Source organism: Gymnoscopelus microlampas (assembly GCF_963454915.1).
Source record: "Gymnoscopelus microlampas genome assembly, chromosome: 2".
NCBI classification, from domain to species: domain Eukaryota; kingdom Metazoa; phylum Chordata; class Actinopteri; order Myctophiformes; family Myctophidae; genus Gymnoscopelus; species Gymnoscopelus microlampas.
In genome coordinates this window covers 34,578,621-34,649,984 of record NC_139939.1, presented here as the reverse complement: position 1 = coordinate 34,649,984, position 71,364 = coordinate 34,578,621, and the positions used below count along the sequence as shown (strand labels likewise).

Sequence of the window (71,364 nt, the reverse complement as noted above, 5' to 3'; positions counted from 1 at the left end):
GTGATGTGGCCTGACGTGATTTACTCGCAAATAACCTTAAACGGTACAACGCCAAATTCATATTACGTTAAACGACACACGACGTAAAGGACGACATGCATCACATACCTCCACATATGTTCATATGTGACGTGGACGTACCGTGATGATGTTTTACCCGCATATGTTGTGAAATGACACAACACAACACATACATCACATCAATGCACATCACATACGGCCCCCCTGTACGGTCATATGTGATGTGGGCTGACGTGATGAAGACTTACCTGCATATGACGGAAGCGACGTGAAATCAAATGTAATTTTTACCCGCATGTGTTGTGAAATGACAACACATACATCACATCAATCCACATCACATACTACACTACACTACACCATGGACTTATGTGATGTGGGCTGACGTGATGACTTACCTGCACGGATGTTACGTGAAATCCTGAGACGCGACGCAAATCAAATCAAAACGCTGGCCGTGACCCAATTATAAAAAACCACTGGTCCAGTCCCTTCTTACTTATTCTTCACGAATGACGGGCATTGAACGCAAACGACGCAAACCGCTGGCCCGCCACCCGTTAAATGACGCAACGCAAGCAACACTAAAAAAGGTTTACTTGATACTATGACAGGGCAAAAAAAAGCTATATTTTTAACTTTATCAAAAATAGATAAAGCGCAAATAGGTTTAACTATGTGAGTTTGCTATGTGACCAAGAGCCACATATACTATACCCTGTCACTATATTATACAACCTAGTATACATATACTGTACCCTGTCACTATATTATACAGCTTAGCGTGAGCCTACATATACTGTACCCTGTCATTACATAAACAGCCTAGTATACGTATGCTGTCAGTACTACAAATGGAACCAAATGGACCACGGGTCCATTTGGTTCCATTTGTAAAAAAACACACAAAGACACACTAGGGGGAAAAAAAAGTAATAACTTTATTAAAGCAAATAATAGAGAAGAGAAAAGAGGGAAAGTTAAAGTATGGAGGTCAGGTAGAAACCTTTTATGTCCAAAACTGTTACTTTTTAACCCATTGAGACCTGAAGCCGATTCTACATGTCTCCTAAATCTCAACAGTTTTCTGAAAAACGTATGTTTATATCAGTGGTGCTCAATCTTTTTCATGTCAAGGACCCCCAAAATTATATGTATTTGGCCGCGGACCCCCATCAAAATATTTCGTTCCAGGAACCCCCCAGAAGCAAAGATTTGAGTTAAAAATGTTAGCTTTAAAAAAAAATATATATATATATATATATTCAAAGATTTGCACACATTTTAACTATTTTTGAATAGCCCAAAGTGCAAAATAATGCTTTTTAGCTCAAATCTAAAAATGACACAGTTCCAGGTATTAATGGGTTAAAATGGACACAACAAATAAACTGTGTTCCAATGGATCCTTTGTAATTATCATGATCTTTGCTTTGTGAGCTTGTAGATCGGCAGTTTGTACTGCTTTAGTGTGTGACACTGTAGTATGACCAAGTAAAGAAATGTATTTACAAAAAATAATGTTTAAATATGGAGATACAAGGTTTCTGCCCGACAACCAATGATAGACCGTGTCACTACTAGCACTTACCTTCAACAGCAGCCACGACTCAAACAGCAACAAATGGAAAAAAAACACTAAGAAAGGAAGCAAATGACACGTCGGACATCATTTGCTTTCTCTATTAGTTTGCACAGACCTACAGCACAGATGGATGTAAACACGGTGTTAATGGGGCTACATGCTACCATAATGATACCAGACATAAATCACATACCTCCACATCACATACATTTGTACACACAAACCACTAGTGAAGAACTAGTGCAATAGACAGGCAAGAAGAAACAAATGTGTTTGTGAAAAGAAGTAAAGACAAAAATAAAAAATCGATCAAATAACTCAGACACAAAAGTGAATAAAAACAAATCATTTTTCTATTGCTTTATTAAAGCAAAGAATACAGGAAAAGAGGAGAAGTTACGACCACATATGGTCGTATGTGATGTGGACCGATGTGACCAAAGCTTTAGCCGAACAATTACGTGAAACAGTAAATAAATCACATAAATGTGATTTGGACAGACATTTGTGGCAACGCAAATGACGTGAAACTATACGATAGACGACGCGAATGACGACATACATGGTATGGTAGCATGTAGCATGTAGCCCCCTTAACAAGCAGCAGCAGAAATCAAAAGGTTCCTACCATCTACAGACGTCTTCTTCTTGTCAACTTCATGTTCTGTAAAGACACAAGAAAAAGAAAACAAAAGGTTGAGTTGTGCCGGCCGTACAGGGTGACATTTTGGAAGCCATAGTGACATGTCATAACCTAGTCACTGACAGGCTGTGTCACCATTATGACATTTTACTTCATTAATTGTCACAAATAATTGCAATTAATGATTTAATTGTGTTTGTTTGGCATTGAACATGAAAAATATATTTTTGGCTGGCTTTTAAACTTCGTAAACAGGGCAGATATGACAAATAACTTAAATGAATGCCATATTACCCGACTTGACTTTCTAATGTAAAAGAAAAAGCGATCTACAAGCTCACAACGTGTCGCGATCACGGCACGGTGTGAGCTTGTAGATCGGCCATTTCCTCCATTTTATTAACTGGAAACTATGACGATTTTATGCAAAATAATTGCAATTACCTCAAATAATTTGCGATTATGTAACCGGAAGAGTGGGCACCTGGGAAAAGTGGGCACTTTGATGTGTAATTGGCCATTTATTTTCCTCACATTCGGGTCACGTGACGTCTGTTTACGTCCTGGTTTCCATTAGGAGGGGATCAGTCCATTTTCTCCATTGACTTACATGCATTCTGCTCATCAGACACAAGCCAACTAACGTCTTATTTCGAAAGGTAAAGTTATTCTAATACTGTGTGCTGTATTATCTTGTTTTCTTGATGATGTTATTGTTCTTTTACATCTTACCATTTGGAAATTGACTTTAATAGATAGATTGCGAATGCTAGCAATGTTACCTGCCTGTGTAGAACACATCACCATACAGTGGTGTAAAGTAACCAAGTACATTTACTCAAAGTTTTACTTTACTGGAGTATTTACAATTTCCAGTACTTTTACTTCTACTCCACTGCATCTCAGAGGCAAATATTGTACTTTTCACTCCACTATTGCATTGTGAGCTTGTAGATCTGCTATTTTCATAAGATTTTTTTTATACATTTGAAAACTGGGACATTCTACATAATAAGTACATTCTACTTTGGTACCTTAAGTAGCCTACATTAACATTTTGATACCAATACCTTTTACTCAAGTACATTCTGAATTTCTGACCATACATACATTCATACACACATATGCTACAAGTGAAAGTCAGAAATTCAGAATTTACTCGAGTAAAAGGTATTGGTATCAAAATGTTAATGTAGGCTACTTAAGGTACCAAAGTAGAAAGTACGCATTATGTACATGTAGAATGTCCCAGTTTTCAAATGTATAAAAAAATCTTAAGAAAATAGCAGATCTACAAGCTCACAATGCAATAGTTGAGTGAAAAGTACAATATTTGCCTCTGAGATGCAGTGGAGTAGAAGTAAAAGTACTGGAAATTGTAAATACTCCAGTAAAGTAAAAATACCTAAGAAATCGTACATAAGTACAGTACTTGAGTAAATGTACTTGGTTACTTTACACCACTGTATGGTGAGTATATATATATTGGTATAAAAAGGAAATGCTAAAATAAGCCTATGTGTTCTACACAGGCAGGTAACATTGCTAGCATTCTCAATCTATCTATTAAAGTCAATTTCCAAATGGTAAGATGTAAAAGAACAACAACATCATCAAGAAAACAAGATAATAATACAGCACACAGTATTAGAATAACTTTACCTTTCGAAATAAGACGTTAGTTGGCTTGTGTCTGATGAGCAGAATGCATGTAAGTCAATGGAGAAAATAGACTGATCCCCTCCTAATGGAAACCAGGGCGTAAATAGACGTCACGTGACCCGATGTGGGTTAGGCTTATAGAGACATAATATATCTACAATTGCCACAAAACCTGTCGCCTACAGCCACTGTGGGCATAAAACAATACGTTGAAGGGTACGTTTAGGTCTGATAATGATGTACAGTACACATGTTCACATCATGTATACTTTACATCACTTAAGACCATTTAGCAAATTCTTAATTTGTTTAACATTTGAGAAACAAAAATAGCCAATTTAACAAAGACGTGCCCACTATTCCTGTATCAAACACCATTTTCAAATAAATACACAATGCTTAGCATTTAATCCAGTTTTAGAAACAACTAAACAGTGGCTCTCAAATGTTTTCATATCAAGGACCCCAAATGAAAATGCATTTGACCAAGGATTGGGCCTCTTCCATACTTTCCTTCACAGGTGTTACAAATGATACTAATTAAGAGTGTACAGATGGAACCAAATGGACCCGTAATTTGTTTCCATTTGTACACTCTGAGTTAAAGGGATATTTCATTTTCAAAAAAACTTTGGGTCATTTTATCGTCTACTCAGGCTTGTGTGAGCCCCCAAACCGTTTTTAAGTTGCTTGATTCAGTATTTAGACATTTGATATTCATTTTATCAGACACGCCCCCTTCCTATACAAACCCATATTAACTTCAAACTCCATTTTTAGCATGTTAGATAGGAAGGGGGCGTGTCTGATAAAATGAATATCAAATGTCTAAATACTGAATCAAGCAACTTAAAAACGGTCTGGGGGCTCACAAAAGCCTGAGTAGACAATAAAATGACCAGAAGTTTTTTTGAAAGTGAAACATCCCTTTAAACACCCGTGGGCCGTTTGGAACAGAGCCTTCATTAGCATCATTGGTAACACCTGTGAAGGGAAGCGAGCCCAATTTATTTCCAATATGGCAAACTCCGAGTTTGTGCCCCCCCCCTCCTACAATGGTGGTGTTAGTGAAATTGGTGACCTTCAGAAAACATGCGACCATCTCGTTGGACTTCACATAAAGATCAATGTCCAAATCTAAATAACCACGGTTTTGTTTATTAACCGAGCAACTGTTCATAAACGGCAGTGATTTACTGTGTGTGTTTGACATTATGTGAAGTCCACAAGATGGACACATCTTTTGTCAGGTCACCAATTTCTCCATAACACTGGAGGCAGAATTTCGAGGACCAGTGATTCTCAAAGTGTGGTCTGATAACCCCCACAGCTTATCAGTCATCAGTTACCATGAGTATAAACCCTAGGGTTTATACTAGACCCGTTACAATTATTACGTAAATGCCTAATTGCAATTATTTTTCGATATCAGAATTAAAAATGTATTTTGCATAATCGTCATGATCATTACCATGTTAAAAATGTTCATATATTTTCAAACATTTTCCAAAAATAGTGGATCTACGAGCTCAAAATGTGTCCCATCGCCACACGTTTTGAGCTTGTAGATCGGCCATTTCCACTCGGCTAATTCCACTATTCATTTATTTTTTGAAAGTATAAAAGTAATTAAATTATGTATATTATTTGTCTGGTGCAAATGTTGTTTACGAAGCCCTAGAAGCCAAAAATAGATCAAATTTGTAGTTATAATGTACCAATGTTCAACGTCAAACAATTAAATCGCAATCATTTGTGTGACAATTAATCATCAACTTTTCTAATGGTGACACAGCCCTAGTTTATACTGGTGTGATCCAGGTACGTACCGTGTGGGGCCTTCCACCGCTCGGTTGAAGATAGCTGGTATTAATAGAGCCGCGTAGGTTGTATGGCACCACGTCCCGAGCACCGTACGCCTTGTATCTCAATGGAGAGCGTTCGTTGGCACCGTTATACGTTTCAGCTCTCAGGGCTCGTTGCTGCGTAGACTCCGTCGAGGTTCCATCTTCCTGAACCCTTTGTCCGAGTTACAGACACTCTATTACCAGCTATCTCCTGATGACTCCATCCGTCCAGGACCTTCACTGTAGAACTCATACAGCGAGTCAAACCCTGAGTCATAGCTAGGAGTCATGACTCAGGGTTTTAAACTCGCTGTATGAAGTAGATTTAGTCCACTCTGCAGGAGGTCACATGATTAACCTGTAAGACACACATATATATACCAACATTACACTCTTTTCCCCCAGATTTTATATATTGTAGAATTCATAATATCAATAAGATTGTTTAAAAAAAGAAATCTACAAAAACGACATTTCTTTTTTTTCCAGTTTTGTTGGGGTTATATGTTAGTTTGTGTTGCTATTAATTTGTTTTTAAACTCACTATTTTTCATGTATGTGATGATAGAGATAGAGACTTATGGAGTAGTTCACCCCGAAAAAAAATCTTATTTTCCATCAATTACACACCCCATGAAGCCTTGAATTCATGGATTTGTTTTGTTTTTTGTCACATTCCTAGGCCAATAATTTGATGACCGGGTGTATTTCCGGTAGGAGACACAAAGAGTCTACTTTGTGTCTTTTTGGGTGAACTACTCTTTTAATACTGCAACACAACTGACAATAATAATAAAATAATCTACATTGTATATGTAAGTATGATACACACAATAGCAACAAACATGTTACGTTCGCTGCCGTCAGGGTAGTCGCCATATTCTAACCTTGTGTTTTTTCATAAATTAACTCCCTACTTGATCATACTACAGCGTCACATAAAAGCAGGGACGTGCACAGATAGACTTTAGGTGGTGCTAGAGCAACTGCTCTTTGCCCTCTTGACCAGAAGTGCCCTTTTGAAGAAAAAAAAAGATTTTTTTTTTTTCCAGTTTACAGCAGGGGTCTTCAACAAGGGGTCCGGGGCCCCTAGGGGGTCCTCAGAGTTACTACAGGGGGTCCGCCAATTCTTTATGTGATATGATTTTTCTTTTTACCATAACCACTCGAAACCTAGCATCCCTTTTCCGAGGAGAACTTTAGCCAAAAATTGCAGATCTACAAGCCCACAACGCCGTTTTGAGCTTGTAGATTGGCTATTTTTGGCAAAGAGGTATAGGTGTAGAGGGAAAAAAGAGCAGACCAAGTCAACAAAAAAAAAGTATAATTTACTTGAGCACCTGCCCCTCAAAATGTCTGTGCACGCCACTGCATAAAAGCATCAAAAGTAGCAGTTGATCACTTCAAACACTTTGATCTTAAAAAAAAACAAAAAAAAAAAACATTTATTTTATATATTTTATGAAAAGTATGAAATGTGAAAAGTGCTATACAAATAAAGTTTCATTAATAAAGTTTCATTATTATTATCCTCCATCTTGAGATTCTTGAACACTCCACAAAAATAGTGTTTGGCATATTAGCTCCATGTTAATCTCAAACATAAATGTATAAATTCTAAATATAAAGGGTGCCAAGTTCTTTGTAGTATTTCTTAACGCCCTTACTGCTCCATAAATATACACACTAGCAACACATTAAGTATTTAAGCCCAAAGCCACGGTTGTTACCCGACCATACGGGTCGTTTGTGTTCCATAATATTACGTAAAAGTTTAATAAATAAGTGTTTTAATTCCGTCTGTGTCCGAACGCCGTTCTACTTCTTCGTTTACCGTATTACACCCCATTGTCAACCAGGAAATACAATGATGTTCATTAATGGACGGAATTAAAACATGTATTTATTAAATAACACGCATTATTAACTAAACACCAACAACCCGTATGGACGGATAACATCAGTGGGTTTTAAGATAATCACTTCATAGTAAGAATGTATACATTAATGGAGACGCACGAACATAAATGTAAAACAACTCAATATCTGCTGTTGCAGCAGCAGGCGAGCGCAGGTATTGCAACATGTAAACGAAGTAGTAGAACGGCGTTCAGCCACAGACGGAATTAAAACGCTTATTTATTAAACTTTTACGTAATATAACGGAACACAAACAACCCGTATGGTCGCGTAACAACCGTGGCTTCGGGCTTAAATACTTAATGTGTTGTTAGTGTGTACATTTATGGAGCAGAGAGGCCGTTAAGAAAAACTACAATGAACTCAGCATCAATCAAACAAGTCTCTGACCGTCTTGGTGCCAGACTAAAGTTATAGATTATAAATGCACAGCGTCTATGGCAGGGTTAGATCTACAAACCCCTCACATATCAGTGAGAGTGTGGTTAGGTTTAGTCAGTGACCATTTGGAACAATGTTTGTTTGATGCGTTTCATCCTCGGTTGTAAAACAAGAATATTCCAAATGTTTGGTCCATTTGGTGTCATAATTCACAAACAGCCATAAAACCCCAAATGCTTAACTAATAATAGTGCTAATTATCGGCGGATAAAAACGTGTGTTAATGATCAAACATTAGTAAAATACCTGATGCAGCGTGAGTCGTGACCACGTTACACAAACTGATCCAACCGGCCGTTGTGCGAATGCGTCGTATTTAAACCCGTATTCACGTCCGGTCTGGAGCCCCGCCTACTGGATCCGGTATGTGTTGAAACCAATGTACATACATGAACGCATCGTTTCCGTTTCCGTTTTCTGACCGGATCTTCATCCGGCAGACAATTGATCACAATCAGTTTTCAATCATCATCAACACTGATCACAGCTGATCGCAACAAGGTTGCGTGTGTGTGTGTGTGTGTGTGTGTGTGTGTGTGTGTGTGTGTGTGTGTGTGTGTGTGTGTGTGTGTGTGTGTGTGTGTGTGCGTGCGTGCGTGCGCGTGCGTGCGTGTATAAGGTATTAAGGCAATAAAAAAAAGTGCCTTTTTATAAATGAATATTGTATTGTGTATAGCCCAGTGTTTCCCAAACGTTTTAGCTCGAGACCCTAAATGATACATCTCTCCCCAGGACCCAAGCTAGAGAAAATAGCAGATCTACAAGCTCTTGTAGATGGGCTATTTTCACTGCTTCTTAAACATTTGTTTTCTAATTTATGTAATATCTTTAACTCGTTTCTTTAATTATTCATTCATGAAATTATTGAAAAATCATTGAATTTCGTCGCCTTGCTAAACTAATGGCCTACGTCAGTTTTTAAAGTTTTTCAGGAAAAAAAAAAAAAGATCCAAAACAAAACTATGATATTTCTTAATCATTTCACCCAAAATGTTTATAACAAATTATGACTATTTAAATAGAAACAACACTGTCTGTCAGTTATGTAACATAAGAGATTTAAATAGGTTTAAATAGGATTAAATCTGACTTTAAAAATAAGCAAAAAACAGCAGGCATACATTTTCTCACTGTGTGCTTTGAACACCACCACCAGAGGGCGACACCACTCCATTAGAATCGGGCCTGCTTCATGTAGGACCCTACAGCCCTGGATCTCAAACTTTTTCTTGTCAAGGACCCCCACATTGATACATATATGGCTGAGGACCCCCGTCTGAAAATGTTTTGTGCCAGAAGAGAAGATCTATTTCTATCTAGTTTGTTTTTAAAAAGTAAAGTGATTCAAAACTTTCCAATATATTGTCGACATATTAAAAAATAATCTAAAAAAGCATGTGCACATGTACTTTATTTATTTATTGTTAAAGCTCACTACAAGCTCACAACATGTGAGCTTGTAGATAAAAGGCTCTTTTAACTATTTTAGATTTTGGAAATAAAAAAAACAAGATTTCCTGTAGGTAAAAAGGGTTTATTTACCTGTGACCCATACAATAAGAGTGGCAAAGGAGCTCTGTAGACTCAAATAAAATGTATAAAATAAAAGTATCATGAGTACGTTCACTATAGATCAAAACCTGCAGTGTGACATGTCTCCATAGACTGTTAGAATAGAAGAACAAAGCAGTGATCAGAGACAACAAGTCTATTTATACTGTGTCTTAGATCATCACAAACCCTCCACCACACATCACATCACATCACATCACATCACATCACATCACATCACATCACATCACATCACATCACATCACATCACATCCACTGGCTCTCTGTTGTTCACTGCACTGTCCATCTATCACTATGAAGATAGAAAGTACACTACAGTGTCCATCACTATCAATATATAAAGTACACTACAGTGTCCATCACTATAAAGATATAAAGTACACTACAGTGTCCATCACTATAAAGATATAAAGTACACAGTGTCCATCACTATCAATATATAAAGAACACTACAGTACAATACAGTGTCCAGTGTAACTATAAAGACATAAAGTACACTACAACCCTACAAAAAAAAAAAAAAATACGAAGTAAATTACAGTGACACAATGAAGACAAAGTATACACTACAGTGTCCAGTGACACTATAAATACATAAAGTACACTACAATGACACAATAAAGACATAAAGAACACTACAACCCTACAAAAAGTACCCAAATTGACCAATTGATATGTTGTGTTTGGATCCAGTGTGATTGGACATGAATATTGTAAGAAATCAGCTCGCATGGTCCTGGGCTCCGGTGATGGCGACAGTCTATTCACTGTCTCTGAGACGTTTGTCCCTAGCCGCCTCTTTAAGAACGTCCTCTAGTTTGTCTCTCATCTTGGACACATGGCTACAGTCACGTCTTCAAAGTATCTCAGAGGACGGACATTGCTGCTGACCGGGTGTGTAGATTCACTGATCATTGAGAGGGAGGAGGTGTATCTGTGTAGAAAATGGATGTGATCCAATGAGAGTGAGAGCTGCTCCAGCTCAGCATGTCTCCTCCTCAGGTCAGTGACCTCCTGCTCCACACGCCTCCTCAGTTCTTCAGCACGACTCACTTCACGTTCCTGCTGCTCTCTGATCAGCTCCCTCACCTCAGACCATCTTCTCTCAGTGGAAGAGATGAACTCAGTAAAGATGGTGTCACTGTCCTCCACTGTTCTGTCAGCACAGTGGTTGATGGACTCCACCTCCTGGTGAAGCACCTTCACGTCTTTCTCTCTCCTGGATTCTCTGCTGGATGTTCTGCTGACTCGTATAAAGTTCTCTCTGTCTCTCAGTCCGTTCTGCTGCAGCTGAGATTATAGTTTTGTATTTTTTTAAATTTATTTTGTATTAAGGATCCCCATTAGCTGGTGCCATAGCAACCAGCTAGTCTTTCTGGGGTCCACACAAAAAACATACAAAAACAATTATTACAGTTGTAAATATAAACGTATTAAATGTCAGTACTCAACACACGATACATTATGTAGCTAACAAATAAGATCGCTAAAATTGCATCTGAGCAAAACAGAAAACAAAAAACAAAACAAAAATATAGCTGCAAGCAGCAATGAGCGGTTTCGAGAGTAGGAGAGAGAGAGAGAGAGAGAGAGAGAGAGAGAGAGAGAGAGAGAGAGAGAGAGAGAGGTAGAAAGAAAGAGAGAGAGAGAGAGAGAGAGAGAGAGAGAGAGGGGCAGACAAACAGACAGACAGTGACAGAGTGAGAGAGAGGCAGACAGACAGACAGACAGAAAGTGACAGAGTGAGAGAGAGGCAGTCAGACAGACAGACAGACAGACAGACAGACAGACAGACAGACAGACAGAGTGAGAGAGAGGCAGACAGACAGACAGTGACAGAGTGAGAGAGAGACAGACAGACAGACAGACAGACACAGAGAGAGAGAGGCAAACAGACAGACAGACAGTGACAGAGTGAGAGAGAGGCAGACAGACAGACAGACAGACAGGCTACCAGGAGTATGTTTGTAACAAAGTAAGAATTCCAAATAATGATCACCTCAATGCATTGTTGGGGACAGGGATCAAACCAGCGACCTATGGAATCACAGGCTGCCTCTCTTCTTATTGAGCTAGAAATATGGCCTCCCTGATGGTGTCTGTTGATATCTATAGGTTTTTCAGTCCGTTATGAACCAAGCCTCTGTTTTGCTAACTACTCTAGATTACTGGTTGACAAATATCTAGCAATAAAGTTTTGTTTTGTGTTCTTGGAATGGAAACTAGTGAAAATAGTTGATCTACAAGCTGACAATGTGTTGCTATCTGAAAAGTTGTGAGATTGTAGATTGGCTATTTTCACAAGAAAGTATGTTGTACATAAAAAAAACAACTAGTCTCAAAAAAGCATTTCATGTTATTGTTTAAAAGTTGCACATGTCTGAATTAACAGGGTCATGTTTTGTACAATGCAATTTAAATGTAAACTGTAATCAGTGGGATTTGAACCAGGGACCTTCGGCACATGAGGCTCACACTCTACTGGTGGAGCTAGTGAATCCACAGCATCAGACAGTGAGAAAGGAGAATCCAACAAAACAAAACAAAAGGGCGAATGAAGTACGTCATACATTGAAAATAACTACTTTCAAGTATGCATTTCTCGTCATCTTTAACAATTGCACATGTATTCATTGATACAGTCATGTTGTGTGCAATGCAATTATAATGAAGTCTACATGAGGTGGGATTTGAACCGGCAACCCTGTGGTTTCAAGGCAGATGATTAAGCGATCAAGCTATTGGGCCAACAGACCTGAACTAGTGAAAAGGGAGTTCACAAACACACTTAAGGGCAGAGCTTACTGGTTAACAATTGTACATGCATTCATTGATACAGTCATGTTGTGTGAAATGCAATTATAATTAAGTCTACATGCAGTGTCGGCCCTATGGGGGGGCATTGGGGGGCAATGCCCCCCCAGATTAGACTTTGTGCCCCCCCAGTTCAGATTGGCCAGATTTTTTTATTTTTTTATTTTTTTTTAAGCAGCGCAGCGCAGCGCAGTATAGCCTGTCTTTTTTTTCTCCCGCTGTGGAGTCTGTGCCTGTGGAGATGCAATGCCGACATTACATTAAAGACATTATAATGCTATAATTGTATTTGTTGTTGGTGCATATAGGGGCAAGGTAAATGAACCGAATTAACCGAAATAGAGTTACAAAACACCCCAAAAAAGTAAAATATCCATCCAATAACCGAAAAAAATCGCACGGGTCCCTCACGCGCACGCGTGCGTGAGGGACAGACAGGTGCCCCCCCTAGAATAATTAATGCCCCCCTGCTTATTACTGTCTGCAGCCGGCACTGTCTACATGAGGTGGAATTCGAACCGGCAACCCTGTGGTGTCAAGGCAGATGATTAAGCGATCAAGCTATTGAACCAACACACCTGAACCTGTGAAAAGGGCCTCATCATTTATTTGACACAGTTTCACGCAAATTGCTCAGAAATCCTTGGTTTAAATGTTTTTCAAACTGCTCAATATATTTCGGAATGGAAACTTGTGAAAATAGTCGACCTACAAGCTCACAACACGTTGCTATCTCAAAGGTTGTGAGATTGTTAAATAGATTAACAATTGCACATGCATTCATTGATACAGTCATGTTGTGTGCAATGCAATTATAAAGAAGTCTACATGAGGTGGGAGTTCACACACATGACACACTTTCACGCAAATTGCTCAGAAATCCTGGATTGAAATGTTTTTCAAACTGCTCAAAATTGCAGACAATCTAAGGGCAGAGCTTACTGGTCAAAGTGATACATGTGTTCCTCATGAGTCAAGGCACATGTGTAAGCAGGTTTAACGGCTGTCGGCCAAACGAGGCATGACTTTTGCCTGTTTAAAGTTTGCATTTTCAAAAAATTGCTATAGCGCCCCCCTTTGACCAATTGGAGTAAGATTGGTTTCAGTGATACTTGGAATGACCCTCTACAATATTGCAAAGTGTCAAACAAATGTGAGTCTACATGTAAGTGTTAGGGGCAGATGAATAATTGTCATAAAACTGCAATTTTCATTGGCTTATAAAAGCTTAACGTTTTCACTTATGGAAAATCCGCTTGCTCACGTCTGTCGGCATTGGTCCAAAGTTCATGTGTAGACAGTTTCGTACAGATTGCTCAAAAATCCCAGGAGGAGTTAGATTTTTACTGCTTTTTACTGCTTTTCATAGAATTCGAAATGGTGGGAGATCTAAAGGTCAGAGGTCAAAATGTGAAAGTTGTTAGGCATGAGGAGACGCATGTGTGCATCGAAGTCTCATGGCTGTAGGTCAAACAGGGCATGAGTTGTACCTGTTCAAAGTTGGCATATTTCAATTGAGTGCTACAGCGCCACCCTTTGGCCGATGGTTGTGAGTTTCGGGTCTTCGCCGTTTGGCATAGCGCTCTACCATATTGCCGAATTTCATAAAAAGTGACCACGCGGTTAGGCCAGAACTGCCAAAAGCGGCGGAAGATCATGAAAGTGTAGAGATGTAATAAGGCTTCGAAGCCTGATAGGCTCTCGAAACCTTAAATAGTCAGCACCTATAGCCCAGCTCTGAGATGGTATGTAGAAGTGGTTTTCAGTGTGACTCAAAAACAGTGATATTTTACCTATTAATATTATTACTTTACATATTACTCCCTGCCAAAAGTAACTTGTTACTTATTACTTTACTTTTTTTTTCTCGCCCCCAGTAATTGCATCCTTTCTCCCCAAAAATCTTAATTTGCATTTTCAACATTAGCAGTTGTTTTTTTCCCTTTTCTGCAGCCTACATTGTAAAACCCTCATTGTTGATTTAACTCCGAAAAGTGTACTGTATGACTGGATGGGTCCATTTGGTTGTACACTCATTTGAATTAAATGAACACTAAGATTTTTTACTGTGTATGAATTCATAACTTACAGACAAATGAAAAGCACTCCCATGGGCTCAAACTGATAATGAGACACAATATTTGAACAACTTCTGTTTATTGAAGCAGTTACGCTCCAAACAAAGTGCTAGGCCATATGAGGCCAACATGTGCCAGTGCATTTCAATGCAATCCAAACATATTCACATTAGCATAACAAGTTTGTCACAGTCAGTCACAATTTCACAAATAGCCCTACAATATTAACCTGTGACAGTAATGAGTTTAACAAAAATAATGTGTTATAACAAGGCTATAACAAAATTACATTTAAAATAGCCTATTAATATTGTTCAAAATAGTATACTGTATTTGACATTTATATCCATTTGACCATTATATCAACGGACCAAAAGCAACACAAGATCACGGAATGAAAATAAACAAAGTCTAGACACTCAAGCCCACAGTACCACCAAGGCTTGTGAAAATAGTAACCCGTTACTTTTGGAAAATGGTAACTGTAATATTTTTTACTCAAAACGGGAAAGTAATTCGTTATATTACTAGTGACTGAAAAAAGGTAATAATATTACTTTTTTGCATGATATTTTGATATGTCCTATGAGTTCCACTAGTCTATCATGTACATCCCTTTGTATCAAGATGTGTCACAGTGTTTCAGTGATCTGTTCTGTTCTGTTCTGTGGTGTGGTGCAGGCAATGAGGGACCTGAGTGGTGGGGAACCAGATGGAAATATTGACTCTGGTGGGGAGGACGTGTAGTCTGGCTTTTACAATGAATGTGATGATGTCCTCATTGAGTGCAGTGTTCTTAAGGAGTGTGAGACAGAGTGATCAGTAAAGGTAAGACATGCAAGAAGGTAAAGACATGCAAGTTTTAGTCCAATCCAGTGTTGTTGTTGATATTGGTGTAGATCCATGAGGACTCGTCTGGCTCCTGTAGCTGTGACCAGCATAAGTGACTGTTGCCCTGACCTGGATGAGGGGGTCAGTTACAATGTCCTCTCTCTGAGACCCTCACAGTCTCTGAGTCAGACCGCACCCATTCCAGGGACACTCCAGCGCATACATGGAGGTCAATCAGGTCTGGCCAGTCCGACCAAACCCCAAAACCAGCGGAACGGGTGTCAAGTTTCCTGCTGGGTTTCCTCCTGAATCCAAGGAAGTGGGGCTCTGACTCCCTGGCCGGTGGGACCCTCCTTCCAGGAACAGGGAACAGCTCCCTAAAATTAATTATTGGTGCCGAATACAACGCCCATTAATTTATATGGCCTTTAATATCAATCATTATTTGGAAACGAGGGAAAGGAGCAGGAATCCAGGAGTCCAACAATACACAGTAAAATCCTCATTGTTAATTTATTAATTTGTAACTCTGATTGTACAAATTCATATTAACACCAACATATACATATATAAACAATGGACAACACATTTGAACCGTCCAACCTATATTGGAGCGGTGTGTGGTTACAGACAGGAGATCCCCGATATCGGGACCTTTTGAACGGGATATACACAGAAGCGTCAAGCGACGGAAACACTATATTTCCCACCATGGTGACTTCAGAGCAAATTCAACCTTGTTAGCAGGACCGTGGCCTTCAGGGAATTTACAGCAAATCTTTGGTCTAAGTCTGATCACCATCCGTAGACCCCTTAATAACTTAACTCCCACCCTATAGTTCCTGACTTAAAGACAACATATGAGCCTGGAGATGTCAGTTATAAGAAGGGAAGGGGGCAGAGGCACACCTCCTCACTGGCCTGCTCATAAGAAAATCAATTTGACCATTAACCTTACAGTGTACACTTTTTATGTCACTTGTATTTGTTAAAACCCTCAAATGACTCTTATGAGACAACCTGTCCTACTCCTCTGACTGGAGAAATGTACTACTGATGCTCACCCGACCCCAACCAACTCTCATTCCTATGCCTATATACGACCTGGAGCAACTCTGTGCCAATTTTATATATGTGTAACAGCCGTTTGTATGGAATTCTCATACTCACCAAGGGCATAGCGGTGTGGTTTTTTCAACAGCCACACACACACACACACACCAAAACCTTACTTTCCACCTTTTCCGACATTATCAGTCATGAATACAGGCTGTATGTCACATACAGCCTCATACATGCAGCTCACATACAGGAAATGCAAAACCACAAAAGGCCTCTGCCTGCTGCAAACCTTCGAGTGCACCTCAGCAGTCATTTCATAGCGGTGTGGTTTTTTCTGCCTGCTGCAAACCTTCGAGTGCACCTCAGCAGTCATTTCATAGCGGTGTGGCTTTTTCAACAGCCACACACACACACACCAAAACCTTACTTTCCACCTTTTCCGACATTATCAGTCATAAATACAGGCTGTATGTCACGTACAGCCTCATACATGCAGCTCACATACAGGAAATGCAAAACCACAAAAGGCCTCTGCCTGCTGCAAACCTTCGAGTGCACCTCAGTAGTCATTTCAACCTGTCAATATCATAATCCTTCTTTAGGCAAATCAAGTGATAGTATAATTTCAAGCCTATATCCTAAAGTGAGCTGTTTTTTTTTCTTTCATCATAGCAAAACTGGAAACCATGTCCTTTCTGCACATATTAATATGAGCAGCTATGCTGTTTTAAGCTGGGCAGTTTAAATTGCTCAACTAAATATTTGTCCTGTAAATGATGAGTATACTGTAGGTCCAGAGTTTATATTTATGCAACATGTGCAATGATGACGCGTTGGCTCTGTTTGTTTCCAAGCATCACGCAGCTTTGTCACGCCTTGACTTTGACCCTCCTTCCTTCCCATTGAGCTACATGCTCAATTGACCCTTTGTCAAGTCCCGTCCATGGTTGTGCCCCTTTTCGCACCCATTGGTTGCTGTTTCTCGGTTGGACAAAAATCCTTTCTCTCCATCCACTATCATTGAAATAACAGGTTTTTCAGTTGCTTCGTATTGATATTTAGTGTACTCAATTCTTATTTTAAACTTGGTCTCAATAAAAAGGAACATCTCAGGTGCAGTATAGTGACTGGGCATAAATGATGTTTTTAATGTTTAATTCCACATAATGTTTAACTCCACATAAACAGCCATAAGGCGGAACCAGGGCGGAACCAGGTGGAAAGAGGTGGAAAGAGCCTGCTGGTTAGTCAGTCAGGGACCAATCAGAAGGCTGACAATGCAGCTTCCTCCATATTAATACTGTAAGTCTTTTCACCTCTCTGTCAGTTAAGGTGACTCTCCACGAAACATACTACTTCAGCCTACAACAGACTGGTAGTCGGTTGGCAAAAGTTATTCTCAAACAGGAAGCAGCAGGACTATCCCAAACTATCTTCAGAAGGTAAGTGTATGTGTAATCTCAATTATATTTCAGTCTTTGTTGGTTGGGATTAGGGATTGGGGGCAGTCAAGGCTGAGAAAACGGACGATAAGGCAAGGAAAATACAAAAGTATGAGGAAATAGAAGTATCTAAGATATCATTTAAATAATGTCACCACCTTTAACACCTGGTAGTGGTAGTGAACCACTAATTAATACTAATTATACAAAAATAAACGAATACGTTTGCAAATGTTTTAAACAGTTTTTGTTGTTGTAGCCTCTTATAAAATAACCTTTGACTCATAATAAAATGTCATATGAAGAACAGGGCCTGTAACAGTATCGGTGTGTGTGTACTTGATATACATATGCACCCGCAAGTGAATATGAGTGGAGTGGACATAATGAATGTAAAAGTTTGTGTAAAGCTCTCTCGGTTTTATTAACTTAAAGGAAAAAGAACAGGCGTGTAGATTGACAATCTTGAATGAGTTGACCACTCAACTCAGCAAACAATTAAGTTCTGCCAAGAGAACAACTGATTTTGTATTTGTGCTGATGTGTGTGTTTGCGTAGGACTAGGTGGAACAGATTCTTCTCCCTCACAGTTTGCATGCATAGGATGCAGCTTTATAGAGTAAGGCTGTCAATCGGTGTTCTATTGCAAACCTCTCACTCTTAATTACTGGCCCTTCTTTTGAGAGTGGAATGCTACCTTGCAAGGTACACACACATACAGTAGAATACAGTGCTGTGTTTCATTTCCTCGTAGCAGCACACCAGACCATTTCAACTTTTTTTCTGTTTTTTAGCTTGACTTGATTAACTTGATTTGAACATACAGTACTAGTCAGTTAACTTACCATCCCACTGATTGATTGATTGAAAACTTTATTAGCAGTTTGCAAAAAAGCACAGGAAAGTACAGTTAAATATAGGGTCTGCTAAGAGGATGTTAAAAGTGTGTGTGATAGGAAGCAGCTCACTACACAGGCAAAATCACCTTTCTGTCAGGACGTTTCTCTAGTAGGGCCCAAATGCAAGGAAGTCAGAATCTTGACGTGGAAGACAGAATTTAATGAACAACAGCAAACATGAACAGAGTTAGAAACTCAGGATACAAACACAATAATCCAGCAAAGAAACACTTTTAAACACAGGGCTTAAATACACACAAGGATAACAGGACACAGGTGAACTCAACAGACAATTAACACAGGGATTGGCTGTGGCAAACAGGACACAGGTGATAAACATGAACCATAAATCAGGGAAGGTGAGACAAGACAGGTAACAACCACAATGGAAGACAGGAAACACAAGAGCATACTTCAAAATAAGATTCAGGAACACACTTTCAAAACAACACAAGCATTCCCACAGTGCCATGTCAACAAACCTGCTAATGGAACATGTTCCCCAAAACTAAATTAGCATAACCAAACTGTGCTCAAGTAGCATTGTGAACGTTCCAAGGTTACTGTTCTGAGGGCTCTGAATAAAAACAGACTATTCAGAATGACAAACATGGCCAGTAAAAGTATGCAATATGTTTGCTAAATTCGTGACAACAACACTGCCCGTTAATGTTGTCTGTAATGTGCATGTTGTGTTTTACTTTTATTTATTGTGACTTATTGCGATGTGTTTTAACCAACCCGTGAAGCCAAAGGAAGATTTCCACATTTTGGACAATAAAGATGATCTCTTATCATGGCTTGTTGTGAGTAAGTCTCACATGGCTGTTAAGGATGAATAGCCATTATTTTGACCTTTTGAAGGGAACTGGCATTTTGTCTGTACTCTTTATCTCTCTCACTGTTTGTAGTCTTTACCTTCTCTCTGTCCTCCATCCTCAGACTGACCTGCAGAATGGAAAAGGGTGATATCGCGGCACCTCCCTACCCTGGACCCCCTCTGAACATCAGTGAAGCTGTCTATCCTCCCCAGCCGATGTACCCAACAGGTGACAGACCACAGACCTGCATGAGAGCCCTTTTCTTTTCTTTTCTTTTCTCTTTTATGTCTACGACGGTGGAAAGCCACAGCCGGAAGTATTATGTTTTCGGGTTGTTTGTCCGTCCCAATGCCATGAACGCAATATCTCAGGAATGCCTTATGGGAATTTAATGACATTAGGCACAAATGTCCACTGGGACTCAAGGATTAACTGAATAGAAGCATGTGGTCAAAGGTCAAAGATCAAAGTCACTGTAACCTCACAAACAGCATTCATTAAATTATTTCAAAGTCTTCACTATACACATACTATTATGAGTCTGGACAGACAAACTGCAACTGGTTAGCGGAGGCGCACAACTGCATCTTTACTTTATCTCTGTACTATTTGAGTGGCTTTCAGGTGGGCTTTCACTTTAAAAACAAAACGCACCTTGCATTAAAACCTACCTTATTCATTCAAAGAATTACTGGTAACCTATTGAGCTATCGATGTACAACATCACATATTGTAGCTTTACTATATTCTTCATGTCCTTGAATAATTATATTAATAATATTATTAATAACATATCTTTCTTGGTAAAATTGTTTTCTCCTCAGTTACACAGCCTGGACCTTATGGGGCAACACAATATCCTGTACAACCTGGTGAGCATATAAACCCTACCCCTCAACACCCCCCCCACCACCCACTCCACTGTTGAAATTCAGTCAAATGTATGAACAGCCACACAATCCAAGTTTCACCTGTCTCCGCCCAAACCACAAGCTTAGCAGGAAAAACAAGATGGCCTCATTCACTTCACTTTCTCCCTATCTCTCCTTTGAATCTATCTTTGTATTCTATTCTCTCTGCATGTGAGTGATATATGGTAGACAGTGGTGGACAAAGTACTCAACCCTTGAGTCAAAGTATAGACTGGTCAAATATTACTCAACTACATGTGAAAGTTGCTCTGTCAAATTTGTACTTGCTTTAAAAAATACTTACGTATTCAAAAGTACAGTACATGCTTTAAAAAATGCTTATTCAAAAGTACAAATTACTAATAAAGTTGTAAAAAAGAAAAAAGTACAAATAACAAAGTATATTTTCTTTTTAATGTAATTAATTTGCTGTATAGAAATGTCAAAATCCCCCCCAATTAAAATATTTTCAAGCTGTATAAATAAAAGAGCTAATGTACAAGCTCAGAACGCATCACATCACGATGCGTTGTGAGGTTGTAGATCGACTATTTTCACTATATTAGAAATAGGGCTTAAGTGGTTAATTCACAATCACTCTAGTGGAATTAAAAGTATTTGTCTTTGAAATGTTGTGTAGTCTTTAAGTATCCAAAAATACAAATACTCAAGTAAAGCACAGATACTCCTTTTTTTTTTTTTTTTTTTTTTACTTAAGAACAAGTAAATGTGCTTTGTTACTGTTCACCACTGATGGTAGAGTAGTAACTACATTGTTATTGTCCCTACAGCCCCTGTAGTTACACAGGTGGTGGTGATACAGCCACAGCTGCATGATGTTCCCGGACAGATGAAGTGTCCCCACTGCCAGACCAGTGTCATCACCAGGACCTCCCACAGAATTGGTCTGCTCACCTGGTTGATCTGTGGCGGACTTGCAATCGTTGGGTGAGTCTAGTCCCCTCACACACACACAAAGGCACATACGCACCTGCACATGCACATGCACATGCACATGCACATGCACATGCACATGCACATGCACATGCACATGCATATTGTTTAGTCTATTACCTTTTTTTGGGCTACCTAACCTTGTCTTCCGCCTTTCTTAAACCAAAACAAACAATGCTCTTTTCGTTTATTTTAGATGCTGGCCTTGCTTTTTAATTCCATTCTGTGTTGACCCTTGCAAGGATGTGGAACATAGCTGTCCTGAATGCAACAACATTATATATGTCTATAAACGGATGTGAAGCAGGAGAGAAGCCCGGCTGAAAAACGATCCTTGTTGTTTAACATACCCCAGTGGTTCCCAAAGGCCAATTTGGGGGCTGGGCCCCCCTTGGAGGTGTGCCAAAGATCACAAATGTTCACAAAATGATAACTTGCTTTTATCCATTGTCTGCATGTATGTTCTCAATATGATATCAGACAAACTTATCATACAAGAAATTATATTTTGTTCCCAAAAAGTTTCAAAAATAGTGAAACTAGCAGGTCTATAATCACGCACCTCTATATCTTATCTCAGGTACTATGTGTAAATATGTAGATAATTTGTTTAGTTTTTTCTTATTTGATCTCCTTAACCCCCCCCCCCCCTCTTCTTCTTCTACCCTTTCTTTCTTCTATGGAAATAACGATACGATGGAAAATGAATTTCACCCACTTCTTTACTTCTGTAAACCTGTGATCAGCAAGATTTAGAAGAATTGGCCATGCATTCATCTTCAGTAGACTTAACTACTGTAACTGTGTCTTTACATTGTATTTACTAAAACATGGATCAAGACTGCAGTTGATTCAGAACATCGCTGCTTGAGTCCTTACTACTAATACCAATAAATTATTTATTTCATAGAACTTTACACTGGCTTCCTGTCTGTCAAATAATTGATTTCAAAATGCTACTGTTGTTTTATAAAGCATTGAATGGTTAAAGGCCAAGATACATTCCTTATCATGTGATATATAATAATAATAATAGCTCAGATTTATATAGTGCTTTTCTGAGTACCCAAAGTCGCTTTACATAAAGAAAAGGAAGGAACCAACTTTATTAAGAACAAAAACAACTAGAAAAAGTGCTCCTCGGAGCACAACTCTCCGCTGTTGGGAATGTTGGGAATGTTCTATCTGTATAAGTGTCCTATCCGTCCTGTCTGTATAAGTGTCCTATCCCTCCCGTCTATATAAGTGTCCTATCCGTCCTGTCTGTGTAAGTGTCCTATCCGTCCTGTCTGTGTAAGTGTCCTATCCAATTGTTACAGTATCCGCCATTTCTCAACCATTTCGTGATTGTTCCTGTCTTACCTCACTCTTACCAGACTTGTGTTGGGAATGTTGGGAATGTTCTAATTCTTATGTTCTAACTGTCCTATCCATCCTGTCTGTATAAGTGTCCGATCCGTCCTGTCTGTATAAGTGTCCTATCCGTCTGTATAAGTGTCCTATCCGTCTTGTCTGTATAAGTGTCCTATCCGTCCTGTCTGTATAAGTGTCCTATCCGTCCTGTCTGTATAAGTGTCCTATCCCTCCTGTCTGTATAAGTGTCCTATCCGTCCTGTCTGTGTACTGTAAGTGTCCTATCCGTCTGTGTAAGTGTCATATCCCTCCTGTCTATATAAGTGTCCTATCTGTCCTATTTGCCAATTATGTATCAGCCATGCAGCCATTTCGTGATGGTTCCTGTCTTACCTCACTTTGGCAGTGGCAAAGACACTGCCAAAGTGATGCCATGTATTTATACAATATTTCACCGTATTGTCACGTGTCACGTGAGGCTTGACCAATCGGTGTGTCATATTTAGAAAGTGAAAACAAAACTCTCCTACGGAGAGTAATAAATAAACAAGAAAGGATTCGAGCCTATCGGCCTCGAAACCTTAACTAGAAAATGTGCTCCTCGGAGCACAGGTCTCCGCCAGTACTGTTCCTGATTAATCCTGTCTTACCTCACTTCAAAAGATATAAATGATCTTTTGAAGTGACACACCTATTTATAGGGCTCTATTTCATCATGCGTCTCGCTAGCCAATCAAAGCACACCCTTTCAACATATTGTCACGTGAAGCTTGACCAATGTTAGCTTGGTGGACACACGGAAGGACGAGAACGAAAACATAGTCTCCTGGCGGAGACAATAAATAAAACAATAAAACACAACAATAAAAGTGCTAGATTAAAAAGATAAAAGGTTAAGCATTTTTTAAGGGAGGCATCTTAACCAGACCTCAGTTGGGAAAAGCTGGCTTGATTGGCTATACATTGACTTACAAACTGATTATTGGCACATGTAATTGTCAATGGTGATTAGTCACTGACAGAGTGAATCACTCAGCTACTGAGTGAATCACTCGGCTACTGAGTGAATCACTCAGCCAGTGAGCCAGGGTTCCATTTGCTCATTCTGCTTTCCTGACAAACATACTGTACATCTCTATCATCCCACCAGCGACAACATGCAGGCATTATATTTTACTGGGCAAGTTCATTCAAATCAAATGACCAATCATGTAACTGGACAGAAAGTTGCCAAGCAGACAAAACAGGGCTCTGGAATGGAGCTCATTTGATCCAATTTATTATCTCTGCCTGGCTGGAACAGCCGGGAGGTGGAGATCATGTGTTTCCTATATTTCACATTCCTTAGGGAGTAACTCAATAACCTTTGCACACTCAGTGGGGGAGATAGAATTCAGTTTCCAATGGAAGTAAAGCGGTAAGAAAAGAAAGAACAGCACCAATACATTATATAGAAATAGAGTAGAATAATACAGTATCAAAAGTGTCCTGAATAGAATCATAGGAACAGCAACGGATGCAGACAAACTTCCAAATAGACCAAGAACAAAAAGCGTATCAATACAGTGTCCATCATCCCCATTAATTCCAGCTTGACAGAAGTGAGGCTGTCTGTCTGTTTTATGTAGCCTACATGCATATCAATTTATCTACAAATATGTCCACCAGAGGGTGCTGAACAGAGAGCGTCGGGAGAGTCTCTTTTTCCGGTGTTTGATTGATTGAATACTATATTTAGAAAAGACATGGAAACAGTACCTGGAAGTACAATTCACAATACAAAGGTCCTCTAAACTGGATCACTCATAAAAGCACAAAGGCTTATTTAAAATGAGATCCCCATGCACTCAAATCATGAATGATGACATTTAAGAAGACAGATACACTACTATCCAGAACGTCATACAATCAATAGGTACTGGTATGAAAAACAATAAATATGTACAATAAACAGTTCGAGGAGGGGGGGTTATGGTTAAGACTTTGACAGGGGCCAGTTTGGAATTGCAGCCTCCTAAAGATGTTCTTTTATGGCAGTTTTGAAAGTGAGTAGGGTTTTACACTCCTATACTCCTTTTGGTAGGGCATTCCACATTTTTGTTGCATAGCATGAGAAAGAGTTAATTCCCTTGTTTGTGCCAAATCTGGGTTGGACATCAGTGGAGCTGCCTCTGGTGTTGTGATTGTGGACTTAATTTACGTTTGTGAAGTATTTAGAGTTTTAGACAGGTACATGGGTATCCCAATGTTGTGGTGTATCTTGTAGACCAGGCCCATTGCAAGTTGCCGTACTCTGTCCTCAAACCTGAGCCATCCAACCCTAGCAAAATTAGCAGTTTCGCCCAGGCAGACAGGGTTTTGAGGTTAGGTTTAGGCATTATTTCTGTGAGGTTAGGGTTAGAGGTTAGGTTTAGGCACAGTTTTAGTGAAGTTAAATGTTAGGGTTGGTTTAGACGCAATCAAGGCGAAACACCAAGGAAAGAGGGAGTCCCCATCTGCACACACACAGGTCACACTATTTAATCTATAGGGCATCGCAGTTCCGCCCACTTCCTGGTGCCGGAAGTAAATACTCAATGCATTTTTCCCATTGACTTTTCCAAAAATATTTATATCAATTAATTTAAGCCTAGAATCAAGCCAACCAGGATCCTGGTGAATCATGACCATAAAACCTTTTTTTCTGTGATTTTTTTAATTTTATATTCAATGATATGATATACTATATTTAATAAATACCCTTTGTTTTGCCGTTTTCAAAAAAGTTTTTTCACAGAATAAAACGTTTTATGGTCATGATTCACCAGGATCCTGGATAGCTTGATTCTAGGCTTAAATTAATTGATATAAATATTTTTGGAAAAGTCAATGGGAAAAATGCATTGAGAATTTACTTCCGGCACCAGGAAGTGGGCGGGAACTGCGATGCCCTATTTGCTGTGCAGCATGTTGCACCATTTTGTGGCTCACCACTGCATCCAAGTGGCCAGTATGAGGTACTGCTAAATCAGGTTTTCATTACATATTCCCCAGAAAAAAAGAAAAGAAAGAAAACCTATTCAACATTTTGCTGAATTATAGCATTTGTACACTTGTAACTGTTTTCATAGAACTGTTTAAAATATATATTTAGGAGCATGTACAATATTGCTCTCTATAGTAATAATTTCTTGCACTTTTCACTTTCTATTTCAGGCTATATGTGTAGCGGCACAACAAATTTGACCTCAACTTTGACCCTTGAAGCAAAACTAAATGGAACCACTGATGTGGAAACAAAGTGCTACAATATATTGCTAAAGATAACAAATTTAAGCCTGAGGCGGTAAGGAAATAAACTCCCTAACCAGGTGCCAGTTTGTTTGATTTTGTCTAGATATGGGCTTACACTTGCGTGTATGTGTGCATATAGTGCATACAATTGCCACACACACACACACACACACACACACACACACACACACACACACACACACACACACACACACACACACACACACACACACACACACACACACACACACACGATTGATTGAATACTTTATTAACAGTTTGCAAAGACAGGGGTAGCGACTACGGTGTGTCATACACTTGTACCTGTCAATGAGCAGAGAGTGGGTCTTGCAGTTGATGTCCTTCTCCAGGGCCATGCGCGACTCCTCCAGGTAGGATAGCGAGCCTCTGGCCTCACTCAGCTGCTGCTGCAGGGACGCCAGGGTGGCATCAATCTCTGCCACCTCCCTCACCAGACTGCAGAGAGGACACAGAGAGAGACCCGATAAGAAGCCACTGCGTGGCTCAGGTCCAACAGGTGAGAGAGTGGAGTCAGGACAATGGACTCCGATGACTAATCAAGTAAGTTGGATATAAAATAAATTGAGCAAAAACAATGTTAGGCAGCTTTTGCTTCATTGTAGATAGGAAAGTAGAAAGACAGGAAACTGAGGACAGAGAAGGGGAACACAACACAACACAGGTCTTCAGTAACTAGGACCAGGAGACCTGGTACTGCCAGACCCCTAGTGGTTGAAATTTGAATGGCCGGACTTCGCTTGACGTGTGTGCAGAGGAAAAGAGGAATTCAATTCCGACATCCCCATATATGGACGAAAGAGGGACAGACAATTATCCCCATATATGGACGAAAGAGGGACAAAAGAGGGACGAAAGAGGGACAGACAAAGCCTCATGTAGGCCGACCCTCTGGGTCTGGCAAAAACTGGATATAAAACTCCATATTTCTCCTTCCAAATAACTAAACAACTGATTCTAAACAACATCAGATTAATTATTGAAGCAGAATATTTTATTGATACAACAAGGCTCATACATTTATATGGCCTTTGATATCAATCATTATTTGGAAACAAGGGAAAGGAGCAGGAATGGACCTTGGTCCATGTTTATTATCCAACTATACACAGTCAAATCCTCATTGTTAATGTATCCATTTGTAACTCTGATTGTACAAATTCTTATTAACACCAACATATATGGACAACACAGTTTTACTCAAATCAAATATAATCAAATAAGATCATCATAATCCTGTGCTGTACACTACTGTATGGAGTGCAATTCCAGCCACACTTAAGGATTTGTCCTATCATGCTGGTCCCTTTTATTACCAGACCGGTGCCCGGCACCGGCCTACTCGGGAACGATACAAGTCAGGAACAATTCAAGTTGGGAATTCATGCCCCACCTAGTTATGCAATACAGTTGTCAGAGTACCTGTAGTACCTCAGTCTGTCTGTGTCCCTTTTAGGCCCATATATGGAGATCTCTGTATCTATATGTCTGTCTGTCTGTCTGTCTGTCTGTCTGTGTCCCTGTTATATATACCCATAATGGAGATCCCTGATGTCATCATTATATGCCCATATGTGAGACCCGTTGTACCCATCTGTCTGTCTGTGTCCGTTCTATGCCCAAATATGGAGATCTTTGTATCTGTCTGTCTGATTTGTGTTAGCTGCAGATGTGACTTACAGTATAGTCATTGGAATGACTTCTGAGGGCAGCATTCGCGAGAACCAATGAAATTGAATGCTGCCCTTTTTCTTTTCTCATAGCAAAACTGGAAACCATGTCCTTTCTGCACATATTAATATGCTATGCTGTTCTAAGTTGGGCAGTTTAAATTGCTCAACTAAATATTTGTCCTGTAAATGATGAGTGCAGGTCCAGAGTTTATATTTATACAACACATGCTTATAATGATGACGCGTTGGCTCTGTTTGTTTCCAAACATTACTCCGCTTTGTCGCGCCCTGATTTTGCCCCTCCTTCCATTTGAGCTGTATGGTCAATTGAGCTTCCTCCATATACTGTAACCATATACTGTAAGTCTTTTCATCTCTCTGTCAGTTATTCTCAAACAGGAAGCAGCAGGACTATCCCAAACTATCTTCAGAAGGTAATGTGTAATCTTAATTATATTTTAGCCTTTGTTGTTTGGGATTAAATGGGGGCAGACAAGGCTGAGAAAAGGGACGATAAGGCAAGAAAAACACGAAAGTATGGGGAAATATCCAGGAAATCATTTAAATAATTTCACCACCTTTAACACCTGGTTGTGGTAGTGAACCTCTAATCAGTACTAATTATACTAAAATGTTTGAATACATTTGCAAATAGAGCAGTAAATATTATACAGTAGTTCAGTATCCAATAACTTTACTCAAACGTTTAACACAGGCTTTATTTACTTAAAGGAAAATGGGTGGATACTACCTTGCAAGCTACACACACATACAGTACAGTGCTGTGTTTCATTTCCTCGTAGGCTACCAACACACCAGACCTTACAGTTTTTTGTTGCTTTTTTGCTTGACTTGATTAACTTGATTTGAACATATCTAGTCAGGCAATTTACCATTCCACTTACATTGTGTTTGATGATGAGGTTATAGATTAGGCAAAAGGTGAGACAAATGATCCCTAGGCCAGCAGGAGTGTGTGTGATAGGAAGCGGCTCACTACACAAGCTAAAATCAGCCACCACGTCCTTAAGCTACCACCTGTCAGTTACCTGAAATCCTCCACCCCTCTTTATGACAACAAGCTGAACACACATTCCTCAAAACTAGATTAGCATAACCAAACAGTGCTCAAGTAGCATTGTGAACATTCCAAGGTTATTCAGAATAATTCATAATTACAAACATGGCCAATAAAAGTATTTGAGAGCAGGAACAACTGGGATGCGTATGTACAATCCAGGTAAACAAAACACAGGACAAATTGTGTCTGATCCTGTTCATTTTCTTTTTAAAGAATGCATAAAACTGCCCTCGGCAAGCTGCTATAAGGCCACTGAAGAAGATTTACAAAAAGGTTTTCAAACCAAATGCAATAAGTTTGCTAAATTCGCAACAACACTGTACAACACCCGATAATGTTGTCTGTACTGTGCAAGTTGTGTTTTACTTTTATTTATCGTGATCTACAGTATGGTGACCAACCTTTGAAGCCAAAGGAAGATTTCCACATTTTGGACAATAAAGATGATCTCTTATCATGGCTTGTTGTGAGTAAGTCTCATATGGCTGTACCTGATGAATAGCCATTATTATGACCTTTGGAAGGGAACTGGCATTTTGGCTGTACTCTTTATCTCTCTCACTGTTTGTTTCTCTCTGTCCTCCATCCTCAGACTGACCTGCAGAATGGAAAAGGGTAATATCGCGGCACCTCCCTACCCTGGACCCCCTCTGAACCTCAGTGAAGCTGTCTATCCTCCCCAGCCGATGTACCCAACAGGTGACAAACCACAGACCTGCATGAGAGCCCTTTTCTTTTCTTTTCTCTTTTATGCCTACAACGGTGGAAATCCACAGCCGGAGGCATTATGTTTTCAGGTTGTTCTTCCGTCCCAATGCCGTGAATGCAATATCTCAGGAATGCCTTATGGGAATTTAATGACATTAGGCATAAATGTCCACTGGGACTTATTCAGGATTAACTGAATAGAAGCGTGCGGTCAAAAGTGAAAGATCAAAGTCACTGTGACCTCACAAACTGCATTCATTCAATTCTTTCAAAGTCTTCACTACACACTGTATACTTTTAGTCTGGACAGACAGTCAACTGGTTGGAGGTGCACAATTGCAATGCAGTATCTCTAGTTTATCTCTGTACTATTTGTGTGGCTTTCAGGTGGGCTTTCACTTTAAAAACAAAACGCACCCTGCATTAAAACCTTATTCATTCAAAGAATGAATCACTGATGTACAACATCAGTGATCACATACTGTAGCTTTACTACTGTATATTTGTCCTGCCATTGTATGATAATAATAAAAATTATATATATCTTTCTTGGTTAAATTATTGTCTCCTCAGTTCCACAGCCTGGACCTTATGGGGCAACACAATATCCTGTACAACCTGGTGAGCATATAAACCCTACCCCTCAACACCCCCACCACCCACTCCACTGTTCAGTCAAATGTATGAACAGCCACACAATCCAAGTTTCACCTGTCTCCACCCAAACCACTTGCTTAGCAGGAAAATCAAGGTGTTCTCATTCACTTCACGTTCTCCCTATCTCTCCTTTGAATGTATCTTTGTATTCTATTCTCTCAGCATGTGAGTGATTTACGGTAGACAGTGGTGGACAAAGTACTCAACCCCAGTACTTGAGTCAAAGTATAGATACTCCTGGTCAAATATTACTCGACTACAGTTGCTCTGTCAAATTTGTACTTGAGTTAAAATACTGAAGTACTTGCTTTAAAAAATACTTATTATTCAAAAGTACAGTACATGCTTTAAAAAATGATTAAGAATACAAAAGCACAAATTACAAAGTATATTTTCTTTTTAATATAATTAATTTGCTGTATAAAAATGTTGACATTTCTCTGAATATTGATTTTCTTACATGTTTATTTGTATATTTGTTTTATTATTTGTTCTGTTAAAAGTAAAAACTAAAATAAAGTTTTTATCATAAAAAAAAGATTTATTTTTTTGACATCCGCCCAAATTAAAAGATTTTCCAGAAGTATAAAAGAAATATAAATAAAAGAGCCTATCTACAAGCTCACAACGTGTCACATCGTGATGCGTTGTGAGGTTGTAGATCGGCTATTTTCACTATTTTAGAAATAGGGCTTAAGTGGTTAATTCATAATGTACTTTTACACTCCCTAGAAAAGTGTTTGTCTTTGAAATGTTGTGGAGTGAAAGTCTATAAGTAGCCTATCCAAAAATACAAATACTCAAGTAAAGCACAGATACTCAAAATGCAGTACTCAAGTAAATGTACTTTGTTACTGTTCACCACTGATGGTAGAGTAGTAACTAAATTGTCATTGTCCCTACAGCCCCTGTAGTTACACAGGTGGTGGTGATACAGCCACACCTGCTTGATGTTCCCGGACAGATGAAATGTCCCCACTGCCAGGCCAGTGTTGTCACCAGGACCTCCCACAAAAATGGTCTGCTCACCTGGTTGATCTGTGGCGCACTTGGAATCTTTGCGTGAGTCGGGTCCCTCACACTCACACAAAGGCATTCCTCAGGCACACGCTCAGGCGCACGCGCACACACACACACACGCACACACAAACACACACACACACACACACACACACACACACACACACACACACACACACACACACACACACACACACACACACACACACACACACACACACACACACACACACACACACACACACACACAGCTTAGTCTACTAGTTTTTTCTTGGCTACCTAACCTTGTCTTCTGCCTTTCTTAAATCCCAAACAAACAATGCTCTTTTTGTTTATTTTAGATGCTGGCCTTGCTGTTTCATTCCATTCTGTGTTGACTCTTGCAAGGATGTGGAACATAGCTGTCCTGAATGCAACAACGTTATACATGTCTATAAACGGATGTGAAGCAGGAGAGAAGCCCGGCTGAAAAACTATCCTCACTCAAGTGGTTCCCAATTTGGGGAGTGTCTGTAAGCACTCACAGGTGTGTCAAAGATCGCAGGGATCATGTCTGTAAGGATGTTGTCCAAAATCACAAAATTATAACTTGCTTTAATCCACTGTCTGCATGTATATTCTCAATATGATATCAGACAAACTTATCATACAAGACTTTCTTTTCAAAAATAGTGAAACTAGCAGGTCTATAAGTTCCCAATGCGCCACAATGCTATTCGTCACAAAACACAAGTGCGCACGCATGTTTAAACAGCTTTAAAATATCCATGATAAATACACCCACTCCATACAAGTAAATCCATTATTGGCTAATCAGTAGTATCTGCAGTTGAATTGAGCAGCTCATGTACAGTGAGTGTGCACCTGTGCTGATCGGGTACTTTCCATGAGGCAATGTTAAAAGGAAGAATTAGAAGTTTGTGCACACGCACACACGCACACACACGCACACATATTTTACATCCATTATTATTATTATTATTATGTTGTTATATGCCTATTGTATTGTTTTGTGCACATCTTGAAGAATATGTCTTTCGCTGCTTTTATGTTGTATGAGTGAGACACAAATAAACCCCTCTTGATACTCTATTCATGCATGCACACACATACTGCCCCACCCATCCATCGACACATACACACTGACACACAAGCATGGACGTGCGCGCGCACACACACACACACACACACACGCACACGCACACGCACACACACACACACACACACACACACACACACACACACACACACACACACACACACACACACACACACACACACACACACACACACACACACACACTGGTTTATGGTTTGTTAGTTTTGTAACTAGGTGGCACTCCTAACTGCTATTCAAACCAACATCCTCAAACAGGAGAATGATTAACCAAACAACAGAACAGTTTTGTACTTGTGGTCTCAGTAATATTACTGTAGGCCATTAATACTTCCTGTAAAGAAAAACTGTTATTTATTCAGGAAACACTATGTTGCTACACTAATGTTGCTACACCCTGACATATTTACAAACTAGACAATATCTAGACAACAATATAATTATCAAAATTAGATGATTGTCCATAACTGCTTAAAAAGCAGCTGTATGGGTAGCAGGATGGAATTGCTCAGTAATTATGTCAGGAGTGGAGGAAGTTGTTCACTGATTATGTCCGTACCTCTATGGTACTGTATGTAGCCTACTTGTTCTATAAATGTACAGTGTAAAGCATTAAGCAGCTATATTTACAATCCTCTAAAAGCCTTTCTACTTTTAACTGTGAAATGAAATGTATATTGATAAAATAAGTATCCTTGTGTTTGTTTATACAGAGCTTGGGTGAGTTTACTGTGAGCTGGAGTGTTGGGTAACATGGTGGATTACACTGACATTTGAAGAGGAATACTTTAAATTGGTGATTAGGCAGTCCCCACACCGGTTGGTCAATTGTAACCGACCGACGTCTCACGTCAATATGAAGCACAAGTTCCTGGTTCCTCTCGTAGCCATGTGCCACAAATTAACGTATTTCCAACTGATAAAGGATAACGTGCGGCCTGTTGAAATGATTTATCAGTCATGTCGACCCATTTTTTACAGTATTTTTTACTTTTTTGTACAGCCAAAAGGCAGTGTATTCATATTTTGAACAACAAACATAATGAATACATATGGCCTAATGCTGAACATTGTGTAACTTACTCCTTTCCCTCCCTCTCAGATTTAAAGAGCAAGGGCGGGGGAGCCCTCAATCCTTTTAGTAAAGCAACTGCTCACATTTAAATTTTGTTATTTGCAATTAAACAGACATGTCGTTGAGCAGCATGTTTGCAATGCCATCCTTCATTAAACAAAAAAATGATTTCTTCCTGGATTTAGTTTTTACTTAATTTGCAATTAAAGTAACATGTATCGAGTAAGGTGAACTAGATGTTCATGATGTTTATTTAGCCTAAACAAACTGTTACTGATCTAATGAAATCACTGTGAGGACCTCCACAGTATTAATATTACTTACAGTTGCAGCTTGGCAGGAAAGAACAGACATCGCCTGGGATTTTAGAGATTGTAATATCGTGATATGGAATATTTATCATAATGTCGATATCAAAATATTTGGTCAAAGATACTGTGATATTTGATTTCCATATCGCCCAGCCCTAGAGTATCCGTATAATCACAGTTGCCATCACCACAATGAAAATAGGGAGGTAAAAAACATCATGTCATGTCAATGGCTTTGACTATCTCGATGTACAGGATTTGGGTCTTTTTATGCTTGTCAAAGCAGTGAAAACTAATATTTTGATGCCCTGTCTTCATTTTTCATAAGATGGTGGTTGTTCTGTTAGGCCCCTGCACTACAATACTTAAACATAGTTTTGTGCTTTGTTGGATTTGGCTACGCCCCCAAATAGCTGTATGTGTGTCTCAAAGAATATAATATCATACAAAAAGAACATGATATATTATTCGTTATTGTGAAAAGCACAAATCAAGTTTGGCTATAAGCAGAGAGCTGGGCTGCCTTCCTCTACCTACAGACTAGTTTGGTTGCTCTTGGGCCTGGGCTGCTGTCAGGCAGCAACAACAAATCACTGAGGCTGATCTGAGTGCCAGTATATTCCAAAAACCAGGCAACAAAGAGGTGTGCATAGATCACCACATGACTGTGTTTCAACCTGCATTTGCTTTGGCAATCTTAGCACCTTCTAGTGGACAACAATGTGCTTACAATAGTTTTGCACTTATGATAGCAGACATGTGGTTTATTTTCCTCACATCTGATCAAAGTTGGGCACCTTTGCATCAAACTATTGTGACACTGCATTCCTTTTAATCCTGCCACCTCCTTCATTAATCACTTATGTACTGTACATAATTATCCGTTTTGACTTTCAAGTATTTTTCCATTGTTCCATCAGCATACCTTCTTAGACTTTCTCATCAACATAGACTATACAGTACCTGTTCACCTTAATGGAAACCACAACTCAAGTTGACAAAAAAAAACTAGTTTAGCTGGTAGAATTTATTTTCCCAATTAAATATAAAACCCAATTATTGAAATCCCAAACATGCACTTGGACCATGACACATTTAATGCCTGTCTCAGGACTGCCACCTGCCAGTATACAGTGGATAACTTCCCAGTCTACAGGTTTTCTAAATGATAGCTAACCACTTTAACCCTGACATCCCAATTTTGGGCATATCATTATAGGCTAAAAAGAACAGAAAATTGCTGATCTACTACTGTGTGTGTGTGCTCATTTTAAAATGTGTAGCACAGTGGAATAGAGTAGACACTATGGCACACCAGGAGTCCATTAGTACATAGAGTATTAGAATACATTTAGGGCTAGGCCTATGGGAAACTGGTAATATCACGGATTACTTGTTTTGAATGTCTGTGGCAAAAATAAAATATTGGTGGAAATGTCCACCACCACAAGCTTGCATGGTGATGACCCCTGGGCCATAGGTTGAAACTGCCTGTAGTTTTCGCAGTCAGCACCAGATGGAAACAACAGGCAGGGACAATGGTAGGCCCCCACTGTGTCGACCTGACCTGACCCTACGATTACTGTGAAGGACATTATCTCACTGGGTCTCCTTGGTAGAATGAAGAGGGTTCAGATAGGCTGGTGTCAAACAAAGAGCCACAACATGCACACACACACACGCGCACGCACACACACACACACACACACACACACACACACACACACACACACACACACACACACACACACACACACACACACACACACACACACACACACACACACACACACACACACACACACACACACACACCTCTCATATGGGAGAAAGTCACTACATCCTGCGGCAGAAGAACTGTTCGCCAGCACTAGAAGATTGGTTGCACTGGACAGAATCCAGGACAGAATTTGGATAATTCAATGTTTGCAGAGACTTGGGTATAGAGGACAAGACAGAACCAAGCTTATGCGATTATGAAATGGCCCATACTTAACCTGGTCCCGTTGGACCGTGACCATAGCAACCATGGGATTACCTAGATTAGGACTGATGTCATTATGAGTCAGTTGGCATTGCACTCCGCCTCTCTCTCTCTCTCTCTCTCTCTCTCTCTCTCTCTCTCTCTCTCTCTCTCTCTCTCTCTCTCTCTCTCTCTCTCTCTCTCTCTCTCTCTCTCTCTCTCTCTCTCTCTCTCTCTCTCTCTCTCTCTCTCTCTCTCTCTCTCTCTCTCTCTCTCTCTCTCTCTCTCTCTCTCTCTCTCTCTCTCTCTCTCTCTTTTCTAGAATTGCATTATTATCTGTAAGTGAGATTGGTCACTGGTGTAATTCAGTGCCAATGCACTGAAATCATGTTTCTTTTGTTGAATGAATGATGGCATTGCAAACAATCTTCTCAACGTCAAGGCTGGGCCTGTCTATCTAGATCTCTAGAAAATAAAAAGATGCGTTGGTACAGTACACACGTGCGTACACACGCAAGCGCACACACACACACACACACACACACACACACACACACACACACACACACACTAAAGCATGTATGCATGGCATGCATGCACATTGCACACCTATGTGCATACAAACACACAGACCAACACGTGCACATGCACAAGATATACTGTAGTGGGCTTGTCTGGGTGGGTGCAGAGTACCCCTGTTTAAAGAGAGCAGGGCTGAGTCATGTCTTTCAGAGTGTTATGCAACATCTTTTTCTGACAGCACATCGGCCACGTGGGCACAGCGCTTGCCTCAAGTGTTTAAAATGACCATCTGCTCCTCCCTCCTCCACTTCCCGCTCCCTCACCCCATCTTCACCCTGAGATGCACTCACTGTACTTCTGTGCATTCGGCATGGCCAAAGATTTTAGAACCTGTGTTTTGTTGTGTGAGGTGAAGAGGTGCCTGATTGCTATGAAGGAGAAGATAATGTTCTCTGGGGACAGAAGATAGAATGACAAGATGAGGAACTGACTGACTGACGCTCATCTACACTCATCTACTTATTACCTGGATTTCTTCCCCCTGCTAAGGCGGGGGGCAGCAGCAATTCATGGAGACAATGTGTGGGCGGGCAGAGGTGAAGCTTGGATTGCATCTATTTTGACTCCCCCACACATTCAGCATGATAAAGGACGGGAGGTGGGAGGGGGGAGTAAGAGGCACATAGACAGGAATGAAGACAGAGAGAGAGTAAGACAGTTCCGAGAGAAAGACAGATAGAGAGAGAGAGAGGCAGAGAGGATATATTTAGCTGTGTGGGTGTGTGAAGACACCCAGCATGCATCGTGTGGTCTTTTGGTGTGACAGGACACTGCAGCATCACAAAATGTTATCTGCTTGCATGATCGTGTGCGCTGTTAAGTGCTTTAAAACCAGCAGTGACTTTTGCTGAAGAAAAGACCATTTTGCGCATTTGGAATGTAATGGAAACGCTTTTCTCTGCTGGTTTACAATCACAACATATTTTCTCCAGCTGGGGTGAATAATGTGGAGAAAAATAATGGTGCTTCTTCAGAGTTCGTAATACAACAGCAAGAATCCACTAATGGTGAGTCTAAAATATTTTTGCCATGCTTCAAAGTCAGTGTGTGTGTGTGTGTGTGTGTGTGTGTGTGTGTGTGTGTGTGTGTGTGTGTGTGTGTGTGTGTGTGTGTGTGTGTGTGTGTTTCAGGCAGTGTAACTTGCCTCATGAAAGCCCAGTGTGCAATGTAGCCAGCCCACGCTATTTCTCGTTCCCATGGAAACCATAGGAACGAGCCTGTGTGTTGTGTGCTCCTAGGCTGTGTGGGTATGTTTGTGTGCGTCTTTGTGTTGTATGTCTATTGTATTTATGTAGTAAGGTAACTGATTGATCATTGTGCGCATCTTCTACGATCTACTGTATATGGTCTCCAAATTCCACCCAATAATGCCCTTGCCCTCTGTGTCTCTTTCTGTGTCTCTCTCTCCCCCCCCCCCCCCCTCTCTCTCTCTCTCTCTCAGATGGAAGTCAGCCATGTCATCCTCTGCCTCCTCTCTGTGATCGGCTGTAGCATGTCCCAGATGTCACCCACCTCCCCTCCCCCGCGGGGGTGTGGTGTGGAAGTGGACCCTCTATACCGGGTGCTCTGTGACCTGGAGTCTGTGTGGGGTGTAGTTCTGGAGGCGGTGGCCTGCGGTGGAGCCCTAAGCTCCCTGGTCCTCTCCCTGGTCCTCCTGGTCAAGCTGCGCTCTATCTGTGATCCCGACAGGCGCTGTGGCCTGGGTCCCTTGCTCCTACTGCTCGCCACCCTCGTGGGGCTCTTCTCTCTCTCTCTGGCCTTCCTGGTGGGGAAAAGCCATGCTCTCTGTGTTGTCCGCAGGGCCCTCTGGGGTCCCCTTTTTGCCCTATGTTTCTCCAGCTTGTTGGTCCAGGGCGTGAGGTTACGGAGGCTGGTGGCGGGCAAGGCGAGCCCGGACGGCGGCACCCTGGCTGGGCTTAGCGTGGCTCTGGCCCTGGTTCAGGGGATCATCTCTGCTGAGTGGGTATTGCTGACTGTGGTTAGGGAGGGTCACCCAGCATGTGAATATCCTCCGTTGGACTTTGCCCTGACATGCAGCTACACTCTGGGCCTGCTGCTGATAGGAATGGGGCTGTCCTTGGCTGTGGTGCTATGTGGAGGAGAGATGGAGGCAGTGAGAGGAGGTTCAAGGGAGGAGGATGGGGATAGAGGGAACGACAAAAGAAAGTGGCGGTGCAATGGTGTCTGGCTTTTCCTGTCCTGTTTGGCGTCTGCCTTGTTGTGGGTCGCCTGGCTGGGGTTCTATCTGTACGGCAGTCAGGCTCCAAGAATGAAGGGGAAGGGGGAGCGGTTTGGGGCCGGGGGAAGGAAGGGCTCCAAGGCATGGGATGAGCCTGCATTGGCTGTGGCACTGGTCACACAAGGCTGGATTCTATTGCTCTTCCATGCCATCCCCGAAGCCCATTTCTGCTTGAGGAAACATCTGCTGCCCCCTCCACTGGATTATTTTGACACAAGTCCATCCCCTGCACCTCCACCGTTTAGAGAAGAACCATCCACCCTTTGCCGACCATTTGCTGAGACCAGACCATTTGCTGAGACCAGACCATTTGCTGAGGCCAAAGCCATGACCTCTGTGGAAGAACGTAGTGCAAGTAAGTTATGCGTGACTGTGAACACATGCATGTTTGTGTGTGTGTGTGTGTGTGTGTGTGTGTGTGTGTGTGTGTGTGTGTGTGTGTGTGTGTGTGTGTGTGTGTGTGTGTGTGTGTGAGATACATGGAGATGAAAAGACCCTCAAAATTAACCAACCATGTAAACCCTGTAAGCCTGCAATCACAGAACTCGGGGCCAAAAGTTGCCTGTCTTGTATTCCTGTTTGTTTGTCTGTCTGTCTTCCAAGCATGACATAAATACATGTTTTTTATCCTTTTATCCTGCTTAGCTCTGCAAGGTGGAACATCTAGCAGCCATGGGAGTCTCCGTCCTGGCATCCCCTTTCGAGGTCGTGTCTATCAACCCACTGAGATGGCCCTGGTTATGAATGGTGGAACAGTAAGTATGACAGATGGACAGATGTCCTCTCTCCCACACACACACACACACACACACACACACACACACACACACACACACACACACACACACACACACACACACACACACACACACACACACACACACACACACACACACACACACACACAGACCACGCCGCATGCCATGCACCCCAAATGAGTGATTTTTTAAATCATTTTCAACTTTAACAATGTATAGGCTGATTATTTCGAACTAATTGTTCTCTTGCAGATGCCTACTGCCCCAATAAACTACACTGGAAGACAGCTGTGGTGAGAGTACAAGCTTGAATAATGGCATTGAAGACATCAGAATACCTCAGAAACGGCTTATGTGGAGGTAGCGGAATTTCATCACCACTTCAGAAGAAGACAGCATTAAAGAAGTCACTTTGAATGGGCTCTTGGATTTGACAGGAGCCTAAGCTGTCTCCTGACACATTGATGGCACAACTATTTCTCTTAACTTGTGTATTTCTGTCTTGAAGTATTTGCGAACGTACTTTTGCAAAGCTGTTTAGTGCCTCTATGTTAGCTAACTGGACAACTGCAAGGCTCCTTAAGACCAATGCAGGCTCTCTAATCCACTGCTACTAGCTGTTGATCATAAATCATCTCTGCACTCGTTTAGTGAATAAGTTATCATCAGTGCTGTAGTAATTATTGCTTCTGTTTTCGTAGAGCTTTAAGACAAGATACAGAAAAGACCTGTGGGACAGTATGTATTATTATGTAAATTACCTCCACGCACCCACAAACCTCTCCAGCCCCTTCCACCACATGCAGGAAAAACACCACGGCTGCATCTCATTTGGTTCCATTGGAAAACTCTCAGAGTTAAATTAACGCAGGATTTTACAGTGTACACTGAGATATAAAGTGCAAATGGATATAAGCCATGATATACCTGACAATCATAATCTGTCATGGGTAGTATAGGGGAATGTTGGGGGCTTAAGGCAGCAACTACAGCTTTTGATACAAATGGAGATGGGCAATTTTGGGAAGAAATAGTATAGGCTAGTAAATAGCTTTTTTAATAATACTGCTATATCTGTACTGTAGTAAAGGGTTTACTCTTTGTGATTTTGCACTTTATCAACACAGTTCAACTATGGGCATTCTAACATTTTTTAGATGTGAATGCATGTAAAAAGCTCAAGAAATTATTGTATCTTCAATATTTTATAAGGTTTTGGTATACATATACATGGAGAATAATACCAGTGCTATTAAATTATTAAATTATTTAATTAACTCTATTATATTTAGACCAAGATATTTATAGTGTATAGTGAAATTAATTCAGTATTACAATACTTTGCATTCCACTGTTAACTGGATCCCTTTTGGTGTGAAACACCCTCTCTAATAGCTATTGTGTCAATCGGAAATTTGATGCACAACAAAATGTGTGCTAATATCATAATTTTCCACCATATTATAACAGAGGTAAGATTCTATGTAAATAAGCCCAATGTGGAAACGCAGTATTGTCCTTTGGGAAGCCTTTATGAAAGTGTTTAACTACAGGGACTTTTCACTCCTTATTATTATACTGTATGAATGTCTGTAACGTGACTTGCAAAAAGTGTCTAGTGTATCAAAGCACTTTTTTCTTTACTCTTAGATGTTTCTGTTCTTCTTCAATTGACCCTCATGCCATGATAGCCTATTCATTCTGGTTGTCTTGAATCCACACACTAGGCCTGTAATTTGATGTTGCACAGACATAAGCTTACTTATATACAGTTTATGTGGCTCCCCTGACAAGGGCTATGATGTTGTTTGTAATTTCTCAAGCAATAGAAAATTAAATGGCTCTGATTAACAACATGTATGACTTTTAGAATTTTTTATTTGTATTTGTTTGAAATCTTCTGAATTATAGGCTGCCTAACCTTCTACGCTCTTTTGTGCTCTTAAAAAAAAGAAAACTGCAATTCAGGACTAATTTTAACTAGGGCCATACCAGTTGGGAACGCATGCCCCTCCGGTAATGCATTACCCGTTGTCAGAGTACCCATTGTACCTGTTTTGCCTGTTGTCAATAGTACCCGTCCCGTGGTCAGAATACTTGCATTATCATACTTTGAGGCCAGTAGAGTCTATGATATCAGTACTATGAAGTCATAATGATGCTATCAGGGATCTTCATATATGGGTATGGGTGACACAGACATACAGACAGATACAGAGATTTGTGGATTTATAGATATTTCTGGCTAACCGCTGATCTGACTGACTTCGCAATTGGCATATCACTCCCTCGGGTCCGCGGCAATAAGCACGCCGAGTTTGATGTCAATCGGTCAGATGGTTCTTGAGATATGACATAGACACAGAGATTCCATGCATTTAAATATAGATGAACACACACAGACACAGACAGACACACACACACACACACACACACACACACACACACACACACACACACACACACACACACACACACACACACACACACACACACACACACAGACACACAGACACTCTCACACACACACACACACACACACACACACACACACACACACACACACACACACACACACACACACACACACACACACACACACACACACACACACACACACACACACACACACACACACACACTGTCTGTCTGTCTGTCTGTCTGTCTGTCTGTCTATGGAAATCCCTTATGTCATCGGTGTATGCCCATCGTATTTTTCATGGCCCTTTGTCATAGATGCATATGGTTGTCAAATGACAGAAGACATCCTGAAAGGTAGATGTTTAGATTTTTACTTCTCTCGTTTTACCTTGACTAGCTAGAGCAGTGGTTCTCAACCTTTTCAGGTTGTGATCCCCAAAATAATCATATTTCAACTGGGGACCCCCCAGGTAGGGGACAAGCACTTGGAATGTAGGAGATGAGGCATTACATTTAGTTTGACTCGGTTCCACAGATAAATTGTTTTCTATTTCTTATTCTATTTGACAATTTAACCAATGTTTGACCAGTTTTTATAGTATAGTTTGTTGATTACTTTTGATGCATCTTTTTTAGGTATTAAAAAGGTCTAAAAAGTCCTTACTGTCACTTCACTGTCATCTGGGGACCCACAGGTTGAGAACCAGAACCACTGGCCTAGAGGACAACGGTTACTATGGACGCTTTGCAAGTTGAACAGGAAAAACAGCAGACTACTTCCGGGTCAAGCGAGTAAACAGTAACACGCTTCCACGTGAATCGTCAAAGTGAGTTATCTTCTTGCATTACAAATGATCCAATGCATTTATTCAATGTGTTCGAAAATACTAGCCAGACCGACAGACTGTTTAGCCCTACGTGTGCACATTTTACCTTGTTCGTAGTGCCTGTCGCATGCAACTATCAGCTGTAAATAACGTGGCTAACGGCTAACCTGGTTAACTAGCAGGGTGCTTAATGTAGGCAGATCATGTCTACTCTGCACAATGTATATTGCTATAGTTGTTAGTTGCACGGATTTACCCTAGCCTTGGATCAAGACGATCATGTATTTTATCGAGTCTGACTTTTACTTTCGTATCTACGATAGTCTTGGCGACCACCCCTCACTGCGTCCTGCACTTTCACCATAAAGGCCGTACTTCTCCGTACATGTACAAAAGATATATATAAGGTGCTTACCCGGTTGCCCCAAATGTTAACTCGCGCTTCGGAGTCTTTGTGCAATGTATGTAGTCCGTATTTTTCAATAAAGAAGTGTTAATCCCGTCTGTGGCCGAACGCCATTCCCCCCTCGTTTACTTCCTGTTTACATCCTGTGTAATTCCGGCTTTCACCGGATGCGCCCCGTCACTACCGCCCATTGAGGACTACAGGGAATTTCCGACATAATCTGACACAGACGGAATTAAAACACTTATTTATTGAAAAATACGGACTAATACATTGCACAAAGACTCTGGGCCGCTAGTTAACATTAGTGGTAACAGAGTAAGCACCTTATATATATTTTTTGTACATGTATAGAGAAGTACGGGCTTTACTGGTGAAAGTGCAGGACGCACTAAGGGGTGGTCGCCAAGACTATCGTTGACGAAAGTAAAAGTCAAACTCGATAAAATACATCTATGATAGTCTTGGCGATCCAAGGCTAAGTTTACCCCAAAGTACACTCCTTGTACTCAAAACATGGTAACGTTCAAGATGGAGCAGAAACATAATCCACTATTGAAGCTTTCAATGGTGCTATAGCCTATAATAGTGCTGCCCGGGGCAGTGGTGGAAAAAGTACTCACTTATTTTACTTAAGTAAAAGTATCAATATTGCAATGTAGAAATATGCTGTTAGAAGTAAAAGTCCGAATGTGCTTCTTGAGTAAAAGTACGAAAGTATTGGTATCAAAATGTACTCAAAGTACCAAAAGTAGAAAATACTCCTTATGCAGAAGTTTTCAAATGTATAAAATGCATAAACATCTTTTGAAAAAGAGCCGATCTACAAGTTCATTCATTGTAGTCGCACGTCGCTTGTAGATAGGCTATTTTCAAATGGCCGAAATGTATATAGGGCTGAAGTGGTTACTGTATGTTTGGTAATATTAATCAAAATTTACAAAGTAACTAGAGTTGTCAAATAATTGTAGTGGAGTAAAAGTATAATATAGAGATATTGAGAATATATGAGATTTAGTGGAGTAGAAGTGAAAGTATAGAAAATTGTTAATACTCCAGTTAAGTAAAATATACCTCAAAATTGTACTCAGTACGTGAGTAAATGTATTTTTTTTGTTACTTTACACCACTGTGCCCAAGTAAAGAGTGTAAGGTGTGCCAATTCTTACCCCCAAATATTTCCCATTCGTCCTGAAGACTGTGCACCTCTGCCCAGACTTGTCAGGTGCCCACTCTTCTGATTACCCTCATATGTGGTCCTAAGAGTTTTCCTCTTAACTCGAATTACAGATTGTGAGTGAGGATTCGGTTGTGTGGCAAGCTAGGACAACAAGATGACGCCATGCAGTATTGCATGACAATATCTGAAGTTTATTAAACTAGAGAATATAGGCCTATATAGGACTGAGCACATTGCGTGACCTGGAGATAAGAGTCATAATAGAGTACACAATAGATTTAACATACTTCCAACAACAGGTGCTTCTTGTATCATTGGGCATACAGTGTCCTCATAAAGCAATGACCATGGCAACAGAAGTATATCTGTGCTTAAACAGATGAGTGTGAATCAGTACAAACAGATAAAGTTTAAGCACGTCAAGCCAAAAATGGACCATAATAGCTATTCTTAGTACTACTAATATAACAGACGCTGTTAAATTCATGTTTGATTTCAGACGGATTCCGAAGAAGACTTGATCTTTGTGCCAAAGAGACCTACATCATTTATCATTGACCAGGTACGTACCAGTTAAAATAGGGAGCCCTCTATCTGCTGTTTTTGTTTCAAGACTACACAAATAATTGAGGACAATTCTTATGATCTATTAGTTATATATTATAATCTATTTTAGCATGTTGAATATAACGCGTAAGTATAGAAAGTGTAAATGTACTCCTATCATGAGTTTAGATTTTTTTGACACCGTTTCATATTTTATGCAGGAAAAGCGACTGGCTCTGCAGAAAGACATTGATCAGGAGTCTCAGCCCAGAAAACCAGCCAAACATTGGGTTTGTTTCCTCTCTCGCTCTCTCTCTCTCTCTCTATTGTACTGCTACTTGTGAAGACCTTTAACCCAAATTCCAATTATAAACTTAACCCTAAAACAGACTATTGAAAAGTAATATAATTTTCCTATCCATGTGGACGACATATGATTGCAGCACACACGGTTTCTGCAGTCTTGATGACTATTTATCCATTCATTTAGCCCATAATTAAAGCTGCACTTTAATTATTTTCCAACAGGCATGCCAAAGGGTGGTTGCTTTGGAGATGAAAAAAGAGGTCGCTAACTCCGATGAACAGACTGGAAAGATGGAGAAGAAAGAGAAGCGAAGAAAAGCCACCCAGCCTGAGAGGGAAGTCATCTCTATCATTGAGGAGAGCGAAGGAGGAGTGAAGATGGAAAGAAAAAAAAAGAATGGCGTTGAGGAGACTTCAATCCAGGATAGACGTGCTAAAACAGAGAAGAAGATGACACACAATGACACTGCAAATGATACCTATAACCACGATGTGAAGGACATTCATGGATTTGTTCAAGAAACCAGCAAAAAGACGAAAAAAGCATTGTCTGGAAAAAATGGTGCCAAAGCTGAGGCTGAGGAGAATGGAGGTAAAGTTGCACGCAGCTCTGTAAAGGAGGCCGTAGCTGAGGGAAAAAAGCTGAAAATGAAAAGGTCTGTACAGTCTGAACCTCCAGTGGAAAATATCAAGGTGGAGGATGGAGAAAAGGTGGGAGCAGAGGAGTTAGTCCAGAAGAAAGTGAAGAAGAAGGGGCACGATGGACACAATGTCAAGGAAATGAACGGCATTGGTCAAGAAACCAGCAAAAAGAAGAAAAAACCGTCCAGTAAATATAGTGCCAAAGTTGAAGCTGAAGGTAACGGAGGTGAAGCTGTATGCAACTCTGTAAAGGAGGAAGGAAGTGAGGAGAAAGAACGGAGAAAAAAGCAGAAAATGAAAAACAAGTCTGTACAGTCTGAACCTCCAGTGGAAAATATCAAGGTGGAGGATGGAGAAAAAGTGGGAGCAGAGGAGGAAGTCTTGAAGAAAGCAAAGAAGAAGAAGAAGAAGGGGCATATTGTGGCTTCAGTCACATGCGCTGAAGGGACAGAGGAGCTGATGAAAGGCATGAAAAAGGGAAAGAAAAGAAGCTCTGCACTTGCAGAGCAAGACGGAGGTGAGGGGGTGAGCGTGAAAAAGAAAAAGATGGTGAAGAAGGAACTGGTTGAGGATGATGAGGGATTCATAATTCCCAAGGTTGAGATGGGAGCAGTTGAGGGGGAGACTGTGAAGAAGAAAAGAAGAAAAGAAGCAGCCACGATGGAGCGAGAGGAGCCATTAGAAGAGGCAGAAACACTGGAGGTGAAACACCAGGTCAAGAAGAAGAGGAAGAACAAGAAAGCTGAAGCTGCAACACAGGAGGGCCGCATCATTGAGGAGGTGAAGAGCGAGCAGAAGAGTAAGAAGAAAGGACTGAAAGAGAAAAGTGAGAAGAAGAAAGGACTGAAAGAGAACGGTGAGAAGAAAGGACTGAAAGAGAAGAGTGAAAAGACAAATGAACCAAAAGACGAGAGTGAAAAGAAGAAAGGATCGAAAGAGAAGAGTGAAAAGAAGAAAGGCCTGAAAGAGAAGAAGCGGAAAGCCCCTGTGTGTGAGGAAGAACAGAAGGTGATCATAGTGGAAGAGGGGGAACCCAAGGAGAAAAGAAAGAAGAAGAGAGAGGCAGTTTTGTCCGTCGTGGATGAAGAAGTGTTGGACCAGCTAACAGAGGTCAGTGTAGAAGGCCAGACTGGAGAATTGCTCACCACTGTGGCAGGTGGCATGAAAGGCAAGAAGAAGGAGAGAAAGAACCCCTCTTGGGTAGAAATCAAGGTAGAGGAAGAAGCACAAGAGGGTGATGGGAAGAAGAGAAAGAACAACAAGAAAAAGATCAAAGTGGAACCGTGTGACAGTGAAAACCAGCAAGGCCAAGAGGTGAGTGCATATGCTCAAAGGTCATCAGATTGTGTGTATGTATCAAGTTAACTTTTTCCTTTTGCTGTAAACCCTGCTTACATAAGTGCTAAATCATTAAAAAAAAAGTATTGCCCCTCGTTGCTGTGCTGTGTCCCAGGTGGCCTCCCATACGGATGTGGTCTTTCTGTCAAAGAAGCGTGGAAATACAGATGAGGTGACCATCAACCAGGTAGATTTCTACATCTGTTATTATCATATAATGATATATGATAGTTTTTTTGTTGTTGTTCTGACCGTGTTTCATTCTAGTCTGGTCCTGGAATTTTGTGAAGCCGGTGGACTTCTCTGAAATAATTATATGTACATAAACTTGGGTTGTATGTACTCAACACCTTGTACTCTATTTGAAAAAGTAAACAGTAAGTAATGGTTTACCTAAATATGTCCTTATAGCTAAAACAAGGGATATTTTATAGCAATTGTTTAACAAAATAATTGCTACCATGACCAAGTTGTAATTAACATAGTCCCTGTTTGATGTAGCAAAGACGATTGGCTCTGCAGATGGAGGTTGACAAGGCATCTCAACCTCAAACACAACCCACATCTTCGGTCAGTCGATTAAAACTTTACATTTTTAAGCCTTGGAAGTGGAATGACAATATCTCTGCTGTCCGGCAAAACCAGGCAAAACCAGCCAATTCCAAAATGTTTTTTTCAGGAAATGACAAAAGTAGAGTTAGGAGGTTTTGTTCATCATTGATAAGAACAGCTAAATGGACCTCAAAAGGGTGTGGAGCCTGGAGTCAACTAAACCATCTAACTCCACCCCCCTTTGGTGGACTTGGCTGGTTTAGCAGAAAGTTTGAGGATCCAATGGAGTTAGCTGGTTTTGTCAGAGGTGCTTTTTAATACTTTATTGGTTCAATATTTTTTTAATCAACACACAGACGTAAAGGGTGTTCAATAGCACTGATTTATGGGAAAAGAATGCAAAAGCGGAAAAATTAGTTAGCTGGTTTCTGCCGGACAGCAACGATATACAACGTGACTTGTATTTATTCTGACTAGCTGTAAACAACAGTTTCCCTGAATATTCTAGTCTTTGTGAACATCTGGTTTTCACATCTTAGACAATAGACAATTGAAACTAATCTATACATAATTTCTAATATACATGTCTGTTTTTGTTCCCACAGGGCTTGGGCCAATGGGCTAGTGCTCAATTTGACAGCTCTGATCAGCAGCAGAAGTTCCTCCGGTTAATGGGCGGCTTCAAGAAAGGTGCCCAACCAGCGGGTTCAATAGCTGGCCGGGCAAATATGGCACTGGGTAAAGAGGCACAGGATAATTTGCAACAAGCACTCCAGGGAGAATTTGAACAAGCCCAATCACGACGCATGGACTTCAATAACAAGGGGTCAGGACTTGGGTTTACAGCACCGTCCAATAAGAAGTTCGCTATTGACGTTAATGAACGTCGATCTGTCCGCTTTGATGATTGAAAGGATCCTTACTTGAACAAATGGAACTTGAATTATGTTTCTGTGTAGATTTTAACTGTTTAAATGCTTTTGTTGTGAAAGGTTCCCACTCACTTATTTGCTCAATTCAGATGGTTAATGAATGTACATTTCACAACTGAGATGCCCGTTTATAAATCTTGAGCATCGTTGAATACCATTTACAGTTTTGCCGTGCTGTCAATTGTTCTATTAGTAAAGTCAACACAGACCTGAACAATGTAACTACTGTACAGTATTCTTGACATTTTGGAAGCCAAGCCATCATTTTTAAACAAAACATACTTTTTAATTGTTAAAGCCGACAGCACCCATGGCTTTGTTTTATCAATGTATTTTTTTAAAACTCTGGACAAAATTGAGAAGTTGATCACATTGATGGTTACTTTATTTCACTTTTGCACATGGAATGGAGAAAAGGCAAATGTATAATGGTCAAAAATAGAAACTATTTTTCTGCTCGTTTCAGGATTTTGTACTCATTGGTCTTGGAAACATGCCGTCAAAAGAAAGGACATGTTTGACCATTGAATGTTGTCCTTTAACATGCTGATTTGATTGAACAAAAAGCTCATTTTAAAATTACATTCACCTATTGTAATAAAGTATGAGCCTTTCTACAGACATTCCTCATATTACCCATTTCAATTACTTAGAACTCAGGCACAGACGGGGGAAAAAAAAACATGAAATGATTCCCTTGTCTGACAATTTCTACCATGTTCATCAAACCAACCACATGGCCGATGTTCGCCATCTCCATGCCATAGCCCACAGCATTTATATTCTTTCTTTAAGCCACAGCAAGTTGCTGCCCATTGCAGAAATTTGCCTAGTTTAAACATTCGGACTGGTCTTTAGACTTTTTATTCCTTTAAAAAAAAGCTTAACTGAGCCTTGTCCTATAATAACTTGATCTATTATGTAGTTAACCAACATGTATTGCTTATTCTAGCCCGCCAGCAAGCTGATAAGCTAATATTAGTCAAATATTGCACCTGTGCTGGAAAATAAAACTTCATGTTCTCCTGCAGTTTTAGTTCCCTGCAGTATATTTAACAACAGTTGCAACATTCACTAATATTTCATGTCACTACAAGTATACCCAGAGACAATTTTACAAGGGCAGCAGGTATTAGAATGGTGGCATTTCTTCAGGCTGGCATGAGTAGATCTTAACATTTAGATTTGCTGCGGCTAAGGGGGTTGGCCTTTTTAAAGAGGTATTACAGGAGGCTGCTAGCTCTATGCACATGGCCCATGCATTAAGAACTGTATACAGAGTTATCAGCCTGATTGAGGATAGGATGAAGCTGTGTGTTCCGTGTGGAAGAGAGTTGCACATCCCAGACTGCCTGCTGGAGACTTCTCATGCCTGCAGGTACTCTGGCTGTACCCGTGCTACCTTGCGATACTCTTTGGCATGTGTTCGTGGGCACTGCATCTCACACCAGCTGATGGGAACCATCTGGGCACCTGTTTAATAAGGCAAGGAGAAATGGGGACAGTTAGAGTGAGAATAAAAGCTAAACATTTTAGACAGTCATTGGAAACTAGTTTATAATAGAACAATGTATGAATGTGACTTGAGAAAAGAATGATAGAATTCATGCACAATAGATTGACAAATGGAGCCCAGTTGTCTCCTATAGACCTACAACAATTGACACAGAAAAAGTATGAACAGCAACTCTGATGCAGTCCTACCCAGGATTTGAACCACTTTTCAAGATGGAATTCCCACTACTTACAATACTACTTGTCAACCAGTAATGTCCTACCTGCCGCCAGGATCTACTGTATATTTCACAATGAAAGCATAGGGAGACCACCTACAACAACCACTGCCGAGGTGCTAGCTTTTTAAAAACATTTTCTCACCTAAACCTACCATACAGATTGGTTAAATAAATAAAAAAAGATTAAAATATGTTCTGATTTTTTATGTTGCAAAATGGATGAATAAATCATCCATTTGCAAACATTTAATCACTACATTTGCCAAAACCTAAAACGCCAGTTTACCTTAAATTTTAGCCTGCACTGTTGCTCTTGTACCACCGGGTGGTGGTAATGCGTTGTTGCAACAATTCCCTCTGTGTATATGTGACAAATTTGAGAAAAAAGGCAACATGTCCTACCTGCTTCACTGTGGGCAATGACCACTCCCAGCTCATTCTCTGCAGTAGTCAACAGGTAGTTCGACTGCACATCCCCCAAAGATATCTGGGTGAGGTCAAGGTTCAGCAACATGCAGGCCATAAACAAAAGACATCCTACAGAAACAATATGGTTTGACTCGCAATATGGTTTGACTCTTAAAATGTATCCGTCATTGACCCAGGAGCATATAAAGGATACCACTTTAGCCAGTACGATGTCCCCTGGTCGAAAGCTTTTGTATGTTTCAACCTAAAAAAGACAATGGCAAAATCCTCAGAAAGAAGTACATTCAGAAGTAGTTGACAGTAATCAACTGAATGACGTGAATGACTGAGTAATTCAGATACAGTACCTTGTCTTTCTCTGTGGCCCGAACATCTTCTTTCCTAAAGAGTCAGAGTAAAGCTTAGTTTGAATAAAGATACAAACTAAAATTATTCTGTTGCAATACCATAGACCTAGAAGTCTGTATAAAATAGAGCAGCATTAATCAATGAAGGCAAATGTGTTAATATCAGTGGGCATATACGCCAACAAGAAAAGTAGAAAATGAAAATTAAGCCTCATTTTGCACATGCACTGGAATATGGAATTTTCCCAGACGTCAAAAAGGTGGGGCTGTCTATATGAACACATGTGAATTTAAGCGGTTAAGGGTTAAGCGGATGCCCCACCTCCCTCCACTAAGTTTTGTCTTTGCAGTCACGTAAATTTGTCCTACTGAAAGTCAAATCGTGTGTAGTTCCAGGCACTATATAGCATTCGGAGATTGTGGAATAGTTGTCTGGCTACGCGAGACTAGGCCTACTATGGTAGGAAAGATGTGTCGTTTGTGTTTTGCATGGGTGCATCAATCAATGGGAAACCGCATGTAGAGCAATTCAATTAATCTATCATGTTCTGTGGAGAGAAAAAAAAGATCAGGGGTTCTCAAACTTCTTTATACCACGACCCCATATTATGAGGGAAAGATTTTGGCGACCCCATGTGTAGTTGCCGTCCCGTTCCTTTTCACTTTGGTCGCGACAACCTTTTTTTCTCTTTTTTTAACCGTTTGACAAAAAAATATATCTTCTTTTGGTTGCCAATGCGCAACCCCAACGGCACCTCCCCATGACCCCACTTTGGGTTGCGACCCATAGTTTGAGAACCGTTGCATTAGATCCTCGCATGTCTCTCCCACGGTTATATTTAAGTGTGAGTAGCTAATGTGTGTGTCTACTACCCAGACACCGGCCCTCACCTTAAACATACTATTTACATTGTGTGAACGCATCTGTGCTATATGTGTTAAAGGATAACACAGGACAATATCCCGACCTGATTCCCTGGACAGGGTTTATGTGTGAAAACTATTTTATTGATTGATACAAAGAAAGGAAAGAATCAATCACAACTCCAAAGACACGTCTCAACAGAGTAAATTCAGCAGCTGATCCTGCGGCAAGAAGGGATGGGCAGTGTAAACAAATAATGGGCTCTGAATCTGATGTGATTTGTGGTTACCTGACAGTGCCTCTGAAGCGGTCCTTCAGTGGTGTGGAGCCTACATAAAGGATATGAACCTTGGCAAACCTGGGGTTAATGCTAGTCACCTGCACAAGCAAAAGAGGACAGAGGCTCAACACTCACACATCCTTTCCAATGTAGAGGATGTTCAATTTATGCTTGCATGAAGGGTGGGTTACAGTAAGTTGATCATCTGTCAAGAACAATCTGAATATGTAGATTCCAGAGATGTTTAACTTTTTTACAAAGTGCGACGGCACATTCTGAAACAATTATGTTTAAAAGTTCTGCAAAATGTGTGAATGGCAATTTGTCAGGCCCAGATATTGGCCCATTCTGAAAATCATGCCGAAACAGTAGGTTCCTTGGGCACCATTTGCCTTAACTTGCATAACTTGGAAACGATTACGGTTACAATGATAACCAGTTAACAGTGAGTAAGTTGAATTTGGCTTCAAGGAATGGGTGTATTACAGTTTGTGCATGAATACATTACCCATACCTTACAGGTGACTATTGCTCCAACATCTGGCAGTAGTTGTGTTTCTGTTTCCCTCACCACTGAGATCACTGGTAACTGTGCAGGGACAAAGAGAGGAAAACAAGACTTGTACACACAGATGCATAAAACCTGTTCAGATCATATGCCTCCAAAACATGGCTATGCATATTTTCACCAGAGGCACTGAACAAACTCATTTGGCCCTGGTCAAACACACCCCCAAAGTTGCACAATACTTTCTCCCAACACATTTCATTACAGTTTGACACCATAGTTAACCCCCCATTCCTGAACACACATTCCACCACACACCTCCTCTCCTTCGTTTTTCTTCAGCACGTATCCTGCTAGTGAAGAATAGATGTAGCCGTGTCGAAGGTACACGCCTGTGCCGGGTATGCAGTCCTCTGCGCTGCATAGCTTGTCACCTATACAGACAGACAAGGGAAGGGGGTGGGAGTACAAGGGGAAGACAGATTGAGGGGAGATGGTAGATTTCTCACTATGACAACATACTAGTATTTTGTAGAAAAGTGAGAGAAAGGAGCGCATCCGTTTGGCTGGAGTAAAAATCCCCAAGTTACAAGGTGCTCTTTGGTACAACTGGGTGGCACAATTGATGCAAAAAAAAAAAAGGATGAGACCAAGGCACTCTTGTGAAAAAGTTAAAGCCATTTAAAGACTATTAAAGGCTTTTTTACTTTTCCACAAGAGTGCCTTGGTCTCATCCCTTTTTTGCATACGTTTTTTTCTTGGCATTATTTGTGGGGATATTTTAATTTTCCATTCTTCAACTGTATGTGTGTGTCTTTGTGTATGATGAAAAAAAAACATTTTTTTATAGATTGCTGTAACCTTCCTGTAATATGTAATGCCACTTCTCAAGTCCCTGGAGGGTTTTTGTCATTCTCCTTCGCATTCACTTACAAGCTGTATGTCTTCTTTAATTTATTATTATCATTGTTTGATATGTGGAAAATCTGGAAATACATTAATTAATTAAGATGCAAACAAACTTCCTGACTGGTTGTTGCAGTAGCACGTAATATTAAACATTCTAATACACTATGCAAGTTTTGTCTATACCATTACTTAGTTCAGCCTAGATCTGACCCGTTTGTTTGCTTTAGAACTGTTATTAAAATAACTGTTAAAGCTGAACTTGTTCAGGCAATTATGCCTAAAATGCCATGTACAAAACCATAGTTGTACAGTAACAGTACAGTACATCACATGACTAGATACACGATCGGGCATGTTTATACGAGGACAGAGACCCACACCCTTTTCCCCACATTGTTCTTGACATTTTCATGTGCTGAACAGATCTTTGGGAGCAATATTACTCATAACGGGTCAAAGTAGGTTGCTATGATTTCATCTACTAGTGATGCTACAGGATTGCATGCATGCCTCCATTTCTGGACACTACGGTTATAACTGGGGTTAAATTATATTATATATGATGTAATGATAATAAGTGTTGATGTAGCTCTGATCTGCACACATAGCACCACTTACAACAATTATGCAACTACTTTACCTCAGTGAACAACCATTACAACTTGATGCTGGGAGTATCATTTGCTCTTTTTTTTTTTTTGCTCTATCAAGAAAACAAATTGCTAGACCACAAATCAGGGAAATCTCCCGTCTTTAAGGGCAAAGAGCGAAACCAAACAACAGAAGGATTAAGCAACTCAGTTTGCCCACGGCGATGGGCAGGGCACGTCAAAACTACAAGCTCTGAATACCTCTGTGGAAAGTAAAAGTCAACAAGTAGCGCAGCAAATTATTTGCGTTCTCTACCGTCTCAAATTCATATTTCCGTATCGTGAAATAATGCAACAAACGCCTCGAAACACACACCACACGCATTAGAAGGGATTGAAGTTTTAGCACAACACCCCACACTTGTCTTGTAGACACATGGCAGCTAGCATAAGCTATATACGATAGCTCCGAGTGAGGCTCCTCCAAACGGGGCTAAAGCTAGTAGTGCTAGCCTAATACTACAAGTAGATTGTGGAAACGAATTGAGCAGCACAGCATGTATTCCACATGAATGACCCCTGACACGCGTCAACAGCCCTCAAAACACCCATCAGCTTTGGTATCTAGGAATTATTGAAGATATTAAGTACATTATAGTGACACTCACCAGGAACACACAGCTTCATGGGCGACATGTTTTCAAGAAGAGCAGAGCTGATGGCAATTGGCTGGAATGACGTTTCCAAGTCGATTTTTCATTGGCCATCCATTCACACGCTGGAAGATTGACGTCACGTCCATTACGCAATGTTTGTTCTTGTTCAGACATGACCAAACCATAACAATCTCCTTTGATTAAAAAACATTAAGAGTTGTTAAGTGCTGCCGGTGTTGTTTGTTATTAAATGAAGTGTTAAAGATCTCTATTACAATAGTAGTCTCCCCATCTCTCCAGCTCTTTAGTAAATAGAAAATACAATTTCTGGTTGGGATACTAATTTTATCCAGTCAGAAGACAGAATTCTGATATTGAAAAACAATGAATACTATCGGAATATAGTTTTAACTATTTAACAAACAAAAAATGTTTTAGCAAAACATTATCACTTTAACCGTCTTGATTGATATGATCATGGATGGGTGCATAGCTTCGAATTCAATGGATCATCATACATTAATTATTCAGAAGGGTTAAAAGCAGCGCTGGTTAATTATATATATATACCTGCTCGTTTTAATTGCAGCAATATTTGGGCAATATTACTCAGTAATTTGTAACTATTACTTTAACCACTTAAACCCTCACCCTCTATTCTTTAAGTAAAACTGAGTTACAACTCTCCTTGGATCACATTTTTCCATATACACCAAATCTCTTTGCCAAAAAAAAAATCGCCCATCTCACAACGCATCATGTTGCGACACGTTCTGAGCTTGCTGGGGTGATAAGTGATTATGTGCTTTATTATTACAACTGCAACTACAACTTCTACTATGATTGCGTTTCAACATGATTCACCAGTTGTAGTCATCCAAGCCTGTGATTTTAAAGTAAATATAATAATGATATAATTAATCTTCATAACTGCAGTGCACTAAAGCTGGTTTCATGTTGGCAGAAACAGAGTAAGGTTTGCTGAAGACGCAATGTGCAAAGAAAAGACATTAAAGAAATAAGGATTCTATGGCTCATATTTATTCATTTTCACACACGCTACAGCAGACAGAAATCAGCAGTGCAGAGCAGGTCAATTTGCCCTTTTAACAATAGCCAGCATTGCCTTGATTTCAATAATTCCACCAAAGCTTTAAAGAAGGTGTAAAACAATATGTTAGTCTATAAATTAATATTAATAAAGTGTGGCTTTGCAAGTGACAGGAAAGAGTTATCAATTCCTTTTTGGAATGTGCAGGCTAGGTTTTTTCAGTGCACCAGACTACATAGTTGTACATACAATGTCAAGCAGCAGCTCTCCTTCTATGCCAGTCAAATAAATATTGTGGTGTGCAAACCGAGAGGGGTGGGGGCGGGGGCTTGTGCTGGCTGTTACTCCTCCCACTTGCTGGTCCCTAATATGTACTTTGGTTGGTTGTTTAATAGTGGTATAATTTACAGCTCTCATTTACTGCCTCAATATGTCACAAAAGTCTACACCAATCAAATCAAACATGAAATATAACAATCTACATCATCGCATGTCTGTGTGAAAACTGGGTATGGTGACTTAGGTGCAAAAGCGTGTTGTGTGTGGAGTATATGTATGTGTGTATACAGTATGTGTGTCATGACTTATGACACATAATGACCATTTTCTTTTAAACTTAATAATGGAACAGCACACGTGATAGTGATCTGCACTCCCGCAAATAACCCCTCCAGCCAACCTAGGGGGCAATGCGCCTATTTCTTGGCCTTCCCCTGGGCAGCAACAGCCGCCATAGCCTTCTGGACGGTCTCCTCATCTCCCAGGAATTGCATGGGTCCCACAGGTTTCAGGTTCTTGTCCAGCTCATACATGATGGGAATGCCTGTTGGCAGGTTCAGTTCCATGATGGCCTCCTCTGACATACCTAGAAGCCAATCAGAAACATGTACTGTAGTTACTGACATGTAATACAGAAAGACCATACAAAAATCATACTTTTAGAGCATATCCGTGGTCATAATGGAGACTTTACCCGTTGTGCACCGGTGTCAGCCATCGTAAATAGCCAATCAAGCTCACAACAACGCCGATCAACAACCTCAGCTTGAGAACAAATCTGAGCTTGTAAATTGGTTCTTTTTGGTGAGCGACACGATGCACAATGAAGTATATAATAAATCAGGACATAGTTTCCCCTCACTCCAGTATTCTTTTTTGACCCTACCCTCAAGGTGCTTGACGATGCCACGGAGACTATTGCCATGGGCAGCGATCAGAACTCTCTTGCCGTCTTTGATCTGAGGGACGATCTCGTCGTTCCAGAATGGCAGTGCCCGGGCGATGGTGTCCTTTAGACTCTCGCAAGATGGAAGTTGGTCATCTGTCAGGTCGCCATATCGACGGTCCTAACATACAACCCAGATTCAACTTTATTATCACTTCACAGTTTACAGGTGTAAAGAGTTGGTGACATTTTTTATCGCACAAGCTCCCAACATTAGCATTTTGAAGAAAAGCAGAAAGAAAGAAAGGAAAACAACACAACAAGTCAGATAGGTCAAATATTCCTAATGTCAAATATACAGTATAAATAAATTGGCATGGTTAAAAAGAGCAATAAAAGTTGGCTGTTAAATTGCAGCAGATAGAATAACAGTCTCTTGTGCGTAGTTAAAATAGCAATAAGATTTGGCTGAAATGCTTCCAGTGTAATTGGATAAAAATTGCAGCAGGTGTGTAATAGCAGCAGAATAGATTCATAGTCTCTGATGCAGGTGGGACTAGTGTGTTAATTCTGCAAACCGTAGTGTAGAAATATGTGAACATGTTTATGCAAGTAAAATTTATTGTGATTGAAGCTATGGGGCATGGCTACTCGCCAGACTAGTTTAGCAGCAGTAGTGAGGTATGTGATGGAATAAACTGTTAATGTTAATGAGAGAAGATAGAAAGATAGATAGAATGGAGAGCGAGGGAGATGCAGTGAAAATCACCTTGCTTATATTGTTATAGAAGTCATGCTGCTCATCCATGGGTGGGGGTGGGGTGTCGAAGGATCGCCTCCAGATCTTGACCTGGGCCTCTCCGTGCTTGGCTGCCGTCTCTGCCTTATTTAGCCCAGTCAAGCCACCGTAGTGGCGCTCATTGAGGCGCCAGGTCCGGTGGACAGGCAGCCACATCTGGTCAATGCCCTCCAGAACAAGCCACAGTGTCCGAATGGCCCGCTTGAGGACAGAAGTATAGCAGACGTCGAATTCATAGCCAGCATCTATTGTAAGAGAAAGGAAATGTATAGACTATAAGTTTGCATGTAAATACTGAAAGGTTGGCCATAAGAAAAAGTATGAATGTGTGTTAGATCTTCACCTTTCCAATTCAAGCATTTACGGCAGTTGCACGGATATACACCGACTCCTCTATGTTTTGTCCTCTAAAGTTTCAACCCTCCACAATGCATTTTCATAAACAGTAGTACTACTCGTGGGAGAGTTATAGAGCAGATATCCCTGTATATTAGTTTTGTACAGACTTGTCAGAAAGGAGCACTAGTGAATGAAGACTGTGTTTTTTTTTTCATAAAGGGTGTGCCAAGTGCATAAGCGCAGCCTTCCATGGAAGATTATATTTCAGGCATGTGAAAAGCCAACGTGAGTTCGTGTCTATACAAAAGGTGAGTTGAGTGATATGGAAGCCTGTGTCGAAAACTGCCTTGGCTCTTCTGTTTGCCATTTCCAACATACACACAAAAAGAATCTACCCCATGAGTAATGCAATTCAGTACAGCAAACAATAATAATCTATATTGATAAGGAAAGCAGCTTTTTTAGTGCCAGGGTAGCCGTTAATGTATTATTCTTGTTCAATATTTCAAAATGAAATATTTTCTTACGGTCAATGAATATTTCACACAATCAGTTATGTGGATGTGTCAACCCTCCGAACAGTTGTAGTCCTGTCCTCCTGGCATGTCTCAGAATGTAGCATGTATCCAACATTTTCAGTTCACATAAAGACAGCTAAACTAAGCCTATTTTATACTTTGTCGTACGACTGTGTTGCTTGCCAAAAATAACTGACTGTCAAGAAAAAAAAGCTACTCATTTGTATGTAGGGTGGCATTTCTTCCTTGACCTAGGGGGAATGTGCATGCCAAGTTTCACGGCAATCGCACGCTGTGTTCATGATTTGAGGCATTTTGTTCAAAACGGACCACTCCTGCAAACTTTGGAAGCCACTCTTAGGAAGCCATATATCAGGATAGAATATAAAAAATCGGACAGGTCCGTCTTCATCACATGACTATCTGGACAAAATCTGTAGGAATAATATCAAAAGAAAAAGCGATAGAACAGCCCGATCTGAAAAATTCTGGGCAGAGGTTCTGCTCTGGCATCCAGGGAGTGTGTGTGCACAGTTTAACGTCAATTGGGCCAACGGTGCCGGAGATTCGCTGTTCACAGACGGAGACACGGACGGACGGACACACACCGACGGACGGACAGGGGGCAAAACATAGTCTCGGCCACGCCTTCGGCCTGGCGGAGACAATTAGGCTAAACACTGTGCTGAATTCATATTTTAGGCCAGGGATGGATTTGAGGAATGAACAGTGCCAATTCAAGCTACAGTAGCATGTTTCACATAAACATGATCATTTTACACATGCAGATGTGTGCACACAATGCACATACACTGCACATGCTTTTATGCATGCACACAGTAGAGGATGCATTTCAATGTTGCTTCCTCATGTGTTCCCGGTGCACATTTATTTATTTTTTATATGGGGACTGGGAGTGACATGCAGCAAAGACCGTTGGGATCGGGACTCGAACCCACGACGCACTGTCAGGCTACTTTGGAGCGCAGGCTACGCAAACGGTCCAGGCCTCAGAGGTGCACATTTTATTTTCATCTTAACATAACCAGCAATGACCAAACTATGACTCACAATTTTTAGGTTGGAAACATTCAATCATTTCACAGAGGAGATTGTGTGCAGATCTTGTACCTGTATTTAGGTCAGGTGCTGGACATCAAGAAGAAGGTAAAACATCCGCACACTGGTTTAGAGCTCGCAAAACGTATTTTATTTAATGCTGCTATGTTTCGAACATATAAGTCTTCATCAGGCAAATTTGTTTCAAATCAGTGCAGATGTTTTCCCTTCTTCTCCAAACATTCAATCATTGCCATCAGTTAAATAAATCAGGTGTGAGAGGATGCCGAGTTGCTGACTCACTGTGGGTCACAAAGCTAGAATAAATTCTGCCAATAGAGCACAATGGACAACTAGTGTTCCTGCTCCATTCTCCTCTGGGCCTGGCCTGGGATTGCTGTACTGCTTCCGTTACTACTAGTATAATTAAAGAGACAGTAGGTGCACCTCCTCATCTCCCTTTTATTATTTTAGTCATGATGGACAAAACCCAAGTAGCTGACTAGTTTCACAGCTGACTATACAATTACTAGTCATAAATATGCTCCAATAAATGCATATGCATATAATATGACAGATTTGACCAGATATTCCAAATACAATGCACATAAACTGTAGCAGCTGAACTGAGCTGAACACTTTCTGGGAGTGAGTGAAGTAGGGAATGTGTGGGTGAGGGGAAGTGATTCATTAAACAGACAGGAGGAGAGAGAAAAAATATGAATGTGATGTGACAAGGTGGTAGCCTCAAGCAACTCTTCAGTCTTCAGATGCTATTTTTGCTATCTGGTTCTGGCATCTAACAAGGTGGATGATACAATACAAACAGTGCCAGTTGGGGTCGAAACACCTAAATGGATATGCTTGATACAAGCTGTCATCATTATGACCAATGACTGTCTTGAAGACTCTTGATCCAAGGCTACTGAATGCCTTTTCTACATGATCTGAGACTGAGAGGACAGGACAGGACAAGAAAGAAAATGGCTCATCGATGGCATGGCCATTCAACAGAATCTTAATAACATACCACTAGCCACATCCTAAACCCAAATAATGCTCACTCAGCTTGTCGCAGTGGCTGCCTGACAATCTGTCGCCCTGACTCGCCCATACATGCTAGTTGCGTAACCATTGCAGTGGAGTGAGTGAGTGGACAGTGGAGTGGACACAACATATTATAATCCAACCACCACCACACCGGGTCCGGGAGAAAGCCAGATTAGGCCGCATGATGACTTATCAGCTTGTCTGTGATCATAAACAAAGTTATGTGCTTCCAATACCTTTCAAGGCCTGTCCTCCCCTCTTCGCCTCTTCCGTCCCGGTCTCACTGAGATCTGCGTCGAACCATCCGCAGAAGCGGTTCTCCTGGTTCCAGACGCTCTCTCCATGGCGGATCAGAACTAGTTTGTACGCGGCCATCCTCTCACCGATGTCCTCTGCGCTGCTGTGTTGTTTCCGGGAATGTAAAGGTGAACGACTTCTCTGAAAATGCGGCGAAAATGTCCGCAAATGTGTCTTGACGCTGACCTCGTAGCCCAACAAACGGCTACAGAGAAGAACCTGCCGGGGTATGTTGTTCAATGTGATGATGCCACTGATGATGATGGTGGCTACCGGGTTTATGAGAGTTCGGTCGAGTGAACTTGGCAGCTGAGCTGACACGACCGTGGAGTGGAGCTGTCTTCCTGCTGGTGTCCACCAATCACAGAGCGAACAGCTAGCTTCAGGAGAGAGGAGGGAGGAGGAGGAGGAGGAGGATGCACACAGCTGCACGTCCACGGTGCAGAGCCCTGCCTGAGGCAACACATCCTGTCGTTTGCATCACTGTACTGTAGTTGTACAATGTACACCATTTATTGCACGGATGTGAATGTGTTAAAAAAAGAATTTAAGAAATTGTGAAATACACATATTATTTTAGTGAAGAGAGGCAAACGAATGCGTCACTTTACTGCATACTGCACCACCAGGCACCAGAAGAATGATGCTAATATGTAGAAACAATAAATCAATGATGCAGATTACACTATTGTGCTGAATAGCATAAAAGTCAAATGTAGGGCTTGTTAAAAGAGAAAAAACTAACTTTATTAGTTAGCTATATAGGCCTTAAGGCCTAGGAAGCTATCTCTCCACTTCTTCAGGCTTCTGTTCTACTTTCATGAATCTTTAGTTTGATCAGACCGCTACAACATTTTATGGGACAAACATTATAGGCTACCTGGCTTTGTGTAGCATTTCCACAGTTTAATTTAGCCTATTGCTGATTAGCTCTAGTCCAAGAGGACCACAATGGAAACAAGCCCTTAGGGCTTTTTGTGTTATCCTTTTAGCATCATTGTTCAAATTCACAGATATAACCCATATGAGTGTGTCAAGTTGATGTTGCACAGTCTTTTCTTCTTTAGTCTAAGCCTAATGATTGATAGATAATGACAGGAAATGTTACCCTGGATCTTACAAAGAACACAATTCAATTTGCAATTAAAAGCTGCTATTAAAGGTGAATGCCATTCAAATTGAAATATTGAACTAGATGCTTAACGGGGCCTAGGAATATCTTACAATAAATGCACAAAATCTCTGTCCGTCTGTCTGTCTGTGTGTCCTTCTGTGGTTCATGTAATCATGTATCTCAATAACTTCAAACTTCAAACGACCCGAGGGAGTGCCGTGCTCAGTGTCAAGTCAGTTGGATAGGCGGTGAACCACCTGATCCGCCCATATAGGCATTATATAAAGATCTGGTTGTCGAAACTGCCAATCCGACCGCAAAGCCCATATGAGACCGACCAACTTCAAGCTTGGCCTGGTGCATATCAGCGAGGACACTAGGGCGTGATCAGTGGATCTCCACAAAATATCGATAAATCCGCAAATCCCCATATATGGAGTACGCTGATGTCATCAATATGATGTCATAGACTGGCATGGACTCCATATTTGGGAATGCCTGACACTGAACTCCACACAGACAGATGGGTACAATGGGTACTCGACAATGGGCTATTGCATAACCATAAATTCCATCTTGTATTGTTCCAGACTTGCATCATTCCAGAGTCAGCCAGTGCCCTTGTAATATTCAATTCATAACCAGATATTATTATGAATTATGATTATTATTATATTATTACATTAACCACTTAAACCCCCAGCATCAGTATTGTGAGGAAAGCTTATGCTGAAAATAGCAGATCGACAAGCTCACAACGTGATGCATTGCATCGCATTGTGAACTTGTTGATCGGCTATTTTCAGCGAAAGCTTTCCCCACAATAACAGAAAACAGAAAATAAACTAGTATTGAGCCCTGTGGGACTCCGGTAAGTGGTTACCCATATGGGGTTTATTGGTTTAAGTGGTTAACCCGTTATTATTACCCCTCACTTGCTCCATTTTAACCAGAGCCAGGGTTAGGGTTAGGGTTAGAATGTTGGGTTAGAGAATGTTGATTGGTGGAATGGGGGGATGGAGTTATGACGTAGGGTCCCGCCTCTTCCCGGAAGCTGACAGTCATCTGATCATAGCATCTGATGTGTTGTTTTTGAGAGCCTTGTTTAGCTAACGGTGGCAAAGCCTTCAAAGCCCACGTCCTGCTGTATGTCCCCGTCCCTCTGTCCCCATCTTCACCTGCCAGTGCCACTGTGCTCCTGTCCTCTGACACCACAGCATGGACGAGACGAGTCCGCTTGTCTCTCCTCTTCGCGACAACAATGATTTCAGCTACTGTCCGACGGAGCCCCCGAGTCCCCGGGGCACATTTGGAGGCACGCCGGGCTCTGTGGTGCGCATCCCGGCTGGAAGCCCTGGACGCAACCGGGAGAGACAGCCTCTGCTGGATCGGGATCGAGGCGGCTCGCCTCGGGAACCACACAGGAACGAGTTCCTGGAAGATCCAGAATTTAGAGAAGTCATCAGAAAGGCCGAACGCGCCATAGATGAGGGCATTTACCCGGAGCGAATTTACCAGGGATCTAGTGGGAGCTATTTTGTCAAAGATTCACAGGGGGTAAGAAATACTGCTGTAGACCGTTTAAATCCAATCAGACCATAGAATCGCCAGGTTGATTGTTGTTATTATGGTTGAAACGCTTGTGAAGTTTTAAAGTGTCAGTCTGTATGAAGTGAGCTGTTGCTTCTCAGTGAAAGGCCTCATTCGTTCTACTGCTATGATGACTTGGCAAATAGGTGATACGATAAGGCTACAGCAAGGATTTACATATGCCTCGTTTTATGACTGCTACACAGTAAAATCCTGTGTTAATTTAACTGAGAGTGTACACAAGTAAAATGTGTGTTCACTCTGAGTTACAAATGGGTGAGTGAACAGTGAACACTGAGGATTTTACTGTAGGCTCTAAAGCAATACTAAAACATGTGTTATTTAGTTGCCAAACTTGCCATACTTATTATATATTGTGCAGTCTATAATATATAATAAGACAAGAAAAGTGATCAGATTGACTATTTAAGACATACCATGGGAGGGAGGATCAATCTGCCTTCTAGTAATGATTGTCACGTGTTGGATGCAATACATAAATGATCAGGTTCATGATTGACATGTATGTTATTTCAGATCATTAGACACACAAAGGTTGTCTTTCATTCCATTCCATTTACATTGCATTGCATTTCGTAAAATGACAAGGGAAATCTCAGTGTCAACTGATCAAATGTGGTATTGCTGATCAAACATGGTTGATTTGTCACAGCAATAGGTTATATATTTCAATGTGTGCATAATTTTTGTGCACGTAAAGCTTACAAATCATGCCAAATAGTTTCGTCATGTAAAGGTTTGGGGTGGGGGGCAGCTCTAGCCATAAACTTTGACCTTTTACACTGATACTGTCCTGTGCGTGTCTTGATTCCACTCCTACACACTGGGCTGTGTTACATCCCTGTTGAAACGGGAAGTGTCTCGATGGACTTCTTTAAAGTCCAGAAGTCTGTGAAACTAAATATTTTCATTTCTTCTAAAATTAAGAACCAGTTATTTTTTGTGGTTCTTCTGTGTGTAGCCCATCAAGGCAACGAGTCACGTTTATACCCCTTGCATGTAGTAGTTACTGTATAGATTATGACAGAAATGTAGGTTGGCTGTGCGAGGCCTTCACCCCCACCTCCTAGTTTTAGTCACCAGTGTGCTTTTGTGATCATGTGCTAGCTCTCCCTCAGAATATAATTCTCCTCCATGACCAAGCTCCATGTCATACTGAAGTTGTGTGTCTATGCACATGACCGTGTGTGTGTGTGTGTGTGTGTGTGTGTGTGTGTGTGTGTGTGTGTGTGTGTGTGTGTGTGTGTGTGTGTGTGTGTGTGTGTGTGTGTGTGTGTGTGTGTGTGTGTGTGTGTGTGTGTGTGTGTGTGTGTGTGTGTGCGTGCGTGCGTGCGTGTGTGTTAGCTACTGTAGGCCTAATGCCAACATGTAATTCCAAGAGCTTATAAGTAGTAGCATTTATCCGGCCTAACTACTTGAGAGATCTTAAAAGATATAGATTTTGTTGTGTAGTGTATGAGCAGACTTATTCAAAAAGACTAACTTTAAACTACTATTTAACAAACAAACCTCGTTATTTTTTATTATTACTACTACCATCTTTCATGCTATTTTTAATCAATTCCTATGCACTCCTCTACTTCCCCTCCCCTCCCCTCTCCCCTTTATCTTTATTCACAAATTCCACAGAAGATCATTGGCGTGTTCAAGCCTAAGAATGAGGAGCCCTATGGACAGCTAAACCCAAAGTGGACCAAATGGCTCCAGAAACTGTGTTGTCCCTGCTGTTTTGGCCGTGACTGTCTGGTCCTCAATCAGGGCTACCTTTCAGAGGCTGGGGCCAGCCTGGTTGATCAGAAACTAGAGCTCAACATTGTACCTAAGACCAAGGTAGGAAAAAAAATCTACGTACAGCCATCAATTCCTACTAGGCACGACACGTCCTCTCTCTCAGACACAAACATGTTTGTGCACCTACTTCTGTTCAGCTTTAGTCACGACTAGAACATGCTTCTCATCAAATGTCCTCCCAATCAATCTTTCCCTCTAGGTGGTGTACCTGGCGAGTGAAACATTTAATTACAGTGCCATAGACAGGGTCAAGTCTCGGGGAAAGAGGCTAGCCCTAGAGAAGGTGCCTAAGGTGGGACAACGCTTCCATAGGATTGGACTACCACCCAAAGTAAGCTTCTAAGTCATAACATTGCACTACAAAATGACCTTTAGGAAGTGAGGTGAAGTTAGATTTTTCTGATGGACTCACTTGTTCCTCACCTGAAGCACAACAATGGTATTCACTGCACTGTCAAAACACAAACCAATAAAACGACCCCCAACAGGCCATTCAGAGTAAATGGTAAATGGTGCATTTATATAGCACCTTTATCCAAGGCGCTTTACAATGAGTGTGCACTACATTCAGTCATTCACCCATTCACACAAACATTCATACACCGATGGTGGAGGAAACCATGCAAGGCACCAACCTGCTCATCTGGAGCAATTAGGGGTTCAGTGTCTTGCTCAAGGACACTTCGACACTAACTCTAGTGGAGCCCGTGTCGAACTGGGAACCTTCTGGTTCCCAAGTGGCCGCTGTACCTCCTGAGCCTCTGCAGTAATGACATTGCATGGTGTCTCCTCTAGGTTGGTTCTTTCCAGCTTTTCGTGGAAAGTTTCAAGGATGCAGACTTCTGGCTACGGAGATTTGAAGCTGAGCCCTTGCCGGAGAATACTAACCGTCAGCTGCAGCTGCAGTTTGAACGTCTGGTAGTCCTTGATTACATCATTAGAAACACAGGTATAGTACATGGTTTCCATGGTGCCAGTGCTATTATGGCTGCGATACGCTGATTATGGGTGACATTTCCAGCAACTGGAAACAAAATGGAGCTCGGAACAAATTACATTAAAATTCAGTGGATTCAATGAATGAAAGAGGGTTAGGCACTTCCTTCTTGTCACATGTTATCTGGCAGGGCAACATTGCTCGGAATGCTGTTCGTTCGTAATCATCCATTTATAAAATGGCATGTGGGCTGATATTTGCTTTCGTTCTTTGAGATGTTTATTTTTCTTCTTTCAGACAGAGGAAATGACAACTGGCTATTAAAATACGACTGTCCCATGGATACTGGTGGGACTGGGAATAGGGTGAGGACACACAGACACTAATGTAAATGTATTTGATTGATGAATAAACTTTATTCGGATTGTTTTTTTCCTCCTATCACTTTGTGTATGTTAAATCTGATTAAATGTTTATGTATATATATTAAACTCCTTCCACTTTCTGTCCATTCCACTGGCTGATGATTCTCCGTAGGATTCAGATTGGGTGGTAGTTAAGGATCCAATCATCAAGCTGGCAGCCATAGACAATGGTCTAGCCTTCCCACTCAAACACCCGGACTCCTGGAGAGCCTGTAAGTACATGCATTGATTTCTTTCTTTGTTCTTTTTTTTTTTTTCAGGCCGATAAGCGTCTCCATATTATGAGGCCAGATAGGTATCCTTTATAACTCGCCAACTCTCAGATTTTAAACATGGCTGCTTCTAGCAACCTCATCTGACCTCAGAAAATGCACATTTGATTTTATAATTGATTCTGACAATTTTGTAGGTTACTTACTGGTTCTATCAAAATCAATAAAATGATGTATAAACACGTTAATTCATTCTATCAACCAGTCTTTTTCCTATAAACACTGAGCATCTACTTAAAGCGGTCTATGTTATTATTTCATGACTCTGTATTTTATGTACTTACATGACCAATGCATGCGTTTGACAATTAAGGCACATTCTCCTTTTGACCAATCACCAGATCCGTTCTACTGGGCATGGCTTTCCCAGGCCAAAGTACCGTTCTCCCAGGAGATCAGAGAGTTAGTCCTGCCCAAACTCTCTGACCCTAACTTTATCAAAGACCTGGAGGAGGACCTCTATGAACTGTTTAAGGTATGGGACGTACAAAAAGTTATAATTTAGATGTATTTTGATTGCTTGCCTGTTAATGCATCTGTGTATTCTGTTCCCAACTTAATGGGTTTGTTACCCAAAGGTTTTCACTGTTTTGTTTTTCTACTTTTTATTTGTTTAGAGTTTTCTTTTTTAATTAAAGCCATATGCATCCATCTCACCTTTGTGTTTTAATTATTTTATCAGGGTTTCTTTTTAATCACTTTGCCTCTGTCTTTTGGCAATTGTTCAAATAATTAACTCAACGTAATTGGATAATCCCAACTTGGAAAAGTATGAATGTGAATGTGAACTTGATATAGCCCTACTTGGGCAAAATGTTGTTTGATTGAATAATAAAGCACAGGACACCAGTATACTATGTGCAGACATCACCTTCCTTAACAAAAGTATGTGGAACAACATGTGGAACAACATGCAGCCAACTCAGGATTGACAGAAAGGTTGGCTGGATCATGACGGGAAGAAGGATTGGTATAGCAGGAGAATTGAAAGACTTAAGAACATGCACTTCTCCCTTGTAGCTGCTATCTTTAAACATAACCAGTGCCTTGTATTTTGTGCTTTTGTGTTACAGAAAGACCAAGGTTTTGACAGAGGGCAATTCCATAAACAAGTAGCTGTAATGCGGGGGCAGGTGAGTTTTCTCCACTCAACAATCATAATGCACATTCACACCTAAACCTAGATGAGGATGATGATGATGAAAAAAGGTTTATTTTTTAGGTCGTTTTTTTCTTTTGCAGTGAATTTTATCATTTTGTCCATCATACCCTGAAAAAAATGGCAATTTGTGTTCAGTGACTGCCCACTTCATACCTACAATTCCCCACTTCTATTTCAGGACCATCCATTCAGTCATACATACTATTCTTAATCTCGTCCCATTTGTTGTTGGACAGACAAAATGATTGCCTCATATCAAGGTTTCCACTGTGACATAGGAAATAATACCCTATTACTGACCGTACCACCCCCCTATCCTTCCCCTCCCCAGATCCTGAACCTGTGCCAGGCCCTGAAGGACGGTAAGACACCCCTCCAGCTGGTGCAGATGCCCCCGGTAATTGTGGAAACAGCCAGGGCCCCACAGAGGGCCAACAGTGAGTCCTACACACAGAGCTTCCAGAGTAGAAGGCCCTTTTTCACCTGGTGGTAGAGAGAGGAAGGAGACGCAACAAGAGGAACAGGATGAACGCCAGGTGTGTGGAAAGGGGAGTGAATGTGTCTGTGTGAGGGAGAGACAATATCCTGAGTGCTCAGGGTTTGGCATGGTGACCAAATGGGACTAAAAGTCACCTTATCCTCCTCTCCTTATGGACACTGCTTATGGGTACCAAGAGTGAGTGAGGGGGTGTGAAGACGAGGCCAAAAGGAGAGGGATTTCTTCATGGATATTTCTCTCCCCGTTTTGCCTCTGTGCCTTGTGTGGATATCGATGAAGAAAAACGACTTAACAGAATTGATGAATGGATGAAATACCCAGTTTTGGACTAAAATGACACACTCACGCCAGTTGAAGGAATTTCTCACTTGTGTTCAGGTCGCAGATGTTGCATTCCATGTTTGTTTGTTTTTTTAATCTCCCTCTCTTTTCTGACTTCTATATATGCATCTGCATACTCCTTCCATCACAAAAGTAAAAGTACCAGGCTTGGAAAGCCAATGGCCAGCTTGTTTGACAATTATTTGAATCCAAGAAGAGATTTGTATGTTTTGGTCTTGAATAATGAAGCACTGGGTGATAAGTCTTTACAAAGTGGACTGGAAATCATTTTAATTGTTCTCACCTTTAGTCACAGTCCCTGCCTTGGTGGTTTAGATGGGGAGTTGCACATAATTTGGGGGCATGTGGGTAATGTTTTGAGAGCATTTTGTTTCACAGAGTTATACAGATCATCTAACATTTATTCTCGCTGTGAGCAATTAAAAGAATGTACAAATGTACATCACTTTAGAATTTGCCATTTTCTCAGCGGATGGGAAACTGCCAATTAACGGAAACAGAGCATGTGCTACGAGTAGGCAGAGGGGGGATGCCACAATCGCCAGGCTCCTCGTGATTGTCTTGGAATGGTCCATGTTGAAGTCTGTTAATATTCTTTCTGACACATGAGGTGAACTTAAAACGACAAAAAACATCAAAGTAACTTCCTGCTGTACCCTAACTGACATGAAATGTATTGACAATGCACTGTATAATTTGTATGTAATATTTAATGACAAGATTATAACAAGAATTCCATTAATACTACTGGCTACTGTGTCTTCTTCCGCAATGAATTCCGCAAGTCACTGCCTGAAATTGAATCAGGGACTTGGTGTCAGGCATTAGAGCAGTGTATGGTAAACCCTCAGGTATTGGGTCACCTTAATGTACTTAACTAACTTAACAGTTGCTGAAGAATGAAGAGGAGTCTTTAAAATGGTAAGTGACCTCCGATTTCCCTATGTTGTGATCAGTAGATGGAATTCATGAAAGAAGGCATTGTGTAAACAGTGGTGAAACTCTGTGATGACACCTTGAATCTGAAACATAGGGGAGAATATACAACATCATTTCTGATGGACACAAGCATTTGAAGTTGCTGAGCTGAAGTGAAAGGGAAGTCTGGGATTCTCTGCTGAAACTGCTACCTCTTGTCACCTTACTCTGGATAAGCGGATGACGATGGATAGACCTAAACATTTTCCATATATTCTTAACATTCAAAGTGTATTTTACCGTCACCACATTGCAGTACAGACTTTCACTGCGGTGTAATATATAGGTGTATATACTGTAGGCCTTTATAAGGAGTTGTGATGTTGTTCCTGTTCATGGTGCTTAGGGTACAAATGGTAACTCTTAAAGCCTGATTTATACTTAGTGGCGTGCTGGTGTCTTGCACCGTAAATAGCTGATCTAAGTTCACAACACATCGCACCATGACACTTGCGCATCCAAGTATAAACTACAACCAAGTGTAAATCAGGTGTATGTACTGGCTCGCAGTACTAGTGAGCGTGTACACATGTCCACCCTTTGAAGCTGATCTGTTTGGCCAATGACAGGATGACTGGAGAATTGTGTCAACACTGTCCTTATGTACTGATCATCATTGAATGGTATAATCATGGGACATATAACAAGTCATGGTATTGGTGACAATCCAGCCCAAGAAGCCAACTCTTGATCATGAATATATGCACTGTATGTGGCAACAATATCGATGACAAAACCTTCACATTTTAACAATTATCATGCAAGTTGAAAGAAACGCGTGAGTCAATTTTCTATTCGACCTGTAGCAGTTCCCCACTAGATGGTGATGTTGCTTTGATAATGGCATCTAACCAAGGTTCTTCTTTTCCAACTACAGAGCAGAAATTAGGTTAGGAGGACTAACAACATTTTGCCTGTTCTGAGTTTAAATTAAATTCAAACTTTATTCCAGACACAGAGGGGGTCCATAGAGTACACACAAATCATCAACATCACACAACAAATTAAACAAAAAAATGTATTAAAACATAAAATCATAAATAGATGCTGACTCTCCAGTGTTAACGCAATACGCAGCCTGGGCGAGTACCGGAGACAGCTCTTCCCAGGATTGACTATATCCGTCTATATAT

The 71,364-nt window shown here is 40.7% G+C and overlaps 6 protein-coding genes across 7 annotated transcripts; 4 read left to right on the top strand and 2 right to left on the bottom strand.

Moving 5' to 3' along the window:
• The first annotated feature begins 17,798 nt into the window (after window positions 1-17,798).
• LOC311055058 (uncharacterized protein) lies at window positions 17,799-33,130 on the top strand. Its single transcript, XM_084071135.1, has 11 exons — window positions 17,799-17,918; window positions 19,760-19,866; window positions 20,463-20,510; window positions 21,341-21,497; window positions 21,700-21,801; window positions 26,552-26,667; window positions 28,227-28,275; window positions 29,515-29,621; window positions 30,204-30,251; window positions 31,193-31,349; window positions 31,649-33,130. The coding sequence occupies exons 2-11, from the start codon at window positions 19,773-19,775 to the stop codon at window positions 31,752-31,754; spliced, it is 984 nt and encodes a 327-aa protein (XP_083927261.1). The 5' UTR covers window positions 17,799-17,918; window positions 19,760-19,772; the 3' UTR covers window positions 31,755-33,130.
• Window positions 33,131-37,796: 4,666 nt separating this feature from the next.
• Window positions 37,797-39,649, top strand: gprc5bb (G protein-coupled receptor, class C, group 5, member Bb; the record flags this gene model as incomplete). Its single annotated transcript, XM_084071123.1, has 3 exons — window positions 37,797-38,949; window positions 39,240-39,349; window positions 39,605-39,649. 3 exons carry the CDS (start codon window positions 37,797-37,799, stop codon window positions 39,647-39,649), a joined length of 1,308 nt encoding a protein of 435 aa, XP_083927249.1.
• Window positions 39,650-42,544: 2,895 nt separating this feature from the next.
• On the top strand, window positions 42,545-48,738 carry knop1 (lysine-rich nucleolar protein 1). Its single transcript, XM_084085103.1, has 7 exons — window positions 42,545-42,600; window positions 44,686-44,748; window positions 44,954-45,022; window positions 45,261-46,994; window positions 47,134-47,205; window positions 47,520-47,588; window positions 48,176-48,738. Exons 4-7 carry the CDS (start codon window positions 45,288-45,290, stop codon window positions 48,479-48,481), a joined length of 2,154 nt encoding a protein of 717 aa, XP_083941229.1. The 5' UTR covers window positions 42,545-42,600; window positions 44,686-44,748; window positions 44,954-45,022; window positions 45,261-45,287; the 3' UTR covers window positions 48,482-48,738.
• A 131-nt stretch (window positions 48,739-48,869) lies between these two features.
• Window positions 48,870-54,885, bottom strand: exosc1 (exosome component 1). 2 transcript variants are annotated; one of them, XR_014602778.1, is made up of 9 exons: window positions 54,835-54,885; window positions 52,986-53,101; window positions 52,674-52,748; window positions 52,169-52,257; window positions 51,015-51,048; window positions 50,861-50,911; window positions 50,641-50,725; window positions 49,433-49,975; window positions 48,870-49,389 (listed from the first exon to the last, which is right to left on the bottom strand). XR_014602778.1 is itself a non-coding variant. In XM_084085104.1 (8 exons), exons 1-8 carry the CDS (start codon window positions 54,860-54,862, stop codon window positions 49,869-49,871), a joined length of 585 nt encoding a protein of 194 aa, XP_083941230.1. In that variant the 5' UTR covers window positions 54,863-54,885; the 3' UTR covers window positions 48,870-49,868. The 2 variants fall into 2 exon arrangements, 1 of the variants encoding a protein (XP_083941230.1); XM_084085104.1 differs by having other exon boundaries at window positions 48,870-49,975.
• Window positions 54,886-55,841: 956 nt separating this feature from the next.
• Window positions 55,842-61,450, bottom strand: pgam1b (phosphoglycerate mutase 1b). Its single transcript, XM_084079812.1, has 4 exons — window positions 61,040-61,450; window positions 57,808-58,082; window positions 57,039-57,219; window positions 55,842-56,738 (listed from the first exon to the last, which is right to left on the bottom strand). Exons 1-4 carry the CDS (start codon window positions 61,176-61,178, stop codon window positions 56,569-56,571), a joined length of 765 nt encoding a protein of 254 aa, XP_083935938.1. The 5' UTR covers window positions 61,179-61,450; the 3' UTR covers window positions 55,842-56,568.
• Window positions 61,451-63,284: 1,834 nt separating this feature from the next.
• Window positions 63,285-69,995, top strand: pi4k2a (phosphatidylinositol 4-kinase type 2 alpha). The gene is made up of 9 exons (XM_084078658.1): window positions 63,285-63,771; window positions 65,455-65,655; window positions 65,816-65,947; window positions 66,412-66,565; window positions 66,851-66,918; window positions 67,091-67,190; window positions 67,592-67,725; window positions 68,324-68,383; window positions 68,744-69,995. The coding sequence occupies exons 1-9, from the start codon at window positions 63,433-63,435 to the stop codon at window positions 68,903-68,905; spliced, it is 1,350 nt and encodes a 449-aa protein (XP_083934784.1). The 5' UTR covers window positions 63,285-63,432; the 3' UTR covers window positions 68,906-69,995.
• The last annotated feature ends 1,369 nt before the right edge of the window (window positions 69,996-71,364 follow it).

Excerpts from the sequence above, each read along its gene's own strand:
- LOC311055058 (XM_084071135.1), top strand. The coding sequence starts at position 19,773 with ATGGAAAAGGGTGATATCGCGGCACCTCCCTACCCTGGACCCCCTCTG. Across the intron at positions 26,668-28,226 it reads GCGTGGCTCAGGTCCAACAG|TTATTCTCAAACAGGAAGCA; the intron begins GTGAGAGAGTGG and ends TCTCTCTGTCAG. Across the intron at positions 28,276-29,514 it reads TCCCAAACTATCTTCAGAAG|ACTGACCTGCAGAATGGAAA; the intron begins GTAATGTGTAAT and ends CTCCATCCTCAG.
- knop1 (XM_084085103.1), top strand. The coding sequence starts at position 45,288 with ATGAAAAAAGAGGTCGCTAACTCCGATGAACAGACTGGAAAGATGGAG. Across the intron at positions 46,995-47,133 it reads AAAACCAGCAAGGCCAAGAG|GTGGCCTCCCATACGGATGT; the intron begins GTGAGTGCATAT and ends GCTGTGTCCCAG. Across the intron at positions 47,589-48,175 it reads AAACACAACCCACATCTTCG|GGCTTGGGCCAATGGGCTAG; the intron begins GTCAGTCGATTA and ends TTGTTCCCACAG.
- exosc1 (XM_084085104.1), bottom strand. The coding sequence starts at position 54,862 with ATGTCGCCCATGAAGCTGTGTGTTCCTG. Across the intron at positions 53,102-54,834 it reads CATGAAGCTGTGTGTTCCTG|GTGACAAGCTATGCAGCGCA; the intron begins GTGAGTGTCACT and ends CTGTCTGTATAG. Across the intron at positions 50,726-50,860 it reads ACATCGTACTGGCTAAAGTG|ATATCTTTGGGGGATGTGCA; the intron begins GTATCCTTTATA and ends GACCTCACCCAG.
- pgam1b (XM_084079812.1), bottom strand. The coding sequence starts at position 61,178 with ATGGCCGCGTACAAACTAGTTCTGATCCGCCATGGAGAGAGCGTCTGG. Across the intron at positions 58,083-61,039 it reads GGGAGGACAGGCCTTGAAAG|ATGCTGGCTATGAATTCGAC; the intron begins GTATTGGAAGCA and ends CTCTTACAATAG. Across the intron at positions 56,739-57,038 it reads CATCGTCAAGCACCTTGAGG|GTATGTCAGAGGAGGCCATC; the intron begins GTAGGGTCAAAA and ends ATTGGCTTCTAG.
- pi4k2a (XM_084078658.1), top strand. The coding sequence starts at position 63,433 with ATGGACGAGACGAGTCCGCTTGTCTCTCCTCTTCGCGACAACAATGAT. Across the intron at positions 63,772-65,454 it reads TTGTCAAAGATTCACAGGGG|AAGATCATTGGCGTGTTCAA; the intron begins GTAAGAAATACT and ends CAAATTCCACAG. Across the intron at positions 66,919-67,090 it reads CTGGTGGGACTGGGAATAGG|GATTCAGATTGGGTGGTAGT; the intron begins GTGAGGACACAC and ends GATTCTCCGTAG.